Source organism: Pocillopora verrucosa, chromosome 1, assembly GCF_036669915.1.
Source record: "Pocillopora verrucosa isolate sample1 chromosome 1, ASM3666991v2, whole genome shotgun sequence".
In the NCBI taxonomy this organism is placed as follows: domain Eukaryota; kingdom Metazoa; phylum Cnidaria; class Anthozoa; order Scleractinia; family Pocilloporidae; genus Pocillopora; species Pocillopora verrucosa.
Genome location: NC_089312.1, coordinates 11,809,849 through 11,881,937, shown reverse-complemented (window position 1 = coordinate 11,881,937; position 72,089 = coordinate 11,809,849). Strand labels below are relative to the sequence as shown.

Sequence of the window (72,089 nt, the reverse complement as noted above, 5' to 3'; positions counted from 1 at the left end):
CAATTGTGCTCCTTAGGGCTGTAGGGGAAAGTCAAACGACGTTGTTTCGTAAGCGTCTAAGTTTGAAACATCCATGACATGTGTAGAATCTTCAACTCCACAAGTACCCTGATCGTTTTCTTACCGTCCTTTAAGTTCTCGACAAAAGCGCCCGAGGCGCTCGTTAGAAAAGGGGGCGAGGGCACTTATTCCCTGAGTCGAGGGAAGAAGTGATCTGTCGCACTTAGTAATAATCGTCGCCAGGAGAGTATATTCTCTCGTCGTCGCTCTTTGTAATAAACTTTGTATAGATGGTTGGAGGACAAGTGGAACAATTGATAGCTGTCCTTTCCGTCCATAATAATAACAATAATGATAATAAATTATTAGCAGTATTATTATCGTTACCATCATTATCAATATTATTGACAATATTAAGAGCTATCATCGGGTTTACTGACCTTCCGATCATCTATACTTAGTTTATACCAAAGTGAGTCGATTATCACAGAGTGCGACAGAACAAGGAGGTGTTCATCGCACTGCTCCAAATTATGGGAAAATCAAAATAAACAATTAAAGTTTAAAAGGGTGTAAATCACCTTAACGTTGTGTTTTGAATGGGCGTAAAGATTGCGCGAGAAATCAATATTTTTATTGAGAAAGTTTTCGAGTAACTCCCCATCATGTTCTTTTCTGTTAAACATAACGACGATAGCTGTCAGGGAAATGAGGGCAAACAAGTCAATGGAATAACTCTTTTGTACTTTTTTGTTTTGTTTTCTAGTTTAAGAAATGGTGCTCAAATCATTGAACTTGTTGTTTTTTTGGTACCAAATGCAATATTTTAATTCACAATACAACTAACATGAAGGAAAAACGGCGAGTGCGGTACAACCTTCTACCGTCAGTGTATTTTAACATAAAAAAACCACCTTGATATCAAAGATCACAAACAGCTTGATTATCTGATTTAATTAGTTACTATCTGTCGATAAATTAGCTTTGGACCTTATGTTGGAATGTTAAATCCAATAGGATCATAGCAAAAATTACGGGCTGTTTTAAATTCTAACCTAAATCTTTCAATTAAAGTCAATTTAAAGTTCCTATAAAGGCTGATTACATTCGCGCTTTTTTACGAAAGTCAATATTCATATTTCATCCATAGGGTTCTAGTGAGTAGCAAAATCATAAGAATCTCAGTGGTAACGACTAACTCAACCAAGAGGTCTCTGCACCTTGTTTGAATAAGAAAATCGTGTAACCGAAACTGATTAAGTTTTGAATCTTCACGAGGGACGGTTACCGAGACTAGTCTCTAGGAATTAGAAGCCGGAGGAAATTTGCTTTGTCTAGCTCCAGTCTAGGAGAGAAGAGAATGGATCCCTTAAGAATGCAGCCTTAGACTACGGGGAAAAAACACACCAAAGGAAAAAAAAAATTAAAAAGCAGGAACATAGGCAATTTGGTTCATTTACGGTCCGGGTTCATTTACGGTCCGAGATCATTTCCGGAGCTTTAAAGTAATGATAACGTTATGAAGTTTTGAGTAGATAATGTATCTAATTAAGTTTATTCCATCTGTTTCTAAATTCATCATTGGAATTTAATGGTTTTAGCGCCAATCTGAATTCAGTATTTGATGGGATTTACTATGAACTAAAGACATCTCATGACGGTCGGTTAAAGAACCCTGGAAGTGTTTATAATTTTTGAGTGGCTAGACATGTTTCAACGTATATCTAATTAACATTCAGCGACTGATAGGAGGGATAAAGGTGGTCATCAACTGTTTTCTTTTTCACATTCAATATTGTGAATACACCAAAATAAATATCTTAAGGTCAACATCAGTACAAGCGGCCCATAGTTAGTGAGACCAGTTTTTTTTTTACAAACATCAATCAGTATTGTAGAAGGAGACACCCTGCGAATATTTTCGATCAAAATACTGTTTCGATCGCTTTGTAGCTTTTTTTTTGGGTATTAAGTTGGAGAGGAAGACTAAATTTTCCTTTTGAATAGCTGATATGAACACGATAAAAATGAATCAATCCTTTTTTTTTTTTGTAGGTAAGGACATCTGGATAAACAAACCGAAACACTTAAGTGACTTAACCTGATGACCCCTGTAAATAATTGTTACCAAGAAAGCTAAAGAACCACTTTGCTTCATGATTTTATCTAACGAGCTTCATCTGCTTTGCAATGAAAAGTTCGCCTCCAATTTCAAGGTAGGTTAATACGTGTCGTAAACTTGAAATCGAAAAAACCCTAATTGGCGTTTACTTTCAACACTAACAGTCCAAAACTTACAAGAACAATCCAATTATATTTTTGCTGCATACCACTATCGAAACAGCATAGTTGTTTATACTCCGCGAATTTAAAAAGGTAACTGGCGCACGCGATTATTTCTCGGGCTAAATTTTTGCAGTGAACGAAAACTGGTGTAAAGGTGTGTACTTTATCTATTTGTCTACCCTTTTCCTATAATATTTCGATGACAAATGACAGAAAAATTGCTCTTAAGCGCTTTTGTCGTAAATTTTAAATCGGAAAAAAACCCTGCCTGATTTGCGTTTACTTTCGACCCTAATACTGCTTACAAAACTAGTCTCGACTACGACTTCGTCAGTTGATCACCATACTGTATGGCGATCAACTGACGGGGTCGTATACCAAACTAGTTTGATAAATCGCGTTAACAATGATAATGGTCGAAAATGAACCGCGGCAAATCAGGCTTTTTCTTGAGTAAAGTGTGATGGAATTTATGATTTTTTTCAAACTATTTTTAAATCGGATAGAAAGGGAATGTATTTTAATGGTGGATGTGACAGTGCGATAGACGCCGTGGCTTGTCACCAAACAATTCTGCTGTCTTTCCTTCAATGTCGCAACACGTGGCAAAGTATAAATAATGTGCCGTCTATATAAAAATAGTAAGTAGCTGCTCAAAAATTGGCACGTTGAACCCATGAGTCGAAAGGGTAAGGATCTAGATCCCAGGGCTGAGCATTTAAATAGAAAACAAACTCAATGATCCCCGAGTGCTAGAGGCTACTCCAATTTAGGTGTTTTGATATTCCTCTCACCGTGTATATGTTAAGCACAGATGAACAGAACGATGGGTTCCTCAGGATTGTAAAAATGTGAAACATGTCGGAGTTGACTATGTTTGAGAAGAAAGGTCTATGAAGATTTAAGAATCAATGCACTGGTAATTAATTTGGATATACTTTCAAAAGGAACGTTAGTTGTTCAGGTCGTAGTTAAAAATAAATGAACGTATTATCGTTTGTCTCACAATATAAAAGGTCACTATTCATTCTAGATCGTCCTAGATCGATTATCATATTGCCAGTCTGAATCTTCGACAACGAATTATATCGAATGATACCGTGGCATGTCGTTTGGCTATTATCGGTGCAGTTTCATTATTATATATATGGCCAGCTAATGAACTTTCTCTTACAAGCCATTTATAGACGACTTTGTTCTATTTAGGTTATGGTAAGAACGTTTCCTCCTTCATAACGGTGCGTCCTTAAAACGCTCCGTTGTGAGTTTTAGAAAGCAGTAAATGTGTGCCTTTTATATGTTTTTTCACTCTCTCATTTATTGCTATATCCATTTATTGTTATATCCATCGATTTAAATTCCCCTTTTTGACAAGGGATCGTAAAGACGGCGCCGTTCTACTGGGCTTCGTTTCACTTGGCTATTGAGGCCGTGCTCAGTGTGACCGGATTGTTTTCGCTGCAAACGTTAGGATACTCAAACAACTAGAACCCAGACTCTTGTAGGCAGTCGCAGCAAAGAGTCTCTGACTCACCTACAATAGCACGTGAAATCAGTTTAAATTCTGTGGGGCGTCTTTTTCGGTTGCTGAATTTCGTCAGGTATCCTTGGTGAGGAAGATCCATCAGGAAAAAGTACCGCCGATAGATGTTTCCTAATTTTAGAGATTTCTGATGGTTATTCATAAGGTTTTATTCTGATTATGTAAATACTGATCAACACAACTTTTTCTTATTGAGAGTAATTTGGATCGTAGACGAAGTATTGATCGCTGTGCCTAAATTTCCTATACAGACTGGTGGCACAAGATAAACTTTAGAGAAATTACATACAGTTTCGAGAAAGATAACGTGTGGTTTTTGTCAACAATAGTAGAGTGTTTACTGTTTAGATGTCGCCTTAGGAAGTCAACACTATATCAGTCTAAGGTGGTTAAAGTGTCTCAGCTGGCTTTACGTATACAGATCAAAGCTTTGTAGGGTACGGTCGCGATTGTGGGGGAGGTTGCGATTTAAAAAGGTTGAAATAAGAGTAAAGGTGTAAACTTTCAGCCGGGAAATAGAAGAGTTGCCAATGTAGAGAGGTGGCTGTTAGATTGCGCTGCTTTTGCCAAAACTGGCCTTAGAGTTCAATGCACAATTACTTTATCTGCATATTGAGCAAAATTTACTTTGAAGAAGGTAATAAAATTCCATTAGCGAGAGTAATCTATAGAAAATGCGTAGGTCGATACCTGTGACCTTTTTGAGCGTGCAACACCGTCGCTGTTCTTGTTTTTCGTCAAAATACTTCGATTGTACCATGGTTCTCTGCAACCAACATTTGTGTTTATGAAGTTTGGCGCGTGCTGATGTCTGGGAAAGTCCGCGCTGAACAAAATAATTGTGCAATTGAATGCGAAACTGAAAGTTGAAACTGATTGTTATCAATTCACTAGGAAAACATTTCCAATGTCAAAGACAGTTTACCGAAGAGTCGCCAGATTACACACTTTCTACCTGAAGAATATGGAGAAAGACATCTGAGAATATAATGATTACCTGTTTACTCAACCAGAGAAAAGCATTCCAATGAAATTGTAACTCGTTTATGTAAATAATACGTCACTTCCTGATTGCAGCTCCCCGCTCTTTGGAGTATTTATCTTCATTACTATCTGTTTTCAGAGCACACCTAAGCACTAATTTCGTTGTTTACTCTGAATAATGGAATGGGCACGAGAACGTTTCTACAATGTTAAAAGCGTGAAACGTTGTTATCATGAACGACATCTTGGGTTTTCTATCAGGTAAGAAAGCTTCATCAGTACGAGTCACGCTACCCTTTATTCGGCGGAAAGGCATGCCCAACCAACACAAACTTCATCTGGTGTTTTAAGCATAACTCTCACCTCTAACAAAAGTAACATAGATGGCACATTACTTTTACTTTAACCCTTGGATGTCTTCCACTTGACAGTTATCCGTAGTCCATTGTTTTGAACTTGACAAGCTTCGTAGCACTTTAGCAAAAATTGAACATTAACGGATTACAGATGACAGTGTGAAACGCCGTCGGCCACTTCTTCCATCAAACAAAAAGCCGAATTATTTGTAGCTTAGGAGTACATTTGGCTTTAAGAAAAATGGTTACCAATCAAACCCAAAATAGGTTAGTTGTGATGTTGTTGGTCCGCTTTCAAGACTATTTGCAGCCTATTCGCACGTATGCGAGCCGAAGAAATAAAATAAGGCGTTTTCACATTCTTTTCCGATGAAGACAAACATTTGGAAGCTCCAGATGGAAAACAAATTTGCCAAAATACACTCGAATCTCCTAAGAATGGCGACGACTGAAAAGAGTTCGAAGTCACAAGGTAAATTGCAGTAGGAAATTGTTTCCTCGGTTTAATTTGAAAAATATTTTGCCAGGCCTGGCGAATACATTTTAAAGATGCTTTTATGTCAGTTTTCGTCAACATCGACAACTCTCGGAATGTTGAAAGCTATGGCTGCTATGGATTCACGACTTCGGCGGGATGAATTTATCACCATGTAGAAGGCATAGGACGAGCTAGAAGTGGAACCCGAATCTTCTTACTCAATTTGCTAACTTCAAATGAAGCCTTCCAAATTGATCATGACGTAGAGAATGGTTCGGCCGATGACTTTATTCTATTCAGGACATGTCATTGGAGAGTAGGTTAAATTGTAAGTTTGTTACTTGGTGCCTCCACGCTTTAGTTTCCGTGACAGCAACTAACTTGTTTATCTCAAATTTTGGATTGCCAAAAGAAAACTCATTTATGTTTTATTTTGCTCAGCATCAGCCCGTGCATATTTTTTTGTTTCAAGAAAGGAATTTATTGTCCAATTATATTTTTGCTTCATACCACCCTCGAAATAGCGTAGTTGTTTATACTCCGCGAATTCAAAAAGGTAACTGGCACACGCGATTGTTTCTCAGGCTAAATTCTTACAGTGGACGAAAACTATTGTAATGGTAGGCTATTTATTTACTTTTCTACCCTTTTCGTATAATTTCTCGATGACAAATGACAGAAAAATTTCTTGTAAGCGCTTTAGAAAATAGTCAATAACAGCGCCCTAAAATCCACAGCTCATGCTAAAGAACATTTATCATACCTTGCCCGGCTTAAACTGACTGTTTTCTTAATTAAAATTATTGTGAGTGGGATATGATTCAAGGGAAAGTTTTCTGAAATGTTGTCGATTCTACAATAGTGAGTAAACTTGGCAAAATGAAATGCTACACGAAAGTTAGGTTAAAAACATGTAGGGATACCCATTGTTAACTAATATAGCCACAGCTTTTCGTCATTTTCACGATTCTTGGATCAGTACTTGCATTCTTTTCTTTTAGATTGATTTTTATGCTGGTTTTTCTAGGTCATTGTTACAATCTTTTACTGTCATTATTTAAGATACTGATCGGCAGACTGCGCTGTAACACACTTATTCTTATGCACTTATAATGTTCAAACATGTCAACATAAAATTAGCTTTGAATGTAATTACCCAGGGCCTTGTCTGCACTGTGAATGTACTGAAGAGCAAGCTATATCATGTGCTATTTGCTCAAAAGATTTCTTCCAGCTTTGGACAGTTCTCTATGACTGTCATCTGTCATCTATCATTTATCCTCCCTTCACTCTTTTCTTTAAGTTGTCGGCAGAGTGAGATATAATTAACAACTGTTTAGTCGCATGCGGAGAGGTCACATGCCGCACAGCTTAGATAACAAGGTTTCTTTAAGAGTCAAAATGATAGTGACTTTTTCAATGTTGAGTGGGTATCCCTTGCATAGTGTCTAAACATGCAAAAAGTATCGTGGATGCATCAACAACAAAAAAATAAATCATATAATTTTCGGATGTGAAATGCAGCACTTGGTATTGTGTATAAAAAATTTCGTCTTGAGAACGGTAAGACACAAAGTTATAACTGCCAGAAGTTATCCTGAAATGCGACATTGCGAGACTGTTCAATTGACTTTCTTGACAATTGCTCTCGAAATAAGTAGGATTGTGTCAGCCAAACAAGTGTGGAAGCATATCTGCCATATGAGTAGTTCAGCTGCTTTCCCTTAGGTTTAAAACGACCTTTTAAAAAGCCATGTCGGCGAAACTCTGTCAAATATAAATAGGGTCGAAAACCTGGATAACAAAGTTTATAGCAATCATTCTCAACACCAGAGTTGCCATACATTCCACGTATAGTTGAAGTATGCGCACACTTATGTTCAATCTTGGTCAATAACGCATATATATGTTGCCTGTGAAGGGTCTCAGAACCCCCGCCTTCATCTAAATAACAACAAGCCAATGAGCCAATGGATCGTGAAGGAGTCATTTGAGGCTATTGGGTGTACCGTAGTTCGTAAGTTGCAAAATCGTCTTGAGAATTTGATGTATTGTTAAGGGAAAATCCTCAAGGTTGTATGATATTCTCTTCTCGCCACTGTTCGAACTCGATCAAAATCGGTTCTGGTGTTTGTTATTAATAATGAACGATGTATCCGTCAAATATAGGAAGAAGTTTACTTTATCACATTCCTTATAAACACAGCGGTATAACAGCTATAAACTAATTTGAAGATTAGACAGCCAATCCGCTTTGATTGCTACGCAGAAGAAGAAACAAACGGGTTCAACTTAAAACATTCAATTCATAGACAAGTTGCGCGAAAATATGATATCTTCTTGCTTCTTTTTTCCAGGCTCTTTCCTATTTTAATTCATGAACAGCAATGTGCTACAGACTCTTCGGGCGTCCGCGGTCTCGCAATTTCTCTAGCAAAAAAATTATATAACGCGAGGCCTGATTTGTATCGTTCTTTTCCTCCTTGCTTCGTGTTTGTCGATTTCGTTCCTCGCTCTTTGGTTGCAATCTAGCACTCTTCATTTGTACGAAATATAGGACCATACAGCCAATCTGTACGAGCGGTCACCCACGGGGAAAGACCGAGTGACCGCTAAATACGGGTTGACTGCTTCGTGCAGGTTTCAAGATGGGGAATAAAAACACCACAATTTATCTCATAATTGACTTCTTAATGTACAAAACTCGCTCGGGAGATGATGGATTCAAATTTACCTGACTGATCACTGTCGATTTTTTCTTACTTTAAGTACGTTGAATACAGGCGAAAGCAATAAAAACAGGCCGTTGGGACTCGGTGAAGAGTGACCACGACCGCCTAATAGAGGTTAAAATTATATTAATTAGGGGAGTTTTCGGGACTTCGACAAACGACCGTTTAATACACCGTGACCGCTTAATACAGGTTCGAGTGTATGAAAGCGAAGGACGAGGAACAAGGAACGGGAAGCGGAATACTGAAAACAGGAAACGAGAAACGACGAACGGGAAACATAAAACGGAAAATGAAGAAAGAAGAGACCGAAAAACGGTAAACGAAAAACTCGACCGGGCGACTCAAGCTCGATTGTTTGTCTTAAATGATGATATCATTCGTAACGAACAGAACTCGTGTCTGATAGAACACCTTCCGGTTTCACAGATGGATATTACGAGGAGAAATTTTTAGATTTTTCTGGTCGATAACAATTGCCCTCAACGTTGCACCTACACCACTACACCTACTCTTCAACAAAATTGAAGAAGCCTTCCCTCTAATTGCGCTGTTCCCGATGCACTGATGTAACCCACAACATTTTGAGTCTCGTCTCTCTCAATCACAATCTGAACCAAAGATGATTTTTAAAAGGACAAGGATGAACTTTGACGGACATGAATAAGTACGGCCGTAATTAAGGATGGGAATATATGGCAATAGAAGTATTTAAAGGAAAGCCATCGATAGAAATTTTCTACCTGCGATGACCGTTTTTTTTTTATTTTTTTCCATTTTTTTGTATCAACACTCATCATGTGATGTGTTATCCTTCTATAGGGATCAAACCTTGGCTCAGTGAGATGTCCATCGGTAACCCTAACTCTAACTCTTAGCCTAAACCGAAAGCAACAATTCCTTACATTAAAACTAACATGTTAGTGATAGCTTAATTTTAACTCTTCATTTCGAATGATTTATTCCCGCTACCTTGGCTTTTCAGATTAAATCTGTTTTTTTAAATGTTTGGGTTATTAGGTGCTATCAGCTTTGCATAACAATATGCGAGACGCAGGGGATGAAAAAAATTTTCTTCACCTTATTTCCTGACTAAGATGTTGACAAACTTTGATTTCCATTATTGTAGGGCAGTTATGGTTAATTTACAGCACAATCACTGTCGCACCTTAATTTAATTGTTAATTTTGTCCATTTTGATGTTCGTCTTCGGCAGTCTACTGGTAAACAAGTTTAGTTTTTGAAGCTCATAACGCTCCTCCTGGAAACTCTCTCGAAGCTGAGAAAAACCCTACACTGATGATTAGCCAAAACCTTCTTTACTTGCTGTATAAAAGTAAACCCTTTCAATAATTTTATCTCTTTCAGTACAAAAAGCAATGAGAGTTTTTATTGTTTTGACTGCTTCATTTTAAAATTTGTTTGCCGGTACACAACAAGCAGCTGTTAGCTAGTAATCGATTACTGAAAGAAATCTATTTGGTCAATCGGTGTAGCCATTAAAAGCTTAAAACTTTTAAACGGTTGTCGGCTTTAAATGCTTGATCAAACAAATGTTATCAGAGATGCAATTAGATTTGAACAAATGCAACATTTCGACACCTTGTGAAATCGTCATCCTCCTCTGAGTTTACTTAAAAGTTTTATTTTGTCACCACTTGCTCATAAATTAGAATTCTTTGCAAATCGATGTTAATAATTGAAGGGTTAAATTAAGCGCTTCGTTCAATTCTGCACTTTGTTTATTTATTCTTATTTCTAAGTCGACTTTCCTGATTTTACGCCTCTCGCGTCTCGAGAAAAACTCTTTATTTCAGCAAACGGTTTGCCAGTCATGCGTCTTAGCATATTAAATAAGAGTTATCATAGGTAAATTGATTTTTTCGATTTTTTAATTTGTCGCCAAATTCTAACTTCCTTTTGTCTTATTAGATATCACAAATAATTAAAACGTATATGTAAAGAATCAACGAGTTATCTTCCCTTTTTCATATTCGTTTATGATTTTACATAATGCAATGCTCAGAATTCACTGACGACAAATCCATTGTTTCTTTCCATGAACATGCTGCAAGGAATTTCCAGGCTTTCTTTCAAAACTTGAATCAAGTGCAAGGTACTTAAATGTTTACAGTTACTGAATATTACCTGAATCAACGATAGATTTTAGAGGGGATAATTGGATGTAAGCATCACTGCTGAAATATTATTTGTCATGTGAGTATTGCTGGCCTTTGCTACAAGATCCCGACTGAATACAGTCCAAGAACAGTCAAAAACAAAAAAAATTGTGTCTTATTGCGCGTACATATTATAACTCAAATACAGAGACCTTTAAAAAGTAAACAAGGCTTGTGATAGCCACGCTCGGACATTTGTCAAGACGACTTTTGAGGTATTTATTGTGTAAAGAATGACAACATGGAAATTACCCGGCGACACATCTAGTCTACGAAACTTCTCGGGTACACCATAAATGAACTCGGAAATCATAATAGCTAAGAGGATTCATCATGGACAATTACTAGACTTTGAAGAAACATTTAAATAAAGAGCATTTGGTACAGGCTTGAGAAATAAACTAATTCGCACCCCCACGTTAAACCATCGTCACGACCAATAAGCATCCGATAACGAAAATTAGGTTAAATTTCTTAGCGATCAAATTTACATATTTTCCCAGCTGCCTGTGATTACCTCGTACCTTTAAATCAATCTCTAGTACTATATTTTGCTAAAACAATAGCAGAGAACTTCAAATCATTGTAGGAATTTTAGAGAAGGGCAAATGTGACCGATTTATGAAATCAACCTTTTTTAGAACTGAAGGTGAGGCAATCATACATGGTTTTGAAATACAAGAAGGAACTTAAAGCTCAACATATTTTTAGATTTCCTTTCCAAATCAGATAAGGTACCTTTTTTAGATAATTATATTCGTTCGTAACTAAGACGAACGTATCATCGTAAGCTTTTCCTCTGAAAAGACGAAAACCTTTTCTGCACGTTCTTCTAGGGAAAATGAAGCTGCTTTTTAGCATTCGAATTCTACTAATTTTTTTGTAACTTTGTCTTCGTCTTTTTTTCGCGTATAGCTTATGGGCTTAGAGATTTGACAGTCTTCGTGTTTGCTTCAACCTTTTTGGTTTGTATTCAGCAGTTGGTGTATATTTGCATTTTAACAATGGCATTAATTATTCTGTTTAAGCTCTTGTCGGCTAAGTACAAAACGAACTTTCTGAAAATCCAGATGAGGAGATGTGCGTTTAAAGATTTTGCCATGGCTAACGGGCAAATTTATTCCCCGAATACATTCGATGAGGGTTAATATTTTGTAGTGGGAGAAATTTCCCCGTCATAAAACTTCAGTGAAGATCAAAATTATCTCTTTTTTATATCAACAGCTCCAACTGATTTACTTTGGGCAGGCTGCATAATACTCTTTCCTCTTGACAAATCTCACATGCTTTATTGTTACACATCGATCTAGTGATATACTAAGGAGAGGAATTTTGACATTCACTGGAAAGTTTTAATTTCTCAGAGAAGGCACCGTTTAGGGTAATGGAATATAGGTTAATCAAAAATGAAAAATGCTTGCCTAATATGGCACTAAACCAATAGGTCAATTAACTGTTTTCTACTTTTGAAATAATCTTCTCCATACTGTAATTGTTACCCTTCCCATAGGATAATCGATTGAATCGTTAATAAGCCACGGAACTGAAGAAAATCAAATTCATTTTGCTAAAAACGATCAATTCAGTTACTAGAAAGTGTGAATTGCATTAAAACATTTCTACTGTTCTACCATGTACCAAAAGAAAATAATGAGGTATAATGTGTGCGTCAAAGACGCTTTCTCATGAAAAAAACTTTACCAAGGTGACTTTATGTCGGTGACTGATTTCATCCAAGGAAAGAAAAACCATTCAAATCCATACGTGGTGACAAGAGACCAAAGTTCTGTTTTGACTCTAAATCGGTGTTTAGAGCACTGAGATCGAACGCAAAACAAAAGGTGAGAAAAAAACAATTTCGAAAGGAGCCTGTCCATAAATGCTAATGTAAATTTGCCTACTCTAAGAAAACAATTGGCAGGTGGCTGCATAACTTAAGTGACGGAGGAAAGAAGGGCAACTTTCAATTTCGTAGTCGAATATATTAAAGGAAAATAGAATTCAAAGCATGTTTACACTTTTGTTTTGACTTCTTTTTTCTAATTAATTTCCTCTTCCTTTTTTGATTCTTTATTCACCAAATTTAAGTCATTCACTATCGTAATTTCCATAGCTTTTGGGGTTTAAAGTAACTATTTTCTGCATCTAGTCTCAGTTTTAACCATTGCTGACATAATCTTACTTACAGATTTGTACCACAGAATCTTTAAACATGGGATGTCCCTTTCTGATACTCGTAAAACAATTTTTCGATTCCTCTAAGAGTTTTTATATTCAATCGGTATTTTACCTCCTCAGAATATTACAAATTGTATTTCCATATCCTGAAGCAATTTCTATTCTTAATTATGGCTGCACGTTTTTATTGGGTGTAGCTAATTCAGCCACTTCTCGCTAATTTTACAAACTCCTGCTGAATTGGTCTAATAAGGCAATCTCGAAACACTATGGTTACAAAAAGAAGCTATTGTGATCAAATTAATACTTAAAAGAGCAGCATTTTGCGGCTTACACCCTGGTAGAGATGTGATATTGTCAAACATTATTATCCATTTTCTAAAGCTTTCGCTAATCTTTGTTACGAAAAGGTAGAGTCCTGGATAATCCCCCTGTTGTGCAAGTCGGCAAGAAAATGGTTATTTGCAAAATGATCGACTAAACTTACTGGAAAAACCTCCGGTTGAAGAGAATTTCCATAATTCATAAAAGCGACTAATTTAATATTGTAAACATTGACAGATCGAATTCTTAGCGATGTTTTATTTGAACAAGGGACTTGATGGTAATCGACAAAAAAAATAGTCGGAACATGACAGGAAAAGCAACCCTACACGAGACTAAGATATATACTCCACTAATGCTTCTAACATAAATGTGCTCTTTGCAGTTGAATAACTTTGCCGCTCTGACTAATTCGAGGAAACCTAATAATTATGAGTCTTTTTAGGGATTCCGAACAAAAACACCGGAACCAATTTACGATGTCTAAGAGTCATTTTCTTCAAACCCTGTCAAACTTGTTTCAGCGTTGTTTCTCCAATTTTTACCCCATATCTGTGCATTTACTGAATAAAATGCGAACACGTGAAATCTTCTCAGGAACGAAAACCACTATGTTCGCTGACAACACGCGCTGTTTTGATAAGCCTTTAATAATCTGCTGTCTTTCATTTTAAGTCCAGATTAATGTATGCGCTGATCGCCAATTCGAAACAAAACTCTTCGAATGAATTACCCACACCGCCCGCGCGCAAATGAAATAAATTCGTGTGGAATTTTTGACGCAGTGAAGTCGCTGTTTCGAAAGCCTAAACGTTCTCAACTTGTTAGGCAACCCATGTCGCTCTTTCAAAGAGAGGCAGTAACGACGGGAGCATGAAATTCTGTTCAGTGAAGGTATTTTGCTTGTATTTATTTAGAATCGCAAACATCTGTCTGTTACGAATGCAGTGAATGTTTTGCCGCTGAGATAAAATTACTTTACTTGTTATAGTTTTACCAATAGAGTATCACTCAAGTTATTCGCAACAACCCGTTTACGGTACATAGATTTTTGATAAGTTAGCTTAGGGAAACCTCGCTTCTCTAACTAGTCATCAAATGAGTTATTTATGTGACCGAACAGAGTTTCAATACGATGGATATCTTCTCTGCGCGATCAAAATAGTAACCGTGACAACTTCAGTCTTTTGACTTCTCACAGATTTTGTCATTTGCGGTGTGGCAGAATTTTAGCAAAAGTTCATTGCCAAAAGGTTGAGCGGTCGCGTTACGTGAACGACTGTTCATGCAAGTAAAGTTTACATTCTTACATGTTTGTTTTCTTTTCGGTGAGTAAATGTTGAAGATTTGGTATTGGCAAAAGACACACGAATTTTTAAACACACGAAACTACTCATCCTTTTAAAATCAGGTAATTTATATTCTCTTTAGTGAGTTTCATGAATCAAATGTACCCTAACAAGACGAAGATTGGTGTCTTACTTGTAATAAATTTAGCGGAATACATAAGGCGCGTTTGTTGAACACAGTTAATGAAATATGCTTCCCTCATTAACAATGCTAGCAGGGGGTTTTGACGTCGTTGCGGTAAAAAAGTGTTATTGCTATCTTTTTTATTACATTTTTTGTGACTTAAATGTAAGAACCAGAGAGGAACACTCATGCAAATTTGTAGACTTTGTAAAAAGACCATATTTCAAATATATCTTTTTACTGCCCCGCTTTGTGCTGTCTTTACCATTTTTGTCTCTGTCGTTTCCATCAATCACAATCTTTTCTTTTTTCAGCTTCTCAGAGCGTGACACAATGAACAACTCAACCGACGTAGGATTCGTGTTTAACACAAGCGAGGGAAATATCGTTGCAGCATTCTTCGTCGCCCTTCTGATGCTGTTGACATTAGTGGGAAATACCATGGTGTGCGCCTGCTTTTACTATTATCGTGATCTCAGAACAATTTGCAATTACTTTATCATCAGTTTAAGTGCAGCAGATATCCTAGTGGCGCTATTGGCGATGCCTTTCTGGCTTGTGTTGCAATTAACTGATATGGATGAAAAATCCAGAAGCGTTTTCTCAGGAGAGTTGTATAGTTTCTGGGCAAGTATTGACATCCTTGTTGGGTCAGCGTCCATTATGAATCTTGTGGCTGTAAGCTTTGATCGTCACCTAGCTATAACTGCGCCATTTTCGTATAGCGAATCGCTGACTTCGCTAAGAGCTATTATCATGATAGTTGCGTTGTGGGTATTCTCTATCTTGCTCTGCGGTCTGCATGTCCCTTCGGTCAAAATGGCGAAAATGCGTTCTGCATATCAAATTGGTCTCGTGGTGGTGAGTTTCATTGTCCCTCTGTTTCTTATGTTCGTCATGTACATGAAAATATACTTTGTGGCAAGAAATCAAGCGCTCCGCATTGGTCGAAACTACGCCAGGGATATCAAAGCAACCAAGACGATAGCGATTGTCATTGGAGCGTTTGTTGTGTGCTGGATGCCCTTCTTCGCAATAATTACTTTGTATGCTCTAAAGCCTGATTATAAAGTTAACATCGAAGCTTACAAGGCAATCAAATGGTTGGAATACCTTAACTCGTTCTTGAACCCAATCATTTACACCTGTTTGAACCGCACCTATCGCCGCGCCTTCAGGAAACTATTGCTTCGTCCGTCTTGTTGTACAGGCCGTGGATCATCCGAGCGTCTCAACTGTGTTCAGTCAACCCATACTTCGTTCCACATGACGAAAGCGGAGTCTCTTTCTCACAGTTCGTCTTCAGTCTCTGAGAATGGGAATGTTTGTATTCAAAGAAGCACCAAAATGGAGGGCACGAGAGTCTAAAATTCTGCTCTCTGTAAGACAAAAAATTCCCTATAGCATTAATTTTGATTCATGGAATGCCATATAACATTCATTTTGAAATCACTGATGATCCGGCTGATATCTGATTGGTTCTCAGCATTGCGATTTATTTACGAATTGCTCTATTTCTTGCTATAAATCGCATCTTTTTCCACTGAAACATTACTACCAATCAGATTTTAAGGCTTGTTAAAAGTAACCAATCAAAGTTAGGAAAATAAAAGACGAAGAAGTCATCGTGTGGCGAATTTTGCAGCTTTTGTCTCCAACACTTTTCCTACTATTTCAGTAGAAAGGAATGAATATAATTGTGAATCAAATTTTCCGATTTCAAAATGTATGTAATAAAGTAGTAACTGAAGTTCGTGTTGTGCAATTTTGGTTGAAATCACATTTGTGATTTCAAATCGAACTCTTGCTGCGCGCTCGATCGATTTTTAAATCATGTATATTGTTTTAGTCCAAATTGCACTCCACTCAGTTCAATCACCGTTATTTATCTCAAGCGTATCATGCGACCACGTAACGAAGACGAAAGGTAGTTAAACTGTCTGAGGTGGCCCCATGTGCAGCCATGGCAAGCCAATTTTAAAATGCACGTTGTTTCTGCGAAGTAAATCCCGCCACTTCTACATCATCTCCCTGAAGTCTACTTTTGAACAAATGAATCGAATTTAATAGAACAAATGAAAATACAGGGGAGGAAACGATAAGCAGCTTCCTAAGTGCGTTCATATTCAGCAGTTAATCAAAATATGTAGCTCAAAGCATCACTAGCTTCTGCATTGTCTTAGTGTAGCTAAAAAGCGTGTTAAAAAAATAGAAAGAGCGTCTTCAACGATTGAGTAGAGCCAGACCTCCACCAGTTAATGTAAGTGAGTGAGGTGCCCAACGGCCTAAATTGTTTACAACATATATACTACAGGATTTAATGGATATAATAATGACCAATTTAACGGTAAAAATTTGGAATTTATCGGTGTAGGGTATTTTCTTTATTTTATTCTATATATCACTCTATGCATATTCTATATATTATGTATATATTATTCTAAATTATATATATATATCCAGTTAATGTAAATACTATGCTTATTGAGTCGATTATAACTAGCTAAGCTTAAATATAACAAATACAATTTACATGCCATAATGTGAAGACTATATACGGCTACTAATATGGCATATTTCTATAGCATTGAAAAGAACTAAAGATTGTACAATGACGCTAGAGGGAAGTGATAGAGCAGATTTGTCTCACCTGCAAAACAAAAAACCCACTGCATCCCACATATTTTTGAGTAAGTTGTTCCACAACAGAAAGATGATTCCAGAATGTAATGAATAATTGTCACTCAACCAATAATTCAATGATAACAAAATCTCATAATAACAATAATAATGATGATAATGGTGATAACAATAGTAACAGTAGTGATGATTTATGTGGGCTTGCTTAAGACCAGTACTGTTCCTCTATTGGTCTATCCTTTAGGATCCAGTAATGATTAAACTATGCTTCTTTTAATTTTGCCTGTTAATTATAAATATTTTGTTATTTCATCACAATTCCATTTTCGAGAATCAGCGATGTAGGATGTGGTGTATTCATGTAGTGGAGACACACAATCTTTATTTGCTTTCTATATTCTGTCTTCATTGATCGATCCAACTATCAAATGAGCTGGTACAATAATGTTACTTCATTAAAGTACTTTTTACATCATCCAGTAGTCCCACAGTGATATCACATCTTGGGAAATGTTTAAAGAATCATAAGGAATATAGTTAATGCAATCACAAGCTACGAAATCAAACTATGGTTACTTCAATAGTAAACAAAATTGTCACAATCCCTCTTTGATTTAAGTACTCTTCTTGACCTTGTGGTGATAACCTGTTTACTCTGAGAGGCTTGCTCCACAATCCTGCCAGGGTCCATCATCCACTGAAAGGGTTCGCTCGCGTCGCTGAGACCGAAAGGAGGTCTCTTAAATCTGTAACAAGCACGAGGCGCAATGAACGTGGTGATATAACGTCATTCTTCAGCTGGCGGTAGCTGAAGCTATAGGCGTACAAGGCTTAATTTCCCAGAAAAACCCCAAAGCCTTGTACGCATACTGCAATTCGCTTGTCCTTAATCTCGTTATCGTAAAGGCATGCAGCTTGCCATTAGTTCGCAACATGGCTGGCACAATTACAGATTGCGCAAACATTTTAATCATTCCCCTGAGCGGCAAGAGGTGCTTGGAAAAAGTGATAAGCTCCTGGATCCGCTAGAGTCTCAAAGAACCAAGATTCTCGACCTTTGCCGTACCGTTTGTTTGGGGTGTAGCGTCATGGAGGCGTAATGAAACTTTTGTCCCATTACGTTCAGTTGTTAAACCTTTGATGTCATTTTAGGTTAACCAGCAACACCATGTCCTTGGACTGGGTCACGGATGAAAATTCTGGCGGTCATAAAGCTGATAGCGTAAAGCTATAAAAAAAGTCTCAGTAATGAGATTGTTACCGCCTCCAGTATGGAGACGGAGAAGGAGTTGAAAGAATTGCGAGACAAGAATGATTTTGTCTTCCAAAGATGGTAACGCATGATGCGGTGATATCAGTTTTCAGATCTGGGCACTGAACCAAGCGCTCCAAGAACGCGGCGCAAAGACCAAGTATTGGCAAATGCACCCATGACACATCTGAGGAATACTACCGCCGCAATCTGTTATCATTTCCATTCCTTGACCATATCACACAAGAAAATGTCTTCAAGGTAATCTATATAAATTATCAACCGCTCGGCTGTTAACATGGAACGTTAAATATTTCAGATATCATAAATGATTGTTCCAAACAGGCTTAATTTCATCACAGGGTTTCTTTTTTTTCAGATTCTGGGTCCACATCAGAAGACTGCAGTGCAATTGCTTGGTCTTGTGCTGAGCGCCATTGTAGCGGACACAAACGTAGAAACATAGCTGAAAGTTTCTCGAGATTGAATATGTCAGATCTCCGAAGCCCACAAGACCTCTCGACGTTGAATGATGATCGTTGATGAGAAAAAGGCCACAATCCGAGACGAACAAAAAAGACGCGCTTTCAAACTGCCTTACAGATTCGAAGTAACGTCAATTTGTTTTATATTAAAATTTTCCTTAGGTTAACAAATGACAGCTTTTTTTGGTTATATTTTCCTTGTCTATCTGACAGGCTTGTGAAATCCCGACATCTTTCCGAACATCCACCTGTTGTTTGCGAAATTGCATGTACAATTCCAGTCAATATCAGCTGATAACACGAGCACTCAAACAGCACTTTTAAAAAAACTGGTTCAAGGGCTACCTACAGTGATAGTATGTTCATTTTGACAAACACGCCTGTCGATTACGATGTTCAGAAACAACAATTTTTGGCCCGAACAACAACCCCTCGTAGAAAGTTACTCGTTGATCCAAATGTTTTGAGAGGAATCTTAATAAGCGTTGACTTTTAAGAACACATTAAATAGCAGAAGACAAAATAACTTACAGTGATTTAAGTTCCATGTTTCTAAGAGTCAGTTGATCTCCATTATTGTGAAGAATGTAAACGTAGTCCTCGTTTAAACAAAAAAAAAATTAGCTTTAAAAAGAGGATTTTTGGTTAAGGTAATTAAACCGTCCCCCATCATCCCTCAAAACGCGTGGAAATCGCCATTCCCGAGACTTGAATTTCAAAATTTCCCGGGGGCGAACATGTCCCCCCCCCAGCCATGAGTCTGCCTTTGGCGGCCCATTTCTTCGCAACCTCCCATTTTTGAAATCCTGGATCACAGCCTCAGGGATATGGAATGGATTTCGTTGAAAAATACAAAACTCATCAGTTTTTGTGAGTTAGCCAGTGCAAATCCGAGAGGATGTTTTGCGAGACAACTCAGAATTGGGAGTGTTGAAGGTTTTGCACCGATGCCAAAGAGCCAAACTTGTAGTCTTGAGTCTCGTCAGAGACACCTGTTCAGATGAAAGTCAAGATGATTCCCCCCTCTCATGTGAGATGTTGAGCAGAACCCATAATAATGGATGGTTCAGGTCCAGCTGGTCAATATGACTTTTTCCACACTGAAATTTCAAAATCCCCTTGAATAATTTGACATTTTCATGGAAAAGCCATTCAAGAGAGGCTTCAGAATTTTAATCAAAGGAGACACAACTGGAGATTTTAGAAGGTAAGTATCACTTGAACATCGCATCTTGCGGAATATAAACCCGTGAAAACCCAGCTCTTACATCGAACTACGAGAATTCATTCCGCAAAAGAAGGCCTCATTAACATCAAGAATGAGGCTTGAAGAACGCTTTAAGTGTTCAGAACAAGAGTGAGGGTTTTGGATAAAGCTCTGGAAACACAGTTTTCTCGATAGTCCAGCCCTCCTCGTATTCACTCCTGCACTCGAAGGCATAGGCGTTCGAAACATCACCTTTTCAACTCAGTTAATAAATCGTATTGAATTTCTACATTTCTAATTGGCTGAAACGGAGCCATGTTATGAGCTCTTAGCCTATTTACGGGCTCTGTCGTTCACGTAGACCCTCACACCACACAATATTAGTTATTTTTGAATTATATTCTTTTGTTGTTTTGAAAACCCCCATTAACCTAAGAATTCGTGAGCAAAAACCAGCGAGCCATGATGGCTTTACACAGTGGCTCCGCCGAATAAATACGGCGAGGTTTCCCCCGCCGCACTGTGCTCTAACTAAATAATTTAGTAACAGAAATTCTTAAACTGCCGGCACGCCCCATATCCACCAAACAAAGCCATCAATTCGGTGTGCAAGTCTATTAAAACATTTCAAGGTATTGTACGGTGAAGGCAGACGTAAAATTAAATAGTTTTTACTTTGTCTAAAGGTAGGGAAAGCCAAACCACGAGATTTTGCTTTAGCTGATGTCGATAGCATGAAGTTGCAGCCAGGCCTGAACAAGCACAGTGAACCAGCAGAGCCTAGGTGGTTGTAACTATTTTTGATGCGAATCGCACTGTATGACACGTGTGGTGCGATGGTAAAATGTGGAGCTAGTGGGGAAGCAGGCTTGACCAAGGGAGAAAGTACATCGGCCCAGGACGCACGATATACTCATTTAGATCTATCGGATATGCACAGATAGTGCCACAAAGCACACGAGATATGACCCACCGTCTGCAGACGTAGTTATCATAGCGCGCCGCTGACCACCTATTCTCGTCGTGGAAAATGACCTGGACCCTACGAGTGTTCAAAACACACATGGGCTATAAGATTCATTTTGACGCTCAGTTGCGAGGAAACAAGAAATCAATAGCCAAGTCCTCCCTTGTCTCTTTTTGCAAGAAGTTATAGAACAACAACACTGTTCTTACCCCTACAGACCACGTGGTTAAATCGAAAAAACGACTACCCAACACTGCTGATGAGTAATTGTGCACACTCGAAATCTTCAGTAACGCAACATAAAGCAGACCCCCATTATCATTTCATTTGGAACACCATAGCATACTGTGAAGTTTAGGTCGATGAAAAAGACAGAAAATACACCAGAAACATGGCAATGGGAAAGCAAAATGTACCTTGTCGAAGGGAAAGTTCGGAAAAGTGACAGGTCTAGGTTTGGGACTGTATGGTTCCTGGTTTTTGTCTCTGGTGTTTTTGCTTTGTGACCGTGTCGCCCGTAGATCATTTCTCCTCTAACTGAGGTCAATGCAACTCCGCTTACATCAGAAACAAGGCCTACCTGGCTTGCTGATTGTTTCAGTGGGGGGGGGGGGTTCATTTATCGACAGTTTCTCTATCAGTAGTCCACCCGAGGGATGGCTGTCCACTGTAGTACGCAGGACTTAACAAATCGATGCTATCTTATTCCAGTAATCGATTTTCTTTTATTATACATGTTAGTCGATTGAATCGTACAAGTCATATTTCGTGTAATATCAAAAAGCGATGGAAATCAATCTGTTATTTTCAAAGATTATTGATTACAATATATTGCAAACTCAGATGATCAATTTCAATATTGAAAACTCTCAATTACTACAGATAGGTAAAACGCTTCCATCCACCCATCATTTGCGCCACTGCAGTGGTATATTTATAATATAACTGTAACCTAATAAAACTAGTAACAGTTGTTCACTTAAACTTCCACTGGCCCTTTTTTAACACCCGAATTTTTGGGGAGATGAACAATATTTGTTTGTCTCATGATGTAGTCAATTTGGATGTTAATTGCAATGCTGCTAGTCTTCATCAGGCAACGAGGTCAATTGTTTATATGTTACTGTTTGTAGCACGTTGGTTTTGCTGCTGCTGGTGCATTTCGATCCTCATTGTTTTATTCCCATTGTTAGATGGTGTTCCATCATAGGTTTACATCAATTGGCTGTTCTGTTGTTTGATTGTGGGTATTCAAGCATTCAAGAATTTCAATTCCGCTATCCCTATTGATGTTGTTGGGATGAAGTCATAGATAGCCTCTTTGACCCTATGCGTGTACCAGTGAGGGTCACAATAAATAAAACTTAACCTTGCATTAACATAGTGTTATTAACTCTACACGTGAGGTGTCTAGAGTAAATAACTAAGCAGTCTGACTTGCCTGCTAAGGGGAATGGGATATCAACTTAGGTGAGGCAACAAATTGTAAGCAAAGGTGTTAATACATGATACAATAGGTCTTAATGGTATGTTGAGCTTGTGTATCTTAGGTAAGCTGTTGATCCTGGATCAACTTTTCTTAATGACTCCTTAATGTGTCTTGGCTGAATACAATCCTCTTTTCTACAATCTGCCTTGAAGAAAATGTAGTCTAGAACTTGGTGTACATGTAACTCTTAATATTTTGTTGAACATGGCTGTCCAGCTCTTCATGGGATATGTCAGAAAATTCTGCATCTTGCTCAACGGGCAGTCCAAACTCAAGTCTATGATGATGAATGGTTTTGTCTGAAATGCCAAGGATCCTGGAAACATCAGCCAGTCGGAACCTTGCCTCTCCATGCCACATTCAGGACAAAAAGAGATTTTTCCACCTACTCTATTGGTCATACATCATTTCATATTTCTCCCTATACGCTGGGGACTCTATTGTGCCTCCTTGGGGCCTGTCCTCTGGGCCAGAAGCCTGTCAGGCAATGATTCTGCACAGCTCTGGAAGTTTTGCTTGATGTTAGACTCTTGCTCCTTTTCTCTTTTTTTTTTAGCACATTGTCTGAGGAAGATACATCCAGAAATGACAAACAATTGAAAGATCTAGATTCTTGGAATCCAATGCTTGATGACTATGAATCTAAAGCATTCAACAGCTATAAAGAACCAAGCATAACAGATTTTGCAGATGCTTTTCCAGGGTAGGTATTTAAAGTACAGTCATGAGGCATAAGTTTTAAAGTGCACTTTATTCTGACTCAGTATCATAGGGTAGTGGTACTTGGGAGGTTGGAGAATACTCAAAGTTTTGCAAACCCTCAACTGCATATTTTGTTCACATAACTCTCTTGGATTCTCCCAACCCCACCCTTCCCATCTTGTGTTTGATAAGCGTGTTTTGCTTAGATCTAGCTTCAGTATGTTGTACAACAATGTAAACTAAACTCAATTTTATCATGGCAGTTATCCTACAATGTGAGAAATTTGTTGTTAATATTTTCCTTGTATCCCTTTAAATTGTCTCTAATAAGGTCAAATTTATCAAACTGGCTTCTGATTTGGACCACAATAGAATCTTTATATTTAAGGGGGTGTGAACATGTGTGATATTGTTTGAACAAAAATACAACTTTCCTATAAATATTTAATTAAATATAATTACAATTACTATAGTTCACTGTTTCTAGAGGATAGGCACGCTAGCCCCCATCAACAACTGTTCATACATCAAGGTCCAATTATCCTGATTAACATGCTGTACACTCTTGGCATTACCAGTCACACAGAATTTGGAAAAAGTGCCAAAATTTGGGCTCTTGATGATGAATAGTTTGGTAAGGTGTTACTTAAGTCATTTTACATACTTGCATAGCTTTCTCTTTTTGAAAACTTTGGTGTTAAATTAGTTTTTGTGCACAGTGCTATGGCCCCTTGCGGTGAAGTGAAATATGGAATCACTTATAATTTCATCTCGAACAGGAATTTAAGTGAGTCAGTGCATCAACACATGATGTCTTCCCTAGAAATTAATGAAAAAGATGCTTGCCTTTTTGTAGGCAAAATTCCACAGCAAATGACTCAGGTATGAAATAAGTCTTGATTGTTTGAAGGGTTCAAGTTTGTTAATTTACAGTTTTAGTGGAACAAATTACATGTTGCCCTTCCAATGAAATTCAAGTGAAGAAATGTGAAGAACCTTTAACATTTGCCTTGCCTCCAACATGTGGTTTTGTAGCTCAGTTGTTAGTAGTGCAAGGTATCAGAGAGGCACAGGTTAGAAGTCTGTCAAAACCTGAATTTGTTAGGGCTTCCTTTCTGTAGTTGCTTAAATTGCAGCTCACTTGCAAGGATCATTCTTCACTTGGATTTATTTATGTATTAATTTATTACAAATGCAAGCCATAGCTGAGCAAAAAAGGACAACATTTCATTAACCTTAAAGAGTATTTTATTAGCTAGGCAGCATGTGAGGTTCAAACTTGTAAACAGGGCTGTTTTACAGAATAAACCCATGCCATATAATGTTCATAACAGCAGAGTTTGCCATCTTCACACCAGAGAAGGCTTAAAAAAAGAAAGTGTCCCCACACAGCATTGCAACATTGCACAGCTGTCAATCATCATGCATGGCCAAAGTCATGCAAATAAAAATCACAGAATTTCATTCACTGTTCTTCTCAAAGTTTAATTGAACTTTTGTGTGAAAGTTCAAGCAAAGATTCTCTCCTGCAGTTCATGTCATTTTGCCAGAACAAAGAGTGGTATTTCTTCAAATTTTTGCTACTGAACAAAAGTTTGCAATGAAAAGCATAATTATTTAAGCTGGCCTTTGGTCAAAAGTCCATTTGGGAAAGAAAAAACAAAACAATTCTCCACTCAGCATGCTTGATTTACCTGTCATATAATGATTAGAGCCCCAGTTTAACAGAGTAAAGTTTGGATAAATGAAAGAAGGAGAAGTTGAGTAAATATTTATGAAGTTCATGAGACAAAAGTGTTCAACAAATCCAAGAAAGGGTCAAACAAAAGGAAAATCTAATGGACATGGAACATTTTGAAGTATTTATTGACATTTAAGCTGTTTGCAAGCTCATGAAAATAGATTTTTCCTTTTTTTAAAATTTGTCTTGAATGTGTTTTCCTGTGATCAAAACTGGTTTTAATGATGGGTGTAGGCCCACTTCGGTTTTCATGTGTTCACTTTACATGTTCGCATTGTTTTTCTTTGTGTTGAAATTTACAGTTAATGGTTTTGCATTATTTAGCACTGATTGATTTCCCTTCATTCCTTGGTTTGAATTAAGCCTTTCTGGAAAATGGGCTTTGCAGTTTTTTGCTGGATTTTCTGAGATGGGCCCTTTTAAGTCCTAACATCAGTGTGTCGAGTGCTAGCAACTGATTATTATGACTTTGGAAATATATTGCTCAACATAAAATTTTTTTTTCCACACCAACTGTAATGTAATCGAATGCAATTATTTCTCAATTCATGGCCTCAGTTTTGTGACTATTCATTTGCTTGGTTCAGATTATCCCTTCTAAAAATATACATGAAAAAATTATACTTGTCTGATTGGGTGAAAATGAGTGCATTTTTCTTGTAACACAAGTGTAAGTGCAGGTGCAAGTTGCAACATGAATGCAAATTAAAAATTGTGCTTGCGTGCTGTCAAAATTTTGTCTGTGTTGACTTTCTGTGATGCTTTTTTCATGTCAATTTTTAACAAGTAACATGATTTCTTGTTCAGTACATAAGCACTTGTAAATTTCTCCAAGACTACAAATTGCACTTGCCCTTTGGGTCTATGCAATTTTGTTGTCTGTAAAATATTTACTGGTACTTATTAACACCAAATTGCACCCAAAATATGTTATTACCTATACTTAGTGTGATGCACTGCATTCATTGGAAATGGCAAACTTCAGAACAGGATTAATTTACAAATGTGTATTTTCACATTTTCGGTGAATGTCAGTGAGAATGGTGGTCAGTGATATTTTAGCTTGATGGAGGCCTTGTTGCAAATTTTGTTTCAGACCAAAGTTTGTCAAGAAGCCTGGACTTAAATCAAATTTTGTCAACATAGGTTTGCATATCTTTTGCACAATACTGTAGGTGACCTCATCTGAGGGACATTTTAGTCTCAAAGTAAATTCAAAGCAGATCCAATTCAGGACCCTACATTTCTGTATGCAAAATAAACTAACTTCCCAGAGTCATTTCAAATCAGCCACAAGTGTTTCATCAACTTAATTCTAGAAGTCCTGAATATCTTTCTTCCAATGACTTTGCCACAATTCTTTAAGTAGTCAATGATTTAATGCAGAAATGATCAACATATTAGAATTCCACAAATGTCTCTTTTTCATAAAATCAACTACGTTTAACCTAGAAAACATATAATTTCAGTTCTCTCTTTGGAATGCAAACCTCAGTGTAAATTAAAAGGTAATGCTTGCACTGAACCCAAACAGATGGACCTCTTTGGGTTAAACCTTTGCACCTCAACATCGGTATCCATATTCTCCATACGCTCCTTCATACATTTTCTTTGGTATTGACAAGGAGAACTCGTTTAACAATCAAGAGCCTCTTTCTGTTGGTATCATTTTCTTTATTCTCATAAGCTTAATGTTTGCTTCAGGGGTGATATTGTGGAGGAAATTAGATGCTAGGCACTCTAAGGGGTTAAAGGGTAAATAATAACAACAACAAAAAGGGCCCACAACACCAACTGCTTCCACTCTTCAAGAATGTTTCCTTTTGTTTTATATGCAGGAAGGCTTGCAGAACCTCTTCCAACAGGCTGGCCAACTGAGGTCTTGTAAATTGATTCCTCAGCGCAATAAAAGCACTAAGATTGGGTAATACATGTAGCAGTCATTTTTCTTATCTACTTTTGTGTCAAACTGAATATTTTTCTTATGTGAATTGAGTTGTACAGGATGAATTGTTTTCCAAAAATATTGCAAACCAAAGAAGTAAGGTACTTTTATTTTTATAGTGCATTAGGGCTGTTTGCACAGGAAAATAATTTGCTCTAACATTAGGCTTTAACTTATCTTATAGACCATGCATCAAAGGATTATTGTCTATGTTTATGGGTATAAATACGTTTTGGGTCCAACTCAGAGTCATTTTAGTCTAAGCCAAATGAGAGATAACTAAACTTTAAATCACATCTGTAACAAGCTGAAATAAGCCAAATATGTTAAAAGCGAGTTTGGCATAAATTACTACATGTATATACCACGCTGATAAACAGTGTTTTTTGCACTTGCTGATTGGCCAACTTGGATGTTATTGGCCAGGAACTAGTCACTTCCGTGCAGCAGAACAGCAACTTAATTGCTTTATGCTTTATCACGGTTACCAGAGAAAATTGTTTTGACGAACAAGGCAAGTGTTTAAAAAAGGTTCCACCAGAAAGGGCAAAAAAGGTACAAAATAGGGCCTTTTTGAGCGACTTACTGCTGCAAACTATTATCGTTGGCATGGGCAAAAGGGACACCATTTGAAAATAAGAGAGCGAGATAAGTCAGAGCTTCTTATGATGGAAGCTCAATTTTGTGAGACGACATCTGATCAAAATCGTTTACTTTAACAGTTCCTAGGACAGTTTCCCATTATTACAGTAAGTATCGTGCGGCGTATGGCATGAACATACTCTCACAATAGTCATATATTGTGTACCACCATGTTTTAAATGAATGTATGAATGATTAAAGTGCAACCTCGTGCGGTTTTTACTTCAGATTTGTGGGCTTTAATACTGTACGTGACGCAGAGGCAGCAATACAAATGTTTGATGGACTGATTTGGGGCATGGTAACCGTCTGAAGGTTGCACTTGCACTGTCAAAGCAGAAATCGGCCTTCACAGACTCCGTGGAGAAAAAGGGCGATGGTGTAAATGATAAAGAAGAAGTACATACTGATCATGAAGTAGTTTCCAGGTAAAAGCAAAATCCTACTTGCAAGTTGAGAGCTTGAATTGTTTGCTAGGGTCTCAATGAAATTATGTTAATTAGGATTTTGACTTGGAAACTTCTGTTAAACATTTGTGAAGAGACAGCCTTCACAGGGCGAAAGGGGATTGGCTGAAATTTGAAATTAAAACAAGCTCGATTACTTATTCAAAAAAATTACCTCGAGATTGTAGAGGGTGAGATGAAGAACTTAACTTAAAGCACGCGGGAAAGTTGTTAGAGCGTGGAAGAATCATAAGAGTTCATCCTAAGAAAAACTACTTCCTCTGGATTGAAGTGAAAGTTTTATTGTGTGTATCGTCAGTATCCCAGCAGTTTTTTTGTTTGCTTGTTGGAAATATGGTCATTGCTCTTGGTTCAAGCCTTTTTCCTTTCACTAGGTCTGCCTTTTTTTCTGTATGATACAATGTTGCGTCAATAATTTCATTTTCTTTTTGTTGTTGCTGTTATTTGAGTGGTTTATTATGACACTATTTACGTCATACCACCCTCATATCCACATCTTTTGATGATTATGTTTTTGCCCTATAACAGTGAACATAAAGCTGCTCTAGATGACGTATCAAGTGTCTTTCCTAATTCCAAGCTTATATCCGAAGGTAACTGAAAGTCTTGGTCAGATTGAAGTCAGAGTACTCGCTGTTGGTTTCTTACAAAGTTTAACCCAATAGTCAATACAGAAGCACGATTTTAGTAACCTTTGCCCTAAACGCCTTTTACAACCATACTGTTGACACAGCATTGACTGATATCTTCTTTCTCTCCTCTTCTCCTAAAGGAAGTCCATGTAGCTTTTGTGGCCAGTTAGGACATAAGTGGTGCTCAGCGTGCAAAGTTCCGTACTGTAGTCGAGACTGTCAGAGAAATGACTGGCCGAAGCACAAACACGCTTGCTGGCAACAAACTCGGTCTGAGAGAAAAACAGCCACCCTTGTAGACACTTCGAAAACATGTCTGGAAACTGCTTCTGCCTTGACCAGAGCAGCAAATTCTGTGCAGCAAGCTACTCCAACTCACCCATTTACTCCTTGTGAGGACTCAACGTATCCAAGTAAGGAACCTACTATCTCTGAGACGCCCACGAATTCCGAAAAAAATGGCGAAAAGATCTCTAAGAAAGTAGCTCAGGAGAGTGTGAGGGTAGCAGAGAGTGATGAATTTGATGTACAGAATGCTGAGATGTTTGCCCAGATGATGGGTTTTGACCCAAATCCGGTGACGACTGTGGATAGTAGTGAAGACAGCGACAGCGCTGATACCTCAACATCTCCATCCTTTATAAGCAACTTGATGCACGAAGACTCCGGTCTTCAGGTGCTACATGCCGAAACGGGTCTGCTGAAGTCAAGCCAAGAAAGCCAAGTGAACCAATCAAAGTCAGAAACCAGTTTATCCCCAGAATCAGTCAGTACTTCAAAAGTGGCCGTTACAGATTCAGAAACATCTTGCTCAGAGCTTCCGTCCTCTAGCAAGGGTCCCGTGCGAATCCCTTTTGAGCAGCTCCAGATGGATAAAATTTCAACAGAAGATTTTGAAGTTGTTGTTACAGAAGTTGAAAACCCAAGCTGCGTGTGGGTTCATTCGTGTGCCTCCGACGCCTTTGAAAGACGAAACCAACTCAAGAGTATTCTTCAAGCGACATACCGTGATTCTGTGTTTGAAAATTATGCGCCAAGTGTTGGTGAAGTATGCGTTGCCCAATTTAGCTTTGACAATTGCTGGTATAGAGTGAAAGTTGACTTGGTTATCAGTGCAGGAACCATGAGATGTACATACATAGACTTCGGTAATCAGGAGGACATCGCAGTACACAAAATACGTCGCATAACAGAGGACCTACTCAGTCTTCCCAGACAAGCTCTCAAGATGTCCCTGTATGGAATCACGAGTACCTCTCCATCAGGTGTTTGGTCTTTGGAATCAACCATTTTTCTAAAGAGTGAAATCTTAGCGAAAAGGTGTAAAATTCGAGTACGTGAACAAGCTGATGAAACATTGTTTGTGGAATTGTCAGCTGCTCATGGAACACGCATGTGTGAAACAGTCAATAAAACCCTAATAAAAGCTGGCTTTGCTGAAATAAAGAGTCAAGGAGATCAAGCCGACGGATCACATGGACAAGACGATGTGTGCGCGGAACAAATAGGCAGCTCTGACAAGTCACCTTATTTTGGCGACATTTCTGCGAAGAGGCCGTTGAATACTCATCCGTATGAGGAAGGGAGGAATCCTCCTAGACTTCACAGTCAATCAAAGGGAGGTAAAGTGCCATTTGAAATCGTCGTCAACGCCATTGTGAATCCATGGGAATTCTACGCAATGAAGACTGAAAAACAATTGATAGACAAGCTCAGATCATTAATGGACAATTTAAATCATCACCTATCCAAGAATCCTTGTACTGTCGAATGTTTAGCACGTCTTTCTCCCGGTGATATGTGCGCTGCCCAATTCTCGCAGGATAAAGTTTGGTATCGTGCTGTTGTCTTAGAACAAGTTCTCGATGGCTACAGGGTTCGTTATGTAGACTTTGGAAACAGTGAAGTGGTGCAAGAAGGCAACGTATGGCCTCTACCTCAAGAGTTTCAGAGATTACCCCCACTTTCATTGACTTGTTCACTAGCAGGTGTGAAGAAACCAAAGACACAGGGTTGGAGCCTGGAGGCTATACAAGAATTCAAGGCTTTGGTGGCTGATAGAACATTTTTGTGTAGGATTGTTTACACGCATGGAGTCACCAATATTGTTGAATTACTTGATCCAAACCGTGGTGGAGAGGAGTCAATAGCCAACTCACTAATAGGGGCAGGTATATGTTAATAAGTTATTTTTTATTGGTTTCTTTGAAACGTCTTCATTTGGCACGAAAATATGCATGGATATTTGTTCGCGCACATTATCTGTTCCGAGATGCGAAGAGTTTTCCGAGATGCGAAGGGTTTTCCGAGAGCGTAGCTCGAGGAAAACTGTGAGTTTTAAGGAACAGATAATGTCCAAGAATAAATATATTAGCATATCGTGCTTCTGGAGACTTCTGTGCCCATTATCCTTTAAATATTTTTGCCACGAGCGGGCAAAAAAATGTTAAGGGGCAGCTTACCGTTTGCTGTGTGGGATGTTCACTGTTCAGTATTGTCTGGTACAACTACATGAACAAACAGATATGGCCTCTAGTGGACAGTTCAAACCCCATTTCAAGTTTTATGCCATTAATGGGAGCCTTTCTGAGACGCCATTGACGGCACATATTACCAAAACATATCACAACTGAGAGATGACATCTAGTTGTGATCACGAAGAAATGTTAGTCATTGATTTTCCCCAAACTGAATAAAAGCTTTCGCTTTCTCTTAGCGACCGTAAGGGGGGAATATCTTTTCTGTGACCATTTCCACTTTGCTCACGTGCTCTGTAGATAGTGGATACCAGGTTTGCCTGAGGGAATCCAGGTCTGCGTGCCTCAAAGCTAACCAAAGTATTTATGCTTAACTTTACTCAGGTCTTGCCGATCCATTCTTACCCAAAGAGGGTCATAAACAACAAATTAATTCAAGAAGGGAGATGCTATCTATAACGCCACAGCGTTTGAGAAATGGAGAAAATTCAGTGAACAAAGACCCTTCGAATGTTGTCACAGATCCATTGAGCCAACTATGGCCCAACATTGATGGGGGAGGTTCGTTGCCAAAAGATCAAATACTAGACATGACTGAAAAGGAAAGAATAGAATCTGTTGTCTTTGAATCAGCCATCGAAGCAGTGACGTTGGCTCAAGATTCTGAATTTGATATTCTGGTAACTGAAGTGGTTTCTCCTGGGCTTATTTTCTCTCAGCTAGGAACGGTAGGATCTTTGCAGATTGCTGTCAAGTTGACCGAGGATATGAATTTGCATTATAACTCAGCGACCTACCCACCTTTTGTTCCACGCCAGAATAGCCTGTGTGCGGCGCACTTTGCTGAAAGCGGGGACTGGTGTCGAGCATTTATCAAAGGAGTCTCTCCTGATGGGTCTGTCTCTGTGCAATATGTAGATTACGGAAACACTGAAATACTTCCACCAAATCGCCTACGGCCTCTAATTCCTCAGTTTGATTCCAGTGCCTTGTCTTTTTTAGCACTGAGATGTTCGTTGGCAAATATTGTCTCTCTTGACAAATCGGAATGGTCTGATGAAGCGGTGGCGTTCGTTAAAGCCCATCTTCCGTTATTCAGTAGACGGACAGTTCGCTTGGTTGGAAGACAGAAAGGAATACTATTTTTGGAGGTGAAAGTAGAAGATGAAAGTGTAAGTTCAATGCTGGTAAATCGGGGGCTAGCAAGAGCAATGGCGAAAGGCTACCAACATCGGCATCTGAATGTGAAAGAATCTACGCCAACAGCTAGACGATTGGTGGCAGTTGACCGAAATGTCCTTTCAAACGGCCGTTGTAAAGGGCACGCCTCAAGCGCACTGGAGTCCTTGGTATTCTGCCCCGCAATTCAGGCAGCTGTTTTACCACAAGACAATTCACTTTTTGATGTTATGATCACGGAGGTAACAAAATCAGGTGTTTTCTTCATACAAGTAATGGACTTTTATACTGCCCTTAGCTTACAGAAGCTTTCAGAGAAGATGAATTCGTCTTATCATTCGTCACCGTCAAGTTCCTACAAACCTCAACCAAACCATTTTTGTGCTGCTCAGTTTACCGAAACGGGTGACTGGTGCCGTGCATTTATCAAAGAAGTAACTTCTCAGAATTTGGTGGAGGTACATTACGTTGACTTTGGGAACACAGAGAAACTTCCGGTGTCAAGTATCCAGCCTCTGATGGATAGCCTAACCACATACCCTTTTTTCGCTCTACCATGCTCATTAGCAAATTTGCCACGACCCGAATCTCCTGGAGGGGAAGATAAAACAATGGAACTGATTAAGGAAAAAGTTCCCCTTTTTCAACATGTTAGTGCCAAAATAATGGCCAAACATCGTGGTATGCTACTTGTCGACTTAATGGTTTCAAAGGATCAGCCTCAGTTTCTTAGTCAACTACTGCTGAACGAAGGGCTCGCTCCAAAGTCAGTTGTAAATGAAAGCCAACGCGAAGATAATCAAATGGAAATTGAGATGAAACGTTCGCAAATACAGAATTCATTGGAGGATGCATCAACTTCAAAACCTCACGGGAGCATTGAGTCCCTCGTATTTCAGCCAGCTATCCAGTCAGTTGCAGGTTTCGATTCCTTTCATGCCATGCTAACCGAAGTTGTGTCTCCTTCTTCACTTTTTATTCAGATTTTGAGCCACGAGAAAGTTGAAAGGATGAAGCATCTGTCAGCAAACCTGAATGCTCACTATAATAATACAAATTATCCTCCTTTCAAGGCCCAGGCTAGCGTTCTGTGTGCTGGATTTTTCTCCGAAAGTGGGGACTGGTGTCGAGCTTTCATCAAAAGTGTGAATGCGAATGGCTCAATTAACCTTCATTATTTGGATTATGGAAACAGTAAAGTCTGTTCGTCATCCCAAATAAGACCTTTAGAGAAAAATTTTCAGAAGCTGCCACCTATGGCGTTAAAGTGCTCATTATACGGAATCGGTCCTGTGCAGTCGACTGGATGGGCGGAAGATACCTGTAAAGCGTTGCTTTCCCAAGTGCCCCTATTCAGCCGCCTGGAAGTGAAAGTGATAAAGAAAGAAAATGAATCGCTGTTTATTGATGCTATATCTCCACTTACCCCACAACAAGTAACATTGAACCAGTTTCTTGTAAATCACGGTATGGCTCAGTGGCAAGATTTCTCAAGTGCACCAAAAGATGTTTATACGTCTGAGGAAGAAGTAAATACAAGGTACCACGCTTCGGGGACAGCGAAGTTTGCCTTTGAAGCTCTTAGTGGTAACAGCAATCGTTTTTATGTGTCCAAAATCCCTTTGGTGGATATTTCACAGAGCGACTCTATCCAAGTTCTTATAAGTGAGGTTCAACGACCAGACAAGATTTTCTTTCAAGTCCTGAACGAAGAAAACGCTCACGGACTTGATGCTCTTTCACGAAAATTAAATACCTATTGTTGTGAGGTAGAGAATAGTCCCTATAAACCAGTTCTGGGGGAGCTTTGTTGCGCCCGTTTTAACCAAGACGGCGTTTGGTATCGAGCCGCAGTTGAACAGGAACTGTCAGAATCCAGGATGTCAGTGTTATTCGTGGATTATGGTAATCAAGACTCAGTCACAGTTGATTCGGTAAGACGAATTACCGCTGAATTTACACAACTTCCTTTGCAAGCCAGGCAGTGTTTTTTGACAGGCATACTCCCCGTGTCGCAGTCATGGTCGTCCGATGCGGTTAACTTCTTAAGAGGGCGCATATTGGGTGAGACGTTTGTTGCTCAGATTGAAAACGTTTCTGAAGAAAGCGTAGGCGTTCATCTGTTTGAACATCACCAAAGAAATTTGCCTCCTCATATTTCCGTCAATCAAGATATGGTCGAGCACGATCTTGCTCGCATTCAAGCGCAATCCGTTTACTCGAAGGTATAAACTCTGTTTTCAAACGAACACTTCGATGTTGTAATTACGGAGGTAACACATCCAGGGGAAATGTGGGGACAAGTCCTTCATGCTGAGTCGCACAACATGTTACGTTTATTTACGGAGCAAAAGAACCGATACTGTGTATCTGCGGCACCTTTCTTAACGTTTATTCTCATTCTCAGTGAGGATTGTTCTGTACTGTTCTCGCAGGATGATACATGGTACAGAGCATGTGTGTTGGAATGACTTGAATCAAGAAAGAAATTAGTTCAGTTTGTAGACTTTGGAAATAGTTAAACGGTATCACCTGACAAGATGAGATCTCTGAAGGACGACTTTGTTTACCTCCCTGCACAATTGTTTGAGTTAAGCCTTGCAAACGTTCGTCGTCTACATCAGATTTGGAGTCAAGAAGCACTGGATTCGCTCAAAAGTACAGTAAACCGAAAGTTGAAGGTGACAATTGTTCATCGTTAGCCAGACCAGTTGAATGTATTACTTAAAGACTGGAATGTTCCCGATGGTCCGCTTCGTATCAAAAATTTACATGTGCTTATTATAACAAATTGCTATCATGCGCACTTTCCATGGAAAAATCGCTCTATATTATACTCTTCTTGAGCAACAACTAATTTCTCATGCTGCCAAGGACTTATTATGTCAATACCAAACCAAAAACCTTTTGTAATTTGATATTTTTGCTTTTTGTAATTTGTACCCGTGTTACAACTTTGCGCATGTGGTACAACTTTGCACTCATGTTATATTAAAAGTGCATTTTGTTTTCAGCCAATCAGAAGCGCTCAACTTTATCTTATATTGTTAGGTGAGTTATCTTGCTCGTAATTTATCACTCGTACGATTGAAACAAACAAAGATATACATGGACAAATTTCTTAATTTTAATTGCTTGAGAGAAATGCAGGTTTCACTTACGCAAACAGATGGAAGATAATACAGTTTATAATGTACATGAAAAAATTGCGCACTTTTGATTGGCTGAAAACGAGTGCATTCTCATGTAACACGAATGCACGAATCAAAGTAGCACGCTTTCAAATTTTGTCTGGAGTTTCTGCGATGTTTTTTCATGTCTAGTATTAACAAGTATTAACATGATTTCTCGTGCAATTTGTTATAATAAGCATATGTAAATTTTTCAAACACTACAAATTGCTCTTGCCCTCGGGCTCGTGCAATGTTGTTGTCTTTGAAAAATTGACCCGTGCTTATTTACTCCGAATTTTGCTCGAAATCATGGTATTACCGATACTTATTGAGTGCAAAAAGTTGACAATTCGTTAAGCCGGATTAAGAATTTTTTTGCGACTTAAAAACAGCAACAACAAAAAAACTTTAAGTTTGCTGCCAATGACTAATTATGTCAACGACAAATTTATGTCACTGAATTGCACTCGAAATCATGTTATTAACTATACTAATTTGGTGCAAAAAAGTAAACAAACTTTGAAGCTGGGTTAAGAATTTTTTTGTGACTTAAAACAACAACAAAGAACTTTTAGAGGGTCGTCTTGAATAAACTGTGTTGATCTGACCAAGCGCACGGTGGCGTTTGTAAGGTTTGAATGGATTATTCTGGCAAGTGATTTGCGTGCTATTCCTCTGCTTAATTTTGAAAAGCGAGCTTATCATCAGCTAACTCGATTTTTTCAAATTACAATCGAAATTATTGATTTTTTAAAAAACTTATTATGTATCTTGAGACAAGCTGTATTGAAGGGGGGATCTCATTGGGTTAATTGTTAGCTGTAAAACAGCAAAAACATCGGCCATTAGACAAAGATATTGACAGATTTTAACCGTAAGTCGTAAAAATTTCAACTTTAAAAATTTTTATTTTAATCGCAACGGAAAGAAATCGACGGTTGGCCAGAAAATGGCCAAAATTTTAAACAGCCATAAAGAGCATATCTACGGGCGAGAAAGAAGGGGCAACACAGGGTAGAGGTTGGGCGATGAAACGAGCGGTCCGCCGTTCGTGCAATGTATGACGCAGAGTAGTACTGGCTCGAGCGCTGTCCGCGCCTCTGGTGTGTTACGAAGTCGCCAAAATTTCCAGTAATGCGTCATGAATAAGCAAGTTTTCGACAGGCTTGTCAGCTGCTCAATGAATTCATGTGTGCATTAATATTTATCAATAGTTTTTTAGCGAAAGTGACTAAAATTTAACTTAAGTCTGAAGTTGTTAAATGTTTGCTTTCGCCTCGAATCATGACCTTGTTGTCTTTTTGCAGAAATAGCGATTGTTCCTACTTCTTCCTAACCCCAAATCTTACCTAAAAAGTGACAAATCTATGATTTATGGCAAATTCAGCAGCAGATATGGGGAGATAACAGATTTATAATTATATCTTTAACTTCGTAAACTTTTATTGAAACGCACTTTTGGATCACCATGCCATTACATATATGTAAACGAACAACCATGAGGCTCTGAAGATCTCTTGAAGTGTTAAAAAACAGAATTAGTAAAGATGACTATACATTCAACTCACTATCTCTTCTGATTACGCGGAGGCGTTCGGTTAATTTCTGAAATCAGTGCCAGGGACGTCATGTAGCAGCAGATTGTACAATAATCGTGTCAATGACACTCGAGGTTACGGGTAATCATGTTGTGGATAATCTGAACGATTTCTGGTAAATGGTTTGAACCCGGGGGTAACATGTAATAGTGTAGTCTGATGATGACTTCCGCTCAGGTTGTCGAAACGTCAGTCACCACTACCGACAACAGTCCTTCTCAGGACTACACTCACCCGGACGATCAAACTACACTATTACATGAACGATTTCTCTTACATTATGTGCTGAGACTTGCACCTAGAGCAACGCTTCGTCGAATGGTCCAAACAAGTATGGCGAGCAACTAACTTTCATTTGCATCTCCGTGTTAAAATATGACTCTAAAGCATACTTCTCTCTGATCGGGCAGAAAAACACAAAGATATTCTGGCACCAATCAGAAGCCAGAGCGATTGCGACCGTTTGGAACTGGCCTGCTAAGACAACGTCCCTAGGGGCTCTCTCGGCCTGACTTGAAAGCGACTCGCAGCCCCTGGGTCTCCGAGGATGAACCTGTCGTTAGTTCTGCTTAATGTTCTTGAATTGTTGTAGTTGCTAATTCCAAAGATATAAATTCTTACAGCCTATATTTCGAATCTTAAAAACAAACGTCTGGGTGAGTGTAGTCCTGAGAAGGACTGTTGTCGGTAGTGGTGACTGAAGTTTCGACAACCTGAGCGGAAGTCATCATCAGAGTCCAGTGAAAGGTTGTTGTCAGTCGAATGTACTTGGTCCGGTTTGTGTACACTGATTGGTCAGTTTTGCTGTGATGTTATTAGCTGTAAGACTCAAGTAGCGTAGGTCAGTCGTGATTGGTCGGTATGGATCCGTTAGTGAAGTTAGGTCGTTCTGTTCGGTTCGTTTGTAATGTTAATGTCGTGGATGAGTCGTTTGTATGGTGCCGGTAGTGGTTGACGCCTGTTGAGGGGAGTCTGTTCCAAGTTCGTAAACCAGCTTTCCAGGGTCAGTCGTTGAAAGTAGTTGGTGCTGTAGGTTAGGCATTGCGCAGAGTCTTAGTCAATAGTGTGGTTCGTAAATCGGTGATGTTCAGCAATGTGATCGTTGACATCGCCTTTCCTCGTCGCTCGTTTGTGTTCAGTCAGTCTAGTTGCGAGGTTTCTGCCAGTCTCACCGATGTAGGAGGCGTGGCAAACGGAGCAATTGATCTTATATACTGCTCCTTGTCTATTCCTCGGTGCGTCTCTGTCTTTGATGTAAGTCAGTAACTGACGTAGTGTGGTAATAGGTTTGTGAGCGACGCGGATATTGAATGGTTGTAGGATGCGTGAGATGTTCTCAGATATGCCCTTTATGTATGGTATAGTAGCTGTGGTCGTAGGAGTTGCGTTGTCGGTAGCTTCGGTAGTAGTAGTAGGTCTGTGAGTGTTACGTTGGATGAAGTCTCGACAACGAGAGCTACCTAAGTCTACTAAGGATAACATGATTACGCTACGTTTACGATACTTTCACCGCCGTACGACACGACGAAATCGACGCATTCCACCACCACCTTGACGAACAAAACACTGACATACAGTTTACTAGAGAGGTCGAAGAAAATGGTAAACTACCTTTTCTAGACTGCTTGGTAAGCCGTGACGACAGTTCACTACGGACAACAGTTTACAGGAAACCGACACATACCGACAGATTACTGCACAAGTCATCCTACAACCCGACATCACACAAAGCCACTGCTATCAGGACTCTTACCCGACGAGCGCAATTAGAACAAGTACCTTAACCGTGTTTTTTCAAAGAACAACTACAACGAAGACTTCATCCAATCAGTGTACACAAACCGGACTAAGTACATTCGACTGACAACAACCTTTCACTTGACTCTGATGATGACTTTCGCTCAGGTTGTCGAAACGTCAGTCACCACTACCGACAACAGTCCTTCTCAGGACTACACTCACCCGGAGATCAAACTACACTATTACATGTTACCCCCGGGTTCAAACCATTTACTGTATTCCGAATTGTGTTTGTAAGGACAGAACCCGCGTTAAAGGTCACATCGACATTCTTTGTGCTTTAAACAAAGAAAGGATACCAAGTGTATAACCATACCATGGTATAACTATACCAAGTGTGTTTCTTTCAACTTTGCTGTATTTGTGCACGCTCTTTGTCGCAGTATACTACTACTTCTTAGCCTTTATTTGATGCAAGTTTCATACGATTTCATAAACATCGTGGAAAATCACTTTGCGAATGTCACTCTGGTTTCGCTTTACGCAAACCGATTGTAATTTTTGTGGTATCAACAAATTTTATTTCATTTAATGGTTAACGTTCCATAATTGAGAGGCAACGCATATCTTTTGAATCCCTTTCCCTTTTCGCAATGTACCACTACATCCAGGCTTTCATTTAATGTGAATTTCATACGAAAGGCTACACATAATGGAAGTGGTGGCGAGTTTGTTGTGGTGGCGAATTGACTGGATACCGATATATCGAGTTCTGTGGTGGCACAGGCAAATGTATTATTCACAAAATGGGTTGATAACTTGACACGTGGCCTATAAACCGTTTGTGATTTATTTAATAATCTTTCAAAAAAATAACTAAGAAAGTTAAAACGTGAGGTATTTGGTTACTGTTAAATTAATCAATGTAGCGTTCTTTCATTTTATGTCTGAATTATCCAAAACAATCTGTTTTTTGTAAAACGTTGCGCTAAGTTGTGAGTTCTACTAGGGTTCCTAATCCGAGACTGGGATTATTGAAAGGCTGGGATCCGGGAATTTTAAGTGAGAAGGGACTGCCATTATGAGCGGGATACGGGAATCGGCGGGTTTGGGAAGCGGGATTCGGAAAATAATCACTTCAACGAACCAAGAACCGGGATATCCGTTGACGTGAATTTATGAAGAAATTTATTTTCTCAGTTCATGATAAGCACTAAGCGAACAGGCAGCGGTCGGGCTGTTATTGCGCGGGAATGAAAATTATATCAGAAGCGAAGTTGCCAATTTACCAAAAATCCTTAATGGCCCGGAGGGCAACGAGGCATCTAAGACTGCTACGTCAGTTGAAATGTTTAACGCCCTTGAAAAACCTCCAGGAAGTCTCATAATTATACCAATTTGACGCTCTTAACGTGTTGAGTTGCATGACACTAGACGTGAAGAATATTCAGTTAATCTTTTGACATCACAAAGATCAACGTTTCACGGTGTTAGATTACCCAAGAAACTTTGCTAATGTAGCTAAAGAAGGCTTAAAAAGGAAAACCCATTGGGCGGCGTACTATTTAACAAATTAAATTCTTGATAACCTGTGCTTGAACGTGCCATGATCCTGTCGGCCATACCATTAATTTAACCGTTACCACCTGTACCGATGGCACCACATAGCATACCGAAGAGGAGAGACTGAGCGTAAACATTTGTCGCAGCAGTGCTTCAGCGCTCTGTCAAACAGGAAACAACGATGGCAAGAACTGGAACTCCCCTCTCGTTCCTCTATCAGAGAGAAATTAAGCCGATCGAACTGGTCCGCTTCGAACGCTCTGACTTCGAGTAGCAGCAAGAAAACAGCGGAAAAACAAGACGAAGAGGAAGATGGAATAAAAAAGTACGATTCCCCTAGTGATAATGGTGACATTCCATCTTTGGAACAAGAGGCTGATTTTCACCTCGGAAGAGGTTCCCGCTTCGTTAGAAGTATTCTCCTCAACAGCAGAATTGTGTTCAGTTGCTTTGTCTTTATCTTCCATGTTATGAAACTATGGGATTGCCATCACCTTTTGTTTTTATGCACTTGTTGATATTGTTATTCATTTCTTTGATACCGACCTGTCTGTACTAATACGTTTGTCCGTGATCGAAGTTTAACAGAAGGAAGCTGTTACGGTAACCAACGAACGTTATTAGTGCAAAACTTTGAAAACTTCTTAAAATGAACAATATCATTACTTTGGTGAAGAGAGATAAACTTACGCCTTACGGTAACCATAGACTTCAACGGATCAATGCAGGTTGAGAAAATCATCAGCCACCGTAAATGCCTACCCATGTTTAGGAAATGGATTAAGACAAAATTGTATGATCGGGATTGGCCGGTATAAACCATCGGGATTACGGGATTGAGAAAACATTTATTCGGGACCCTCTTCTACTACAAACACACTTAGTCTTAGCTAGTCCGTTGAATTTGGAAATTTTACTTTATTTCGCAAAGAAGTCGGCGGAAATCAATGGGTAAACGCCGCATTTAATCCCTTGTGTCCAGATTAAGTGCCTCATTTGCCTTCAGCTTTCCGGTGGAAGAAAGACAAGTTTTACACACGTCATAGCAGCAAACAAACGAACAGACTCTCACAAATTCAAAACATACATTTTGAATTTACTTACGATGGCTTTCGTTGCCATTCAAAACTGACTGAGCAGAGGTAAATTCTCGTGCATCAATCGTCGATGGAAGCGAATAATACTTTCCTTAAAATCACTGGCTATGTTAAAAAAAGAAAAAAAAACCTAAAGGATAAGCCAATGTTTGTTCGAAGCCGGTTCCAGTCGACAGCATCACACTTTGCCCGTACCCGGTTCTGTTCATCGATCAACCTCTCTCCTCCGCTGCCCTGATCTTGCACATGCGCAAAAGCTCACATGCAGCAGGCTCAAATCGGCGGTGAAGTTCAGGAACTCTGCCATCGGTCAGTAACATGAGTGTCCTTAATGACTTGTTCGTGCAAATTGTACAGTCTGAGGAGAGGATTCGGGAACGGTTTTCCATACTGCGGAAAGGTTAGTAGCTGAGTCAATACAACTGAGAATAAATTTCACCTCTAAATGTTCACGAAACCTCTTAACAAAACAACCAAATAAAAGGCGCGCAGTTCCCGCTCAACTCTGCAGTGATTATAAATAATGGCGTAATCATTAAACCCATTGGGCCGGTTATTGAACAAGTTTAGCCGTTGTTTAAAAAATTACGTTCTAAGCCATCTGCAGTTTAACCGCACCTTTCATCTGAACATTTGAAATCTCAAGACTGATTAGCTTTTGTTCTGAACCTGAATCTGAATCTGTTCTGACAATTGGTACCTCTGCTCTCTAGATCATTTATTCCCACCTTTTCCTCTTCATTCACAGCATGTTTTGGTTTGTGTTAACCAAACTGATGCTTCAAACCTTGGTAATTCTTTTTCTTGACGTGTTATTCCTTGCCTGCAAAGCTTTGTGTTTGGGAAAGCTTTGATTTTGCTACCTCAAGATGAATAAACTCGTAGATGTGAACAAGCAGTGGAATTACTGAAGGACCCCACCAAATCGAACCTGTTGAACTTGAACCCCCCTGAAAACTTGAAGAAGATTTGATATCCTTTCACCCCATTTTTCAGTAATTTACTATCATCTTACTCAAACTTCACAAACTCTAACCATTTTTCAGTTCTTTTGAGAGTGCTCTACTGTAGTGTGTAAGGTAAAATTTTGGAGCAGCATCTCACCCAGTTTCCAGGAATTTTACACTAATTCTTGTCAATTCATGTAAAATTTTGTAAATCTTTTCTTTAAGTTTGATTTAGTTACATTTAATGTAGACAAAGCTTGGCAGCTTTCTAGGCGTATCTTTGGACTACAACTAAGGCTGATTATAGTAAAAGAACTTAAGACTATAATCAGGGCTGGTTAAAGTAAAAAAGAATTAACCAAGTTGCAAGATACAATTTTAAGAATACTTAGTTTTTTCATCAGGATATTGCACCCATTCCTTTAATTTTACTGTTAAAAAAAAAACATTTACCATTTACAGATCCCATCAACTCACTTCTCAGACTCTCTTGTTATATCCTGTTAGTAAATGGTGAAATCCAGGACTTCCAGCGAAAATTTCAAGACCTTGCAGAAGAACTGAAATCACTGCAGGGCTTGGTTGTGCTTAAAAACCAGCATTTGGCGGAGAAAGAGCTAGACCTTAGATGGTTTGGTATCCGAGGAGTTGTTTCATCGAAAAAGAGACAAGAGCTATCAGCAACAGCTGAACATCTGCGCCAGAAAAAGGTTGTTTATTAAGTACAAAACCCTAAATAAAATATTTCTTTGTTATGGCAGTATCCTAATGCATCCATCAATTTGAAGCCTCAATTTCCCCTCCCCCTCTTCCAGGCAACTCACATCCATGTCAAGGGCATGGGGAATTTGAACTTTGCCTGGCTGGGGTGGGGTATCTGATCCAGAAGTGTCAGGTCTTTACAATTATATTTCCTCACACAAGGTACCTCTTTTCCAAATTTTAACTTTAGAAATTATTTTTGATAATTTACCAATGGTTTGTTCCGCCAGTGGATTTTTGTCAACTCTCCTTTTGGTTTTGCCTAGGCACAGAGTGTGTCATTGATTGACCATTTGGTAGGTCTGCCAGCCAGTGTTCTCCCTTACTCCAAGCCTCTGGGCCCACAAAATCATTTCTTTCTGTGACTTACCAATAAATGCCTATGGGGCCTGTCCATTGGCAGCTGTTGAATCTGGTCCTAGTTTCATGCAGTCTCATTGTTTATCCACCAATCTTGTCCATGTTAGTTTGGCTCGTGCTCTTTGCCTCCTCACCCTCATCAGATCTAGTATATGTAACTCAAAGTTATATAAACTTTGAACTCCTCCTTAGTCAGCATTAGGGTTTGTTTCTTGGTCTTTTCAGATTTCTTTTAAATGAAACTGTGATTTATTTTTCCACAGGAGGAAACAGAAAGAGCAATTGGCATTGAAAAGTGAGTACACTTTAGTTTGATTATTAAGAAGTGCAAGATTATTATTTATATTATTTCTACCTTAGAAATATGTAGATGGATAAAATTGAATGACATATTCTGATTGTACAGATGGTCAAGTTAAACTAAACCCTATTATTCTCAGTGCGAGGTAGGATATCACAAAAAGTGTATCATAGAACAAGACTAACCAGTATAAAGAGAGTGAGACATGCTGGAGAGATTCAAACAAAAATATTATGTCAGATATGTTGTTAATGGCCTGGTATACTGGTGAATGTTTGAGCTGTCAAGGTGTGATTATGGCATTGATGGTACTTTTCTGTGCATAGTGTTACCCTGACTGAAATTCGGGACATATCTTGTCCCCCACTAGAGAGCAAATCTGGATTGCTACCACCTTAAACTTTGAGTATCTCTGAGAAACTCTATATCACAAAAAAGGAATGAGGGGTGTAGCAATTTAATGACAATAATGCCGTTCACCCAACATGGTTACTAGTTGTCGACATTTTACCTTTTTGTTTTGTTTTTCTGTGGGACATAAGTATCATTTTGTTCAAGTTTGATGACACTAAGAGTATTTAGAGAAAATTTTGTAAGGTTTCTGCGAAAACAAGGCCTTCTCAGGCTAGCTAGAAAGATCAAAGATGAAAACTTGGAATGAATAAAATTTTTTTTTCTGTTACTTGGTTACATAGGAAAAACTTTGCAAGAGATGTCACCCAGTTCATTTCCTTACTTGAGTCTGATGATAGAGCAAAGGGAAACCAATTTTTAGAAGCCACTATGCAGATGGAGGAATTCAACTGCAAAGAACAGAGATTCTATCAAGGTTCATGAGATTTAAAAGAGGGTTTTAAATTTCTTGGATGTGTCAAGATGCAGAGGGATATTGCTTTGGAAAAGTTGTTAGCCCTCTAAAACACCTTTTCAGTTGTTATAATTTAACAATTAAAGGCAATAAAATATTTATTGGCCTACTATGTGGTGCACTCTGTCTTCCGTGGCACTGTAGTCATGTGTTCCCTTAAATAGAGACACCACCCTTTGAGTTATTGGGCAAAAAGAAGCCTCCACTTTTAAAACAATTTGTTGTTAAACAGATGAAAGTGTCTTCAGTCTTTAAAAAAAAATTAAATTAAAATAAAAATTAACTAAATTGTACAAACACAAGCAGTATTGGTGTTTGAATTTCCCGGTAGGCGCCATGATGATATGACATCATATGGTTGCCACTATTACATGCCATTTTGTTCGCAGGAATCCCAAGGGGATCATGCAGATAATAATAGTAAACGTGAAGCGTCATACGATCCAACATTGCATTGCGCAAAAAATTACAACTTTTTTTAATTAATTTTTTTCAAATGCTCCATTCCCATTTATACCACTGCATGCCTACAGGATCATTTTTGGTATTTTAAAGACAATCTGACACCAGGTGAGGTTTTTTTTTTAGCAGAAATCAGCGTGGACAGCCATAAAATGAAAATTTTGAAAGAAGTAGCACTATGAGCATAACCGAGATGGCTGTTTAAGCAGAACTGAATAAATCTTACCGATCATTTCAAACTTTGCCAGATGATCGACAACAAAACAATTAACTGCATCCAGTGCGTGACAGTATGCGGTGCTGCCATTGTTAAGGTGGTAGTGCTCACGTCAATAGTTAAGAGTTTGAATATCGCTGGAATGGAAAACGATATTGGAAATCGATACTGGAAAGCAATACTTCCATACAAAACCCCTTCTCTAACTTTCAAAATGGCTTGGATTTTTCGGCAGGTGCAAATTGTCTGTTGGTGCTGTTGGATCTTGCGTCCAGAATTACGACTGACATTTCAGCGAGTTGACTTGTTCCAAGCCTAAGAGGGCTGCCCTCAAACGAGTGCAAAACAATGTTTTGTACAGGTGTAAAATGAAACAAACCCTTAAGGTCCAATCTGAGCGACGCAAGCCACTAAACTCAACTGCCGCATTGGTGTGGACAGCATGAATTTATGCTGCGATCTGGTTGCTACGAGCGAAAAACTAGTTTTGACAACTAAGATGCAATAACTAAAACATTAATGGTGATACTGCAAAACAGGCTTTTTTTCCCGATATTTAAAGAACTTGAATATCCTATAGTAGAAAGATATATTTGGAAACAGTACACGAGAATTTCCCTTTTAAACAAACTCCCTTCTCCATTTTTTAAAATGGCTTAGATTGGACAGATACAAAATTGTTTGAGGCAGAATCTGTGAATCGGCTGTTCCTTGATCGTTACAAACCATGCAGCAACACAAGAGTACCTGTTGTATTATTTAAATGATGTCATATAATAGAATCATGCCTTAATTTTTGGGATGGCACTCTGCCAAGAAATAGAAGTTTGAAAAAAGGAATTTTTAACGGAAGGTTAAGGAACAGTCTTATACAATACAATACAATACAAACTTTATTGACACTCCCTAAGAGGGCTTTTCAGTGACAATTAATAATTACAATAATAAAAATGTTTAATCTATAAAGCTAATTACGAAAATTACAACTAAGAAACTTTAAGAAGGTACGATAAAATGGGTAAGATAAAAACTAAGAAACTTTAAAAAAGGACAATAAAAAATATATGATATGATTAAAACCTAGGACCGAGGAGAAAGAAAAGCAGCAAATAATTTGGCCCTAAGTTTACGCTTAAAATTAGAAGAGGAATTTCAAAGTTTAAGATCATTACCTAAACTGTTCCACAGGCTGACAGTGCGATAGTAAAAAGTTCTTTGTCCAGATTTGGTTTTGTATAATGGTATGTGCAACAGTTGGGAGCTTCTGGTCGTGTGACCGCTAACATTACCGCGCGTTAGAAAATTCGAAGAGAGGTAAGTAGGAGCGGATCCAGTCATACATTTAAAGCAAGCACGGCGTCACGGAAGTATAGCTGAGATTTAATAGGTAGCCAATGCAGTTCTTTCAAAAGCGGAGTAACGTGGTCAAATTTTCTGGATCCACAAATAATCCGGGCTGCAAAGTTCTGGATCGCTTGGAGCTTGAGGAGGTTAGTGTCAGCAGCATTGGACCAGACGGAGGAACAATAAAACAACTTACTAAATACTAAAGTGTTAATTATAGTAATTAAAGTCGATCTGTCAAATACGTGCTTAACACGATTAATCTGAGCCAAACTTGAGAAACAGGTGGAAACAGTTTTAACAATGTGCTCGTGGAAAGTTAGGTTCGAATCAAAAATCACACCTAGGTCTTTAACGACGTGCTCCGGTGTCAGCTCTTTTCCTAAGAGGGAGAGACGGATATCGGGGAGGTTTAGTAGCCTTTGTCGACTTCCGTAAACAATGAGTTTGGTTTTATCAGGATTCAAAAGAAGACGATTATTGAAGCACCAGTTTCGAATATGTAAAAGATCGGCGTTTAAATCGGTGACAGATTTAGCCCAGTCGTGGACTGGGAAAGAAATGTAAAGTTTTGTGTCATCGACGTAACTTTCAGTAAAACAGGAAAGGGGGGCGAGTGGTAAGTCGTTTACATAAATACTGAACAACATAGGTCCAAGAATGCTTCCTTGAGGCACGCCTGATACAACGGGTAGAGGATCAGACAACTCAGAATTTATGCGCACAACTTGTCGGCGGTCGGAGAGGTAGCTGGTAAACCAAGCAATGCTTGATGGTGAGATTCCAACGTTCAACAGTTTATTGAGCAATATTCCATGGCTTATAGTATCGAAGGCTTTGCTCATATCAAGTAAAACAACAGCGGTAACTTTCTTCTCGTCGATCGCACTTAAGAGAGTATCAGTAGTTCGTATTAAAGAGGTTTCCGTAGACTGCGATTTCTTATTGCCACTTTGCCGAGTAGATAACCTTTCATTTGACACTAGATAAGGCATAATTTGATTAAGCGCCACCCTTTCGCATACTTTCGAAAGGACGGGCAAGAGAGAAATAGGCCTATTGTTGTTAGGTTCTTCGTGATTTCCATCTTTTAGGATAGGCGACACGACGGCTAATTTCCAAGATCGAGGAAAATTTCCATGCTTGAAAGAAGCGTTGATTATGGATGTAATCACTGGGAGAGTAGCAGGAAGGCTATCTTTGATTACACGTACTGGAATGTTGTCAATCCCAGATGACTTATTAGCTGGCATTGACCTGACAATCTGGACGACTTCATAACAATCCATGTGCGTAAAATTGAATTGATCAGTCACTGGGGAAATTGCAGGATCAGGCACAGGTGGCGAAAGATCAAAATTGCATTCATTAGCAAGTGAATTAATCTTGTCAACAGCAACTTGGCGAACAGACGTAAAGAACCGATTAAAATCGTTTGCGACGGTCCTGTCATCTTTGCTAAATGATCTCACGTTGGCAGACTTTTTTGGAATGAAAGATCGAATAGTCTTCCACAACTGGCTTGAGTTGTTGGGATTGCTTGTGATCTGGTCCGCGGCGAAAGCGCGCTCAGCTGATCTTATTTTTCTCTTGACGTCATTCCTAAGGTTTTTATAGGTGGTCCAAGCATCAGGTTTACCTGTTCTTCTTGCTATCTTTCTCCACCGGTCCCTAGATTTCATGAGCTCTCTGATCTCGTCAGTTATGTAAGGGCTAGGTCTTCCTCGAATCTTGACGTTTTTGATTGGTGCGTTTTTGTCAAGGACTTCACTGAATAATGTGTTAAGAGCGTAGACGCGGTCGTCAATATCATCAAAACAATCGACGATGCACCAAGGAACCATCGAAATATCCCGGAGAAAATCATCTTGCTGGTAGTTCTTGAAAATTCTTGTCGTGATATATACTGGCTTAGGACGTTGCCTTTTGAGTTTAAGTACGGCATAGATTAAATCGTGGTCGCTGATGGAAGAAGGCATGACTTTTGTGTCGATTATTAAGTTTTCATGTGAGGTCAGGATAACATCAATCAAGGTTGCAGACGACTCTGTGACCCTTGTTGGTTGTGTTATCATCTGAGATAAATTAAAGGACGTACAGAAATTGACGAGGGCTTGAGAAGCAGGATCGGATGAGTTTAACAAGTTGCAGTTTAGGTCACCCAGGATGTAAATAGGCTTATTCATTGGCATCGCCGAGGTTAGGGCATCACATAGCTCGTTGTCGAAGCAATCGAGAGTCGAAGACGGAGGTCGATAAACTGTACATATAAGGAAGGATCTGTAGTTGCCTGCTTGAATTTTAAGCCACAGCTGGTGGAGGCCTGAGCTTGCGATAGATGATAGGTGTTGCAGACATTCTACCTTCAGGTTTTGTTTTACGAAGGTACAAACGCCGCCTCCGGGTTTGTTTGTACGGTCAAGGCGATAAATATTGTAGCCAGGAATATCGAGCTCGATGTCAGATATGGAGCTGTCCAGCCAAGACTCGCCGACACATAGGATATCAAATTTTTTAGCTAGGACGACTTCTTTAATAAGAATAAAGTGATTTCTGTTCTTGATAGAACGAGCGTTTGTATGGGCCAAGGTGACATGGCGTTCTTGACTTGAATCCGAATGTTTAACTGGTCCAGGCTGAGGGTGAACATCGCCACTTCGTACCAAGGTGACTTTCTTAGTAACTCAGTGTTACCAGTTATGCCTTCATTCTTAGTTATTGTAGTGTAACCTTTCCATATCCTTTTTTCACCAGATGTGGCAAATGCAAAGTCCATCCATGAAAAGATGAGCAATGATTTTATCAGTAAATTACAATGAAGCGGTTTTGCACTATACAGGTAGGTCTAGCCAAATAACTTTCTTAAAACTGCTGTAGAGATTTCAACAGTTCATTCAAAGCAAGCTAGAAATGATAGCCATGTAGAACAGTACTGATAGGTATGGATTTAGCCAAGCCTGAAAGCGGGGCTCTATTTTATTAACTTTACTGACCTTCACTTTTTTAGAGCTTCTCATTAGCTGTTGTTTTTTAGAAGTAAGAGAGCGGGCTTTCTTTGTTTATTGAACAAATGAAGGGGTTTTCATCTCCCCTGGTTCTGAACAGTGAGAGTGAACGTGATAGTAATAATGACTAGGTTACTCGTAGAAGTATCCAAAGGAGAGTGCATCATGCAGATGCAAATTGATTTAAACTCCCGTTGCATAAAGATACTAACAAGCTATCGATGTTCCCCAAAGATTGAATGAGACGAGACAAATTTAACATAAAAAAAAGGAAAAAAGAGGAAGGAAGGCACTTTGCATTTTAAGTCCTAGTTGGGGGAATCCTTGCCTTTCAGATTCCCACTTTGTAAAACTCACATATTTTATGACCAAATGCTTATGTCAAAGTTCCCTTCATGGATTTGATATCAGTATTTGTAGGAACACCACAACCAGAAGCTTGATCCTGAGTATTTAGTAGTGTCCAAATAAAATTACATGTTGCAATGAGGTAACAATAACGCAAAAATTCACACAATTCAAAACAATGGAAGCAAGGCAATAGAATCGCCTGAATGAAGACCGGGTAAAAAATGAAATCACATATAAAGGTGATTTTTTGTAACGTGTATTAGTCACGTAATTTTGCGGCTTGCGTTTTGGACACGGTTAGCTTCACGTTATTTGATAACCAACCCTCCTAAAGATGCTGTAAATTCTATAAAAATAAAGTATTCATTACCGATTGGAAAATTTGAAACAGTGGGGAACGAAAACCTCTGCAAGAAGCCTTTGGAATTTTCAGTATTTAGCAGATAGTGTTTTAAACACTAATGTTGCTTTTTTTTCCTATCACATCTCCCGAACCACTGTGAATGGCATCCATGAGCAAGGCGAGTTGGCAAAGCCCTAATAATGAAGAAAAAGTTTCAGTGTAAAAAAAAGAACAATTTTTTAAATCTTTGACACTTTGACTGTGAACAGAATGTATGATATGCGTCATCATATCTTGAAACCACGTGTTCTTAACCAGTCCTAACGGGTGTTTTACAAATTATAATCTTCAGACCTTCACGTTTTCATACTTAATTGATGAATTTGAAGAAATCAGTGTTTCAATGCACACAAATTGCAGAGATTATGAGTTCAAAACCGGAGAGTGTTTTTTTTTCAATGATGGGGCCGCTAATAAGTTCAAAGCCCAGCGAAACAGTCCATTAACTTCTCTTTCATCGAGTGAGTGTGTTTGTCCAGCAAACGTAGGTGGTAAGACAGCGCGACGTGACGCCAATTTAAACAATGATTTCATAGCTATAATTAATTGGAAGAAAAGAATTGTTTTTTGGCAGCACAGAAAGAATAGTATAATTCCTCAGAATAGTTTTATCTTACCTTCGAATTCTGTGGGAGGTCCAACACTGGACAAAGCTATCACACAAATAATATGCGCCATGTACCGTGCGGCCTATAACAAGGAAGCATATCAGCAAAATATGATGACAACTTAAATGGACATTGTCAACTTAACTGTGACGTGTGCTGAAATTGAGAAGGGTAAATAGTAAAGATGAAAACAAACCTTTTCCCCACCTAGAGTTTATTATATGTAGCGTGAAGCGACTAGGAGTTTAACTTTTCCCCACTGAGCGGAGAAAGGCACTGTGACAGTAAAGTGTCTTGGAAATTTCAGGCTTCTTCCGGGGAATTTCTTTTATTACTGGTACATTGCGATGATCTCTTCTTTACTTGTATTTCATCCGCAGGTCAAAATATGAAACATTTTTCCTCATATCATACGGGAACGAATAACTCACTAAAATTTCCCTCTCCCCCAACATGTGCCTTTGCAGCGCAGTAAGTAGTAGCACTCAACTATTGTCTGGGAGGCACGGGTAGGAATCCCGTCAACGCTTGAATTTTTTCAGCCTTCTTTCCAACAGTTGTTTCAATTTTCACGCGAGAAAATGCAGGGTGTTTACGAAAGTCTAAAGAAGCCCAGGCGACTTTGACTGGACGATAACAACAAAGTGCATAAAAATGTGTAGAAAATTTTTTGACAGTGGCGTTGTGGTAGCTATGACCTTTTTACGGGCCGACATTATGGGCATGTACTAAAATCCGAAAAAGGGAAAACAAAAACAAAAAAAATAACGAAACGAAACAACCGCTAAGATATCTAGGAGATGGCTTCGATTTCCACCGGCTTAAAAGAAAATCAAACTTCGATCGTCGAGATTTTAAGGGACCATCGATCAACTGACAAAACACCGAGCGCTTTATCGCTAGTCCAGACAGAAAACATAAGTGAAGAAATAATGTTCTGTGGAAGAAAAAAAACCATAGCGCTTTCGTAGAACGGAAGCCGGCAGTAGATTTAGAGGATGAACTGGATTATCTAGGATTTAGGACGAGAAGCCTACCATGAACCTCATGATGTTAGTTTTCATTGATCGCAAACTTTGGCCTAATCTTGCGCTACACTCATTACAATTTCTTTACCCCAAGGCGACGATTCTGAAGCAAGAAGGCATCAATTTGACACCCAGAAGTGAACGGGCCACAGCTGATGAAATGTTCCGTTCGTACTCTCCAAGGAGTGGCAAAGTGGCACCAAAAAACAATGGCTGTTAACATTAGTGAAAAGTCTTCTGTTTTCACCTCTGCAAAATCAAAATATAGGATTATGCAGGAAGAAAATGGTGGTATCCGCCGCTTTCGCCCCCTATCGAGTTCGCCCCTACCTTATACCGTGTTCGCCCCCACACTTTTCGAGTTCGACCCCACCAAGTCGAGTTCGCCCCCAGATTGAGTCATGTCAAAATTAGTTGCTATCGAACATTGCAAACAAGTTAGAACCAAGACAAGTTTTGAATCTTAATTGACCGACGGCCATTTTGAAAGTTTATATGTGCATGGGAGCTGGGGCGACCGGAAACAAGAAATAATGTGGTCAAACAGTGAAATACAGAGAACTTTTGTTGGTCATGACCTTTATAGATTGGGTGGCTCCTACAGGAGCCGTTTTTGTATTTGATCGAACCGAAAGGCTACATGGTCGTTCGACGATCGGGTTGCTAGCAATCTCGCGGCCCGTAAAGTTCGGAGCAGGCTCGCAGCAACTGATTCCCTGTCCGATCACTGTTCTCGTACTGATCCCACAGACTGAAGACCTTTGCTTGCAGCTGCCCGTAGGTTCGTCGCTGAAGTCTACATAGTCTGTGCTCCGAAACCATTCGTATTTGGAGGGTCGTTAAGCGGCTCTCTCCGTGAAGCAGCTGGATCAGCATGTACAGGGGAAGCTGACTTTTTCCCTGAGAAACAAATGAGGAAAATACATATAAATATGGAAATAACACCCGAATTCGAAAGGAGGAAATGTGCGACAAAACCGAGGAACCGTAGCGTAATGACAAGCAAATAATTAACCTACCTGCGCCCGTCGGTTGAGCCCGTTGTGCCATCCTTCTACGTCGTTGTTGGTCCGGATGGCTCTTAGGTACACACTCCAACAGGACGGCGGCCAGGTGTTGGTGACGATCCAGTTGTGCTCTAAATAGTTCGCGAAGGCTTTCAGCTGCTCCGTTCTGGCCTTTCTTTTGAGCTTGAAGAACTCTTCTGGATGATTGTGCGGCGTGGGGCAAAAATGAAGGACAGTGAGAGTGAGAGTGACAAAGACCTTGTCAGTGACATTTAAAGTAAGATTGACTGTGACAATGACAGTAACAAGGAAAGTATTGACAGTGATATTGACAGTGACAAGAAACGGTTTCAGTAGACCCTTTTTCGCTCCATGATGGGCCGAGGAGAACATGCAACAAATGAAGATATCCTGTAAGATACGTAAGTTTTAAGAAAATCTTTTATTTACATTTCGAGTTAAAACGTTTTGTCCATGAAATTTTCAGGTTCCATCACAGTTGTATCATAGTTTTCTTGATGCACAATCCCGCTCGTTTTTCTCTTCCTGGCCCAATTTCTAAGGACTGCTTCTCTCCTTTAGTTTTTCTTAGAAATAAATATTTAAGACACAAATCGCTGAACATGCACAGTCGATATGTAAATTCGTCGGGGTTACCAAATAATTGTTTGGTACCAAAAACTAGAATGCAAAAAAGTGACCTAGCTAGAAATATCTTTCAACTCAATTCACCACATGCGGGGCAAAAGTACAAAATGCTGATTGGCTGAGACAGAGGGCATTTAATTGCCCTCAGGCCCATTCGATTACATATACGAAGTGCTAAAATTGACCGTTCAGATGCAAAAACAACGAATTTTTTACATTCACCAGACCCGTACGATAGATTCACCATGCTGGAATCGTTGTTTTCATGACTCCATGGTCATAAAATCGCTTAGCGTCATATTGAAAATCCTAAAATAATTTAAAGACAAATCTATGATTGAACAACATTTTTAGCACATATCAACTTTTGAAATTATATCTAACGGTCCAAATAATTGCCCAATTGTCGTAAAGCCTCACTTGCCGGTATCTTTTGTCTTCATATTCCAGCGATAGTCCTTGTCGCATTTGAGAATCTCATTTCTCGTTACTCCGTCGCTTTTTCTTTGTGTTTTAAATTTTCATTATTTTCGGGCTGAGTATTTTTATTATTATTTCTTTTCTATACAGTTTTCATTTGCGCTCCTAGAGGTCTACCCTGACCGGGATGAAACGGAATTATGGTGTAACAACTTACCACGGACTTCTGCACCACGACACACGAATTGGAAATAAAAGGTTTTCGGTAAAATATTTTACCCTTGTACCGATGTCTACGGTCAATTTCTACCTTCCCACACAGATCAATGATTTCCTCAGCCCATCAGGGAAAGAAAAAAGATTTGCAAACATACAACTTTAAAAGAATTTGCGAAGCTTTCATTCTATACCCTGTACCTCACACGACAAGAATGATCGAGGCCGCGCAAAATAGCCTGCCTCTTGAGGGACCTGGTACAAGGTTAGCCAATCCCAGCGTTCATTCCGACCTCAGTATTAGCGAAGGCAAGTGGCGTTTTTACATTTATCATGGACGAGCCTGCTACACATGAGCATGAGATTTGCAAAACTAGATGGAACCGGGCAATAGTAGACTACCAAACAAGGAAGAGGAACTAGTCACAAATTTTATTTTTGAGGCTGCAGTGAAATGACTACATAAAACAGAAAGTATCCATGACAATGACAAACATGATTCTACTTCACATTCTTACATTTTTCTACTGGTTTAAGACTGACTAGCTATGAAGCTTCTGAAAGAGCAGAAAAACACGAGAGAGTATTTCCTTTCATTTTATCAAGTTTGGTTCAGCATTCAGAGCTAATCTTTACAAATCATCTTATCGAATGCCAATCTACGTCACTAGCATTACTTTTTATCCACATCATACATCCATGGTTAAAATAATCATTGTAGACGTGCTTAAATCCAAGTTCACATTCCATAACTCACAAATGTATCTACTGGAATGGGACCAAAATAGTCATCAAATTGGACCTAATCCTCACTCATGGACTGGGTTCTAGATCCTGTAGATGATGTTGAGCTGGTTCGAGACATTGAACGTGTTCGCAGTGTTGGGACTGTAGAGGAGAAAAAAAAAAGAAAAAGAAAGAACATGCTTGTAAGTTTTGCACATGCTACAATCGCGTCACCTTGCCTTGACCATAACTTGTATTTTAATATCAAGCGAGATAAGTTCAGGCATTAGACAGTGATAATGCCCACGAGTTCTAGAAGAACAGCGAAGGTACCGTTTTAAATTAGCTAAGACATTATACTAGAAGGGACGAGGTAAACATTCGACCTCACATCTAATTTAAGAAACCATACAAATTTATCATTGAAAAGTTATGATTGACATGATAACCTTTCCACAAATTATTCATACATAAATTTTTTAAAGGGGCCGTTTTTGCCGTGTCGTGTAAAGTTTATAGTTACGGCTTAAATCGCGGTGTGGAAAGCACCATCGTTAGATCTGTTATGCATCCTTAGAAGAACGCCAAAAAGCTTATTAAGAAGTCTAAACAGTTACTGAAAGTTTAAATGTTGTCACATTTAGCCTAGTAGATCTCAAAAATACATTCACTCGCTAATAGATGAGCTTAATTCAACTTCCAAGAACATCAGATGTTAAAAATGGAGCGGTTTCTGTTGGCAGCAGTCTTTCTGATACCTCATGAAGTTTTAGATCTTCAAAGGCTTGTAAGGCTCAGTTCATCCGTAAGTCTCCTAGAAGGCGGTGATATGTTGTGAAAAGCGATGGCGAAGATTCTGAACAGTGTATTCTGAAAAGTGCATTCTGAAGCATTTACATTTTCTTTCACCGAGGACTGGACGTGTTTGAACTATTATCAGGCACTTTTCTGTCCCTTCTGTACGCACTCCAGTTGGTGTTTTGCCTTGAAATCGGACAAAGTTTCCCACATTAAGACGTGACGCCACTATACTGAAATACTTTTTTTAAGGCTCTGAGAATCATTTTTCCCGCAAATAAATGTTTCTTTATACGTGATACAGAGTTGCAGTTCCATGATTGCGTAGTTTAACCGTGGGTTTGAGTCGACGAATGAATAGGTAAACGCACGCATCACCGGATGAAAATTGACGACTTCCGTTGAATACATTTTTTGTTTCTTCAGTTCGTAGGCCATAAAATAAATAACTTAACAACCGCGACTCTTCGGTTGTTACAGGAAAATCTCGAACCTCAGCCTCGCTGTAATGATCGAGCGATAGCGTAGTCAATACGGCAAGGCCCCAGTTTGAGATATTCCCGTAAAGACCTCACTCTCGGTTATCGAGTAGTTGTTAAAAACCAGTCACAACAAAAAAGGGCAGACCTTAGAAGAGGTGCAGATTATCTGGGTAAAATGTGTGGAAGTGCACACACACAGATACACCAAATACTAACTGGGTTTATAGCTAAGCAGTTCTATTTTTTGTAGGATGCAGTAACCACTGTAAGGTGAGAATGTTAAGGAGGAAAGATTCTCATATATTTGAAGTGCCCTGAGTGCTGGTGAAAAATCCACAAACGTGGCTGACTCAGACCAACTCTCCCATCAATGCTCATTGCTCAGTTAGGTGAACTCTGTGCTCCCTGGCCTGCTGAGTGATTATTAGCTGCTTTACGAGGAATGTTAGTCTACGTATTGCCTGTGAGATACGACAATCGCAATTTACTAAGTACAAGTAAAAGAAAAATAGCAAACGCCTAGTTCGGTTAAGAAGAACGCCAGACTGCCAAAAACAATTCAATTGAAAGGTTTAGAACACACAGCTTGCAATCTTAGCTTTGGCACAGTCCAATAACAAATCATCAAAAGAAGGGAAAGTACTTTGCACAGTTGATAAAGACATTAAAGACTCTTTACGTTATAATTTCTTCACTGCAGGTTAAAACTAAAATCTTACCCAGTCCAAGTCCTTGGATAAACAGCAGCAGTCCCTCTGCCATCTTCTCAGGCTGCATAAGGAGAGAAATGGACCGTTAATAAATCCATTTATTTCAACCACTGGTTAAGCTGTGATTCTCTGTATAATGGCATTTTCTTCCAAGCATGAGGCTCACGAAGAACCGTCAGCAAGTATCACGCAGTTATGCAAACACATTTTTCTCATTTTCCGCTCATACCCAAAAATTATGATCAGAAGTTGAAGACTCATAATATTGTATATTCTTTGTACAAGAAAATTAGAAATTCCGGAGAAGCTAATTTCTGGCTTCAATTGGATCATTTGGGCTCACCTAACCACAATAAAGAATTTTATCAATTTCTGACTGCAGTTAGGTCTCTAGCAGAAACAAACCTCATTGGAATCTGAACAAGATGTGGCTAAATATAGAAAAATATATATGAAAAATGTACCTTCTTAGAGTGAGAGAAATGTTAAACACGTGTACCCAGCATTACTAAAGCACAATGCAAAAACTACGCAGTGTGTACACGCACACAATCTGAGTGGACACAATGTGCATGACCACACAGTGTGTATATTAGCCCGCATAAATGGGGGTTCATGACTGAAAAATCCATCCAAGAACAAAATTTGATCAACCAAGTCATGGGTGTAAATAAATATGGCTGTTGCTTATTTAGAGTGCTATACATTTAATTTTATCGTTCAAAGAATAATAATCAGAGAGTTTGACTCAGGCTAAGTAAATGATTGTTGAGTGTTTTAAGACCTTTTCTTCCAAGACACTAGCTCCACAGTCAGGGGTGAGAAGACTCTTGATTTTCACATCTGTCTGCTTCAGTACGTCACCATAGTAAAACTTATCTTCCTGCAAAGCATAACGCAAAGAGCTAAAATTGCTTATTTTGTGTGCTGATCCCATGAAGCACAGCAGTCAGTGGGGACAGTTTATTAACACATGCTCCTTAATGATACTTAGAATAACATTCAAATCTACTTTGCTCATGTTACCTATCTATCAATTTGTCACACTTTTTCTCTGAATCTCAGACAGTCAATTCATTCACTCATCCAAAAACAAATATTTTGTCCTTATATAATAGCATCAATTTCATTTTACATCATTTTTTACTACTTTGTGTAGAGCAAGGGGTGCCATCTCATCATTTGTAACAAACCCCAGCAGTACCTCATCCATTGCCCGTCAAGGTAAATCTTTTATTCGGTACTCTATTCCATATTGTTTGCGTTTGTATATTTGTAGGCCATATCAGGCAGCTGTACAGGTACTTAAATGGGTAATTCATGGTTTGGTGGCGTAGTAGTGAGATCCTGCTCATTGCCTTTAATTGCACTCTGTGCTCTTCACCTTGCCAAGCCATAATTATGTCTACTCATCACATTCTAGTTCAAGATAAAGCTATTCGTTTCCTGTTTACTGTTGAACAGACTGGCTATTGAGTAGGACAGATACCATGCTTGTAAATCAAATACTGGTAAGACCTCCTATAAGTTAAAGTCACCTTAACAAAATCTGGTTAAGCATGGAGATGAAATTCTGGAGATTAAGGTTCACCCAAAGTAAACAAACAATTTACATAAATTCATTGTAGTTAATGATGTAAGCAGGCTGCATAAGGGTTGTGAGAATGGCTTACTAAGGCAGCAAACTTAGAATGGTTTAACTTTTAAGTACGGGGTGAGCCCAGTTGAGTGAGGCCAGCCGTGAAAGTGGTTACCGTATTCTTGCGGTGAGGAGAATGTTCACCAGTCACCACAAGGACTCCTGTCTTTGCGCTAAAACAAAGGTGTAATGAAAATGGATATTAACTGTTAGAGAAAATGATAAAAAATTTGACCAATGCCAAAAAAAAAATAAAAAAATAAAAAATAATTCAAACTACCAAAATGGTTGCCACACGTTAGGCCAAATAAAGAGAAAAAGGGATACTGTGCAATGTGCTCTATGATTGGTTTTGAAAATGAGATCCCTTTGAAACAGTCCAGAGTATAGCAGACAACACAGTTTGGAGGTGCATGCTTCATCTCAATCCCCCAATGTAAAATTAATAGCTTGGAATGTTGTTAAAAGTAACTTTTTCACAGGATCCCGTAGAAACTTCTAAAGCAAAAGTTCAAATTGAGCCATTTTTAAAGTAAATTTAACTTACTCAAGTTTGTGGCCCTTCATGTCCTTCATTAGATCGCCACGACTGAAAGCAACAAATGCACTGAGTTAGGGGAATTTTGAAAAATCACAAAACAGAATTTACTAGAAGCATCCAATACAAACCCTGCGATGACTTTGTTTCTATACTACACGAAAAAGATGTATCACTGTTCCGTAACCCTACTTATTGGTCATATGCATGATATGTTATAAAAGAAATGGTTTGGGCTTTAGCTGTGTATATTGAGTTACAAATACACTTAGGAAGTTTGTTATTTGACAAATCATAAATAAAGATGTCATGTAAACCACTGCCTTTCTAGGAGGGGCTCACTAAATCATGGACTACCACAAGAGTCAAGAATTGCCCCCCTTCCCTCCCTGATCTAAATTAACGATGTACCAAATTGTTTGACTGCAGGCTCCCTGCGAATCTGCTGACGACCCTACTACGAAACTGATCTTGACACCCAAACTGATAGTGAATTAAAAGGTATTGAGCACTGGCCCAGAGCTAGTAAGTCAAGTATCAATGTTGCCAAAACAGACTTAATGATCAATAGCTTGAGGGAAAATGGCAGTCTTTAAATGACTACACTGTAAACAATAATATAGACAGTTTTCATATGAATCAAACCAATCAGAATAAAATTAATCTTCTGAGCTTAACATTGATGAGAATCTCTTGTGACAGGCCCTTGCGTGTCCAGGATCCATGCTCTTAATGTACAAGCTCATTAGTAATGTCATTTGCCTGTCTCTGTAATATGCTTGTGCTCAGAAACTCAAATTTTGATCGCCAAGAACTGACTACCTGAAGTGTAGTTTTAGTAAAAGTGGTGATTTTCTGTAGAATGATCTTTTGGAGAGAAACTGCATACAGTACACACCTTAGGTCTCTTCAAGGTGGCACATGAGCCTAAATTCAGTAAATGTTGTATTAAATCGTTAATTAAATATAATTATTTACTAACACATTTGTTGGAAACACTTGAAATTTCACATGTGATTTAATGATTCTACACATTATCTAAGAAGACTTGCAATTTGCTCAGTGCCATGGAACTTTTGGAATCTCGTAGAATTAAGGGGTGTGTTCAAAATGAAATTTTGTAGAGAAACTTCTCTAAATCCAAACCAATTTAGTAATACTCAAATGGTTTGGCACATGCACAAAGGTGAAGCTAATGAAGATTTTCAGCACAGTCCTCCAGGTAATATTCAATTTTGACAATTTCATCTTCAAAAAACTGAAAAAAAATTTAAGGTTGTGGTCCCATACCTTCTCAATTGGACAATTTTGGGCAGACCAAGGGTGGAGAGCACTATAAATTTTCCTTGTTGTCTATAGTTTTAGTTTGCTTAGTTTCATATAAAAAGCATAAATCTTCCCAAGATAATGCTGTTGCTGTGAAGTTGGGCATGATACCATGAATCATTAATGCCAAGGTCTGAGTTCTCTGCTGAAGCCTGAGGTTGATAACATAGACACAAGGTTTGAAAATTCATGATATCATGCAAAGAGTGAATTCAATAATTGTTTTATTAAACATTTTATAAACAATCTCAATCAAAGTGCTCTGTGAGCAAACTTGTGAATTGACACATGATTTTTTGGATTATGTTTAATGTTATCAGGTTTAGGGAATTTTGTGGTTGATTGTCATATCTAGAGTACGAGCAGTTGTTCAGTGTTCGCTAATGTAGCAAAGAAACAAAGTAACGTCGGGATAAGAAGGAATTACAATTGAAATGATCACGCTATTGCATTGGACAAGGGTGGATGATGTAATGTGTTTTAAACGTATATCATTTCTGTTTCTGGTTCAAAAGAAAAGGTTGGAAGTAAATGCGCGTGAAAAGTGAAATTTACTGTCTATCATTGGAAATATTAGAAAATCAAGGCAATACTTTCTATACTTAATGAAAACATTAACGATTCCCTCTTTATCAAATGAGACAAACGGGAAGGGGTTTTGAGTGATATAACTAACACAAGACTGCCACCGTCATTTTGGATCTCCGCCTGGGTAGATTTTAGCCACATGCTAGGGAACGTATAATCAATAACAAGATAGAATTTCATTTCAGGCCTATTTATCAATTTTGTGGTGTATAACTTTCGCATTTTAGTACGTAACATGTATTTTGAATCTTCAAATTGTCTTGAAACTTAAAAGAAAATTGTTCTTTAAAATTCACTGAAAATCGGTAGCTAAAATTGTTTGTTTAGGTGTTATTTGATTTTCGTGTTAACTTGTAATTTCGTTAGTCGCCGGCATCTTCTGTTGTTTCTCACAGGAAAAACACCCGATACGAAACGTAATGATCAATTTTGTCCTCAATCTCATGCCGTAACAGAAAAAGCCTTTGAACATCTGTAAACTCCGAGCGCTTCGCAGTAAGTGATATTTTCATTGAATCTTCGGATTGTTTTCAAGTTCGAGGATTGTAAATTACAATTTTATGAAAAACGAAGGTTGTTCTGTTATTTCAGTATGAATCCTTGCGCCGCTTGTTGAAACTAAAACGAAAAAAAAAATTATTTTAAGATTATCATTGGCTTCTTTGTCACCCCACCACTATTCTTAGCAACAAAGGTTGCCATTTTGTTTGTTTATTGCTCGCCAAAAACTATCAAATGCACTCAAAAGCCTAAAATCGAAAAAAGTTTACAGGAATCGACCAATCAAGTGAGCGAGCGAGCGAACGAGTGCCATTCCCCACATCGTATCTACAACTCGCTCTTGCGCATGTGCGCAATTCATGAGTTTAAAAAGGAGACACTTCCACAACTTATGAATTTGTTCCCTTCATCATTCAGTGTAATTTTCCCTATGTCAAATGCTGACCACAGTTCTGTTGAGTCTTTTTTTAATGAAATATTTTTCAATCTTCACTTTGTGCTTCATTTGTTGAGTTGTTGACTTCTCACAAGTCACACAACAGGGCCCCTGGCTGCTAAAAATATAATTGAATTCTGTAGGTATGTTTCCATTTGGTTTCAGCGTATTATGCATTTGGTTAGTATTGTTCCTCAGCCTTAAGACTTGTTTAATAGCTAAAACTATGCTAAATAGAAATGTGGCCAGGATTCATAATGTAAAGTGCTGGTAAAATATTACATACAGCAACTGATCTGCTATACATTTAAGAAAATGGAAATTAAGGGGGAAATCAATAATTTCCCAAAGGAAGTGAAGAATGACCATAATGAAAACCTTTCTTACCTATTGTAGGCCTTAATGAATGCTGCCACATTATGTGGATTCATGTGCTCTTTAACATCCTTCATAAATTGATCTTCCAACTCCACTTTTGGCTTCCCAGAGTCCTATCATTATAGAAGTAAAAATTTAAAGCTGTAAACCTGAAAGCAAAATCATTTAACCCTCATGATGATTTACTTTGCAGTAATTCAGTAAAAGAACAAGATGATATCTCTTTCATGCTAAATTGCAACATCTACATCTACCTGTTACACACAAAAGGTTATGACTACCGCCTACAACCAACTGAAGAAGAAATTTGTGGAATTTCATCTAAACACAAGACAACTGCTCAACTCCATGATTTTCATTTCAGTCAGCTTCCTTATCATCTTTCTCGCTAAACAACAGAGAATCGGGAATAGGGGAACCAAACTGTTACCTTGAGAAAATTTCTTGCTAGCAAATTATCATACATAATCTAAAGACAAAGTGGCTAAAAAGTTTTTCATGTGTTTGGCTTCTTTCTTTGTGTGAAACCAGATTAAAGTCTTTATCACAACAGAGGTAAAAAGTGCCACAGTGGATGTTATTTAAAAAAAATCAGTATGAAAGTCTAAACAGATTAGATAAAAGAAAGACCAAGAAAACTATTTAGGTAAGAAAGGCATTGCAATAATTGTTGTAGCTAAAGAGTGTTGTGTAACATTGGAACCAAGGTCTTGTGTTGATATGGCTGCATTGTAAAGTTAATAGCAAGGTTACTGGTTACAAGACAAGGCCTGTCGTATTTTTGCGCATCCCACCATACAACTAGAAAAATTATGAAATCCCTTCTATTTGGGGTAAATTAACTTCGTGTCTTTTTCAAGTATTATGAAGTGGATTTCCAATTTCAATTCAAATGAATCTTGTTTTGGGAACTGTGATTTCAAGAGACAGTCAAATTACAGATGAATGGAGTTGTTAGACTCTGAAGCTGTTGATAAAACATAATCAATCACATACCCTCTCAAAATGGTGCCACATGAGGTATTTGATAGTATCTTCTGTAAATCCTTTCTTGTCTAGTTGATGTGCTCTAAACTTAAAAGTAATGAAATATACCTTCTGTAATTATGCTAGATGAGATTCAGGGAATCTGTAACAGCTTTAAGTGGTGAATAGTTACTCATCAAAGTGGAGGTGAATTGTGGTGGATGTCTTATTTACCATTTTGCTGCTCGGTAAATACCCACCTTCTTCACCAACACTGAGATAAACAATTGTTTTAGTAATTACCACACAGACGCCATAAGCCCCCAAGCCCAAGACCATAATGCTAAATAAGTTTCCTTCTTCAATAAGCACTGACCCCCCCTCCTCCCCCACTTTCTCAAATAGTAGGGGTACAAGAAAAACCTGCTTCTGTTGTCACTTTATTTATATCTTTTTAAGCTACAACAACAGCAGATTAACTACAGGTTAATAGTTTCTTGATAAGCACGATTTAATACCCAACCAGGGTGCTTATTCATATTTATAATAAAGTTTGGATATAACGTGTGCTGTCATTGGTTAAAAGAGCATGCTCTGTGAGAGTATAGAGCATAGAACTGAGCTAAAGCTGTCATGCCATCTGCCAAATTGTAGTATGTCCAACTTTTCTGGGACTTCTTTCTAGCTTTTCTTTTGTTAATCAAAAGTGAAATTTTGGAATACGTGAGAGAGGGTTTACAAAAATGCCAGGTGAAGTAATTTGTGTTACTGCAATGTGAGCAGAGAAAAAAAATCCTTAGAGATAAAACAAAATGGACAGTCTGAGTTTTAAGGGTTTTCATGTTCAGTTAGATTGTAAGTTTACGTTCAGTAATAAAAATCAAATACAGCTAACACTTGTATGGTATATAAAGTTTTGTGCTAAAAAACAATATATATTTATAAAAAATATAACCTGGCATAACTGTTAAAATTCAAACTAATCATGATGGTGTGTCAGAGCAACTACAATCATACTGAAGTCTATCATGGCTAGCTCATGATGGTAATCTTTGGTCATTGCGGTGGAGCAAGCCTCAGGAACTAAATCGACTACCCTTCAAGTGGAAAAATAAGAGCTTGCTCTGATAACCTTTCTGATGTGTTGAGTGGAAGGCCACATCAGTCAGTCACTTCAGCCGAGTTTTACGGCACTGTCATTCCAAGCGATCTTTACATCCTGGTGAATTCGGCTGTCATTCATTCATAAAAACACTCGCCTTGAACAGTTTGTTTTCTACTTGTCATGTGAAATAACTTTTGTATTTTTGTGAGCCATGATTGGGCTGAGTTTCACTGAACATTTCACTTTCAGATTCTGTATAAGAAACTAAAAAACTTCAGGAAAGTGTTGAATTCGACATGCTGAACTATTTTAATTTGTAAACTATTAGAGAATATGAACTCTGATGGTTTTTGAACTTTGATGGTTTTTGAACTTTGATGGTTTTTGAACTTTGATGGTTTAACATTTTTGACGGCTTTAGTCTTGTACAGCCAATCAGATTTGAACCATTCTAACAGGGATTCTGATTGGCTTACTGTAGTGTACTTTATGAGAGTATAGAGCATGCAGATGACACTGTTGTTCCCCCTACACTTCTTTCATGCTCTAGCTGCTTCCTGCGTACTTTACAACAGAACAGAGCACAGTCAGGGCTTCTCTATTTTTAAAATCAACTTCAGACATTGCAAATGAATCAATGCCTTATCAAATATGTCAGTAGACAGACTGGCTTCTATTCTTACAATCTACTTGGTGAATGGGCTGAAGGTCAAGTAGTTTGCTTGACCCAAACTTACCTTTCCTGCACCCCATTCTTTGAAGCTTGCAGCAGAAATGCCTGGTTCAACCACAACTAGTCCTGCAACTTTCTCTCCCCATTTTGATACCTGTTTGAATAAAAACAAATTATAATATCAGTTTTGCCCCCTTCTAAAATATTTTTATAAGTAAACACATCACTGTTTCTATTGGATTTGAAGAGCAAGAAAATAACTTACTGCCAATTCTGTGAGAACATTTGCTCCAGCTCCAACTCCAAAACAAACTACATCACTCAAGCTGAAAGAAGGAAAAAAATACCTGTGTGCATAAACAAACTTTTTCAAAAATGGAAAGACCCCAAATTTGAACAAATTGAATGTGGTCTGTTGCCTTACAGAGCTGAAAACCATGTAGGAAATACATGTATAAGACAAGCTGGAATGCATATAGATGACCAGTTCATCATGGTAATTTCTGTGGACAAAGTAGCTGCAACCATAGATGCACAATGTAGACAACTGTCACATCTTGACGTCTACTCTAGTCAAGAGTGCATTGTCTTAGTCCCTAAACAAAGAGCCCAAAGCCTCTCTGAGCTGGAAATGCCATGTATAGATCATGTCTTTGCCATGTCAGACAACAGACAATAACTTCAGAAAACCATCAGTCTCCCAATCCCTTCACCAGGAATACCCAATGAAACAACAAACTTGCCCCCTCTGTCACCACAGTTTGAGGACAATCCCACCAACCCTAATTCACCAGCAATTACTAAAATGCAGTACCACAAAACATATTCTACAAGTTAAAAGGTATGACAAGATGTAAAGGTCAATCACAACCAACCTCCCATTTTTGCTTTGTTCACTGATGGGGAATTTATAAACTTGGCTGAATTAAAACTTTTTTATGGCCCGCTATATAACCTTGTATTACATCACAACTGGACACTGCTGTGACAAGAACTTTGTTTTGCAGTAAAACAGAACCCCCAGTCATTCTGCACTGGACATGGCTTGAGATTCATTTTCAGGCTGTGGCTTCATTTATTCTCAAGACATAAGTCTCTTGCCTCAAGATGAGACCTTTCCCTCAAAATTTGTGGGTCTCCTCACAAAAGAAATGATTCTTATATTGTCATTTGGATGCACCAACTCAAAATTCATACAGAGGGTTAAACTTACTTGAAGTGGTCAATCACATTACCGGCCATCTCTGCTAGTTTTGTTATGGATGGGTACTGATAGCTGAAAATAAGAGGAAAAAATCACAAGTGCTCATTATTTTCTTAGTGAAAATTATATTATACCACAATTGGCAATCAAGTCCCAATCTGACTGGCTAATTTGCTGTTGTTGATAAGAGTGTAGACAATGCTGCTCACAGGCAGGCATCTTCTCAAATTTCCCTGCTCCTCCCATCCACTCTAACTCTACAACATACATGACCGGTTGAATAAACTCTTGTTTGCTTGTAGGGTTAACTTGCCTTAGTAAGACACCTACATTCAGTTGGTAAACTAAAAGCTAACAACTTTTGTACAAAATATTACGTAGCTCAAAAGTTAAATAACTTTACTATGTTACTATAATTGTACACAAAAAAATATAATGGTTATACAACATAATTCACGAGTTAGATATCATTTGGGACAACAAAAAAATGTAAAAAGCTCTTTTCAGCAGAGATTTATTTGGAGAGCTCTTCCCAACAATTCCACCACAAACTAGTCAATTTGCTGTGAGAGCTAACTTTTGCATGTCAGTGCGCATCTTCATTACCTTTCATCTGGTTAGTTTAACTCTTTGTAATACAAAAAAAAAAATTGATGTACTTACTCAGGTGCCAGGTTTTCTGCCTTACTTTCCTGAAAAATATGATGGGCATGATTAACACCCTGTAAAAATTTACTTTTTAAGGTTACTATAATTATGATAGCAACTCAACTTTTACAAGAAAGCAGAGAAGAGAAAGTACATAAGACTACATTTAATTTTTAAACATAAAAACTAATCTACAAAGCAAGACTTTTCCTGAGATATATGCTATCATTTTTCTTTTAAGGGATGGCCTAATCAGTCAGAAACTTTCTCAGCAACTTCTTTGAATTGTCCTACTTTAACAGTCACTATTGGGGTCCATTAAAATAGTGGCAACTTCAAATTCTGAAAATGGTATCTGGTACTTTCATTTAATTACAAAAACAATATCTCCCTTAACTTCTACTGCTGTTAGGTTCCACCCTGAGAGTTTCAGCTCTGGGAAATAAATTCTCCTCCAACAGTGAATAATTTATTTAAAAATGAATGCATTATGTGCAGTGTAGTTTATGCAAATTTATGTTCTATCATTGGAATGAAGCAAGAATTGATGAAAAGAAAAGGTTGAAATGAGGTTACAATTGACCTGACTTTTGCTTAGTCCCTATAGATAGTGGAGATGGTGACTGACAACCTTTCGAGTCAAGGTTAAAACAGCTGTAACAACTACATCATCATTAAACAATGTGTGAATCAGATATCTCAGTGACATCTTGGAGCCCTCTTGGATTGATGAAATATTTTTTGAAGTTGAAGTTGTTTGTGGATTCACTTTAATTTATTTCAATCATGTCTTGAATAAGCTTCACTTTAAAGTACAAGCTTAAGGAAGTTTCCTGTTATGAATTGTGTTCTTAAGAACAAAACTCGTGTTACGGGTCACATTGACATTCTTTGTCCTTAAAACAAAAAAAGATGCCATGTCCATTTTTGTTAACTTCACTGTATTTGTGCATGCTTTTTGCCGCAATTCTCCACTACTTCTTAGCCTTGATCTTAGTTTCACACAATTTCATACACATCAGCAAAAATCACTCTGGTTTTATTGTATGCAAACTCAAAACAGTCTTCATGAAATCAACATGTTTTATTTCATTTAAAAGTTAATGTGCCATAATTGAGAGGCTACACAACTTCTGAGTCCCTTTCTCTTTTGGTGATACATATATATTAACATATTAGTTTTCATTTGCTATAAGTTTCATACAGCAGGCTATACACAATGTTGAAGTGAAATAGCTATCAGTGGCAATTTGACTCTCAGTGGTGGCAAGCATTAATTGACCGTTACCCACTTGACCTCTTCTCTAATCAATGCCATTTTCATATTTTATGCAACAGCTGACATTCTTATATAAGTATGTTTGCCAAGAGACATTTATTTCTTATCAAAAGCTAAGTTTGAGATGAAGGAAGTTTGAGATTATCTGACAGTGTAACTAGGTATATTGTTCTCTAAAATATTCATAATAGTCACTTTGATACCTGTCCTGGGGCATCCACATGGTAAATAACAAAGCGATCCAGTAGGTGGACAATATCTTCATGTTGGAAGAACCTTTCAAAGCATGTTTTATCTGAAAATGTAAATTTTTGCTTATAACTGTGACATTACACTTGCAATTTAAGCTCAATTGTAGATATATGTTAAATACATTGATGCATCCTTTAGTTCAGGTAATTGAGCATTTGTGATTAAAAATCTACATGAACAGTATGTTGACTAAGTAGGCAGTTTGCTGTACCCATTGATCTGGACCCTTTTTAACCCTATTACCTCAATTATATACAATTTGCAGAGCTTGCAAGTTGATTTGCTGTCAAATTTTCCACCTCTTAAACATTTGATTGTGATGCTGTGCTCTTCACCCTCCTGATATGAAATAGGAGCATACTTCCCCAGAAAATCATGAAAAAAATTTAAATAGGCAACACTTGCATTCCTTTATCCTAAATGAGAACTCCTACTACTGGAAAATGTTTGTAGCAAGTGCAATGGGAGCAAGGAGTAAATTATATTGAAAAGGATGATTAGTTTCATACATGTAAGTACTAAAGCAGTAATATGCCATCTGTTATTCCAAACCTTACATGTACAAGAAACAATAGTTTCAGCATGAGAGCATAAGATTGAATTCATTTGCAAGAGTCTAAAGCTCAATGCGCAAGACTTGACTGCTCTGAATTTGTATAGTCTTGAGTAATGGTTGCGATACCTTTTTAAGAGCTGTTGTCAAATAATCATTTCAACAACTTAAATTCAAAGTTTTCACAGACTCTAACTCAACTGAGTAAATGACTCAGTTACTAAAAAAAAAATACTGTCTCACTACTGTCACTGTGTCAAAAAGCAAACTGATATTGTCTGCTAAAATGACAGACTACATTTTATCAGTGAGAGAAAACAGAATATTGCAATAGTTTCCAATGTGTATTCAGGTGCCTTTATATAAGCTGAAGTTTGAAGAACCATGTAAAGCTTTTCACATGTTTTGCATTGGCAGCTTTTCAAACAATATCATACCTCAACAAATATCATTTAAACCTTTAGTGATCATCTCAATAATTCATATTACACCCTTGATTGCACTTCAAAAACACACAATATCTGCTTTCACTAGGAATGTTTGAGGTTGCAATGTACGTCTCTATTCTCTCTTTCCTCTGATACACACCATCTTTCCTTACCACTCATCAAAAATATTGTGCAAAATTTTAGTTTTGTGTCTCAGCCCACTACTCTATGACAATTATTTTGACGTGAGACAAAAGTATACTTTAAAGAAAACACTTCATGCATGATTCCAATACAAGTAGACGTTTTCACCATCAAAAGCATTTCTGTCCTGGGTTTAAGCACAATATCTACATGACTAGTGTTAAATCCGTTTATTAAGAAGAGCCTGTGCTTTCAACACACCTTCCAACACACCTCCATTTATGGAAATTGACGTTTACCAAGAACATGACGGCATGACAATTTTACATTAAGTCCTTGCCATAAAAAGGGCAGGAAAGCCCATGGGCTCAAAATCAGACCATCCACTGATCTATGCATGCTAAATACCAGTAAAGTCAAGTCTGCTGAAGAGCCACAAACCAGAGGAAAGATGATAAACACCTAGTTGCCTCGCCATGCCCTTTCCACGATACAACACCTTTAGAAGTACATTTAAATCTCGATACCTTACGATTACGTTTAAAATCCAAAAAAGCGGTGCTCGACTATCACCAACAGTAGTCCCAAAACATTTTGCTTCGGGAGCGACAACAACAACGCATATTGCGAGCAAGGTGGCCTTCTTTCCATTGTGCTGTTCATCAAAGCAAAGCATGACACACATTATGGACATTTCTTCCACGTAACAGGACTTACGGTTCATTCCAACATCATGAAATGTTATCATGACCTCCTTCTTTTTGATGTTTTCCTTCTCGTCTTTTTTATCCTTGGAATCTTCGCCCTGAGAATCAAACAACTGTACGTAAGCTTGACCTCAATTTATTAGCAGAGGAGAATTGAAACTACATGTATACTTAAATTATCATTTAAAAATAATAACACACTGCTCCCGATCGCGAATATAAACAGCCTATGCGATGCGTTCAGACTTAAATAAGCGCTAAAAACGCAATTATATCAGGCAAAAAGCAAACGTACCACAACATACACGGTCAAGTCGCCAACTTTCTCCACCTACAAAACAGATCAAGACGTGAGGACCATTAAGCACAGTGCAAACAGTAAATGGCTAGAAATCGAGACGAAAAATACCCTTTCAGTATTTGGAATCTCTTCTGCCATTTCAAATGAAAACTCGCTCAATAAGGAGCTTAAGAACTAGAAAATTTACGAAACGTCTCCTTTGTAGTCCACAATGCAGAAATTCAGCTGAGGTAGTTCAAAGATCAAGTAACAAATGTGAAAGGGAGCGGGGCACTGTTAATGCGCCTAGAACCCCCTAGCGACATTTTCACCAATCATAGCAGAGAGCGACTTGTGAGGACCAGCTGACCAATCAACACTATGATTTTTGAGATGTCACGCAAGGCGCACCCCAACAGAAAGTTTCCCTCGGTGTAGGGAGGGAGTGTTGCGTGACATCCTAAAAAGTTGACTGTTCACCAACAGTTCAACAGTTGATAACTTCTCCCTTCCACGCCTCATACAAGTGGGGAATGAAAAGGCTGTTTTGAGATCTTATAGTGTAACAACATCAAATATAAATTTGTTGTATGTTTGATCGACAAATCCCATGAAGAAATTAGTAAATATTTTTTGATATGTCGCCCCTTAAATTTTGTTTTCAGCCAAAGTATATGATATTTTACAGAGGAGAACCTCTTAATTTAGTAATCCTACCCCTATGTATAAAGTTCACATCAACCAACCATTAGAGCACCACTGTGAGGTATTTGTTCATGCATTCTTCACGTGCTGTGACGTTTCGTACATTTCCATTCGTTACCGTGAAGCGTGCCCCATCTTGTGACCGTTAGAGTGAAGAACTTGCGTTCCATGACGTAGTTTTAAGATGCAATTTCAGCGAAAATGTTTAAAAATATTTAGTTAAGGCATGAACCTAACGCTGTGAATCGCTTCAATTGTTAACGTAATTCAATGTAAACATTGGCAATCGGATCTATCGGTAGATTACTTTAGCGGACGAAAAAACCATACTTTCCTAACAAAAAAAATTATATGAATGAAAGTGATCTTCGCAGTGATGTGCACTACTTAGGCAGTAGTGAAAATAGGGCCTGAAAAAAAGTCAGGCCTGTACGGGATTTGAACCCATGACCTCTGCGATACCGGTGCAGCGCTCTACCAACTGAGCTAACAAGCCAACTGGGAGCTGGTCATGCGGATAAAGACATGAATTCAAATATATGACCT

The 72,089-nt window shown here is 38.4% G+C and overlaps 3 protein-coding genes, 1 long non-coding RNA gene and 1 pseudogene across 14 annotated transcripts in view; 3 read left to right on the top strand and 2 right to left on the bottom strand.

Moving 5' to 3' along the window:
- The window catches only part of LOC131772584 (histamine H2 receptor-like), an 18,488-nt gene extending 1,037 nt beyond the window's left edge, over window positions 1–17,451 (top strand). The window contains exons 1-3 of one of the 9 annotated variants that reach the window (XM_066160898.1): window positions 5,023–5,074; window positions 11,475–11,524; window positions 14,849–17,451. In XM_066160898.1, coding sequence (XP_066016995.1) covers window positions 14,868–15,902 — 1,035 coding nt within the window. In that variant the 5' untranslated portion in view covers window positions 5,023–5,074; window positions 11,475–11,524; window positions 14,849–14,867 and the 3' untranslated portion in view covers window positions 15,903–17,451. Of the gene's footprint in view, window positions 1–2,055; window positions 2,217–5,016; window positions 5,075–10,394; window positions 10,496–11,125; window positions 11,209–11,474; window positions 11,525–12,305; window positions 12,401–13,783; window positions 13,956–14,848 lie in introns of those variants that run through there. The other 8 variants (XM_059088525.2, XM_059088522.2, XM_059088528.2 and 5 more) reach the window with 8 other exon arrangements.
- Window positions 17,452–22,724: 5,273 nt separating this feature from the next.
- Window positions 22,725–36,061, top strand: LOC131772580 (tudor domain-containing 6-like; annotated as a pseudogene).
- A 5,741-nt stretch (window positions 36,062–41,802) lies between these two features.
- On the top strand, window positions 41,803–44,880 carry LOC131772601 (uncharacterized). 3 transcript variants are annotated; one of them, XM_066173351.1, is made up of 5 exons: window positions 41,825–41,930; window positions 42,279–42,321; window positions 42,985–43,187; window positions 43,863–43,894; window positions 44,596–44,880. In XM_066173351.1, the coding sequence occupies exons 1-5, from the start codon at window positions 41,862–41,864 to the stop codon at window positions 44,735–44,737; spliced, it is 489 nt and encodes a 162-aa protein (XP_066029448.1). In that variant the 5' UTR covers window positions 41,825–41,861; the 3' UTR covers window positions 44,738–44,880. The 3 variants fall into 3 exon arrangements, with proteins under 3 accessions (XP_058944544.2, XP_058944543.2, XP_066029448.1); XM_059088561.2 differs by lacking the exon at window positions 42,279–42,321 and having other exon boundaries at window positions 41,803–41,930; XM_059088560.2 differs by lacking the exon at window positions 42,279–42,321 and having other exon boundaries at window positions 41,805–41,930; window positions 42,940–43,187.
- A 5,505-nt stretch (window positions 44,881–50,385) lies between these two features.
- Window positions 50,386–52,653, bottom strand: LOC136283352 (uncharacterized). The gene is made up of 4 exons (XR_010718747.1): window positions 52,517–52,653; window positions 52,275–52,435; window positions 51,168–51,240; window positions 50,386–50,684 (listed from the first exon to the last, which is right to left on the bottom strand). It is a non-coding gene; the product is annotated as an uncharacterized lncRNA (long non-coding RNA).
- A 2,241-nt stretch (window positions 52,654–54,894) lies between these two features.
- On the bottom strand, window positions 54,895–71,124 carry LOC131772586 (protein NDRG1). The gene is made up of 15 exons (XM_059088530.2): window positions 70,968–71,124; window positions 70,854–70,889; window positions 70,569–70,656; window positions 68,678–68,769; window positions 67,211–67,239; window positions 66,557–66,619; window positions 65,609–65,669; window positions 65,408–65,497; window positions 63,596–63,673; window positions 62,609–62,712; window positions 59,380–59,421; window positions 58,948–59,005; window positions 57,978–58,076; window positions 57,203–57,254; window positions 54,895–55,365 (listed from the first exon to the last, which is right to left on the bottom strand). The coding sequence occupies exons 1-15, from the start codon at window positions 70,995–70,997 to the stop codon at window positions 55,280–55,282; spliced, it is 1,008 nt and encodes a 335-aa protein (XP_058944513.1). The 5' UTR covers window positions 70,998–71,124; the 3' UTR covers window positions 54,895–55,279.
- Between the last annotated feature and the right edge of the window lie 965 nt (window positions 71,125–72,089).

Coding starts and splice junctions, on each gene's coding strand:
- LOC131772601 (XM_059088560.2), top strand. CDS start 41,849: ATGAGTGTCCTTAATGACTTGTTCGTGCAAATTGTACAGTCTGAGGAG. Junction 41,931..42,939: donor GTTTTCCATACTGCGGAAAG/GTTAGTAGCTGA, acceptor TACCATTTACAG/ATCCCATCAACTCACTTCTC. Junction 43,895..44,595: donor AGAGCAATTGGCATTGAAAA/GTGAGTACACTT, acceptor TTGGTTACATAG/GAAAAACTTTGCAAGAGATG.
- LOC131772586 (XM_059088530.2), bottom strand. CDS start 70,997: ATGGCAGAAGAGATTCCAAATACTGAAAGG. Junction 65,670..66,556: donor AATGTGATTGACCACTTCAA/GTAAGTTTAACC, acceptor TCCTTCTTTCAG/CTTGAGTGATGTAGTTTGTT. Junction 57,255..57,977: donor CTAGTGTCTTGGAAGAAAAG/GTCTTAAAACAC, acceptor CTCCTTATGCAG/CCTGAGAAGATGGCAGAGGG.